This window comes from Nicotiana tomentosiformis, chromosome 12 (genome assembly GCF_000390325.3).
Source record: "Nicotiana tomentosiformis chromosome 12, ASM39032v3, whole genome shotgun sequence".
NCBI classification, from domain to species: Eukaryota; Viridiplantae; Streptophyta; class Magnoliopsida; order Solanales; family Solanaceae; genus Nicotiana; species Nicotiana tomentosiformis.
In genome coordinates this window covers 108,583,015-108,655,103 of record NC_090823.1, presented here as the reverse complement: position 1 = coordinate 108,655,103, position 72,089 = coordinate 108,583,015, and the positions used below count along the sequence as shown (strand labels likewise).

Genomic DNA, 72,089 nt, shown 5'->3' with positions numbered 1-72,089 from the left:
GAACTGGTGCAGCCTAAGGTGACACACTAGGCAGAATAAACCCCTTATCAAGGAGTTCCTGAAGCTGCTCTTTCAATTTCTTCAACTCTGCCGGTGCCATACGATATGGTGGAATAGAAATGGGCTGAGTGCCTAGCACCAAATCAATACCAAAGTCAATATCCCTGTCAGGAGGTATGCCAGACGGGTCTACAGGAAACACATCCGGAAAATCACATACCACCGGAACAGAATCAATGGCAGGTGTCTCTGCACTAACACCCCTCACAAACACCAAATAAGATAGGCAACCCTTCTCAACCATAAGCTGAGCCTTCAAATATGAAATTACCCTACTAGGTACATAATCTATAGAACTGCTCCACTCAACCCTCAAAAATCTCGGCACCGCCAACGTCACGGTCTTGGCGTGACAATCTAGAACAGCATGACATGGAGATAACCAATCTATACCCAATGTTACATCAAAGTCAACCATACTGAGCAGCAAAAGGTCCACTCGGGTCTCCAGACCCCCAATAGTCACCACACATGACCGGTATACGCGGTCCACAATAATAGTATCGCCCACAGGAGTAGATACATGAACAAATGAAACTAAAGACACACGGAACATATCCAGAAAATGAGCAAAATATGAGGAAACATAAGAATATGTGGAACCAGGGTCAAATAATACGGAGGCATCTCTGTGACAAACTGAGACGATACCTGTAATCACGGCATCTGAAGCAATAGAATCTGGTCTGGCCGGGAGTGCATAGAAACGGGCCTGACCACCACCTGATCGACCTTCCCCTCTAGAGCGACCCCTAGCTAGCTGACCTCCACCCCTAGCTAGCTGGGTGGGTGGTGAAGTAACTGGTGCTGAAGTCGATGGCTGACTCCTTTGCTGAGGCAGACCCTTATGACGATGAGGACACTGCCTCCACATATGCCCAAACTCCCCACACTCAAAATAATCCCCTGGTGCTGGAGACGGGGACTGAAGGGAACCCCTAGCACCGGGATAACTGGTAGAAGAACCTGGTATGGAGGAGCGCTGAACTGATGGAGCACGAGACAAACTCTAGGCTGGGAGGGTACTAAGTGATGAGTGGCCCTGACGAGAACTGTGAGAACCATGGCCCGATGATGCACCACGGTGAACTTGGCGAGCGGATTGAGCATGCATGAATGGACGACCTCTGTCGTGCTGGAACTGACCCCCATGAGGAGCACCACTGAATCCACCCTGACCACGAGGCCTCTTGGCCTCCCTATCAACCCTCTCCTGACCGCGAACTATCTCAATCTGTCGAGCAATGTTGACAACCTCATTAAAAGTAACACCAGACATTCTCTCTCTTGTCATAAGTAACCGAAGCTGAAAATGGAGGCCATCTACAAACCTCCTGATCCTCTCTCGGTCTATGGGAACCAACCAGATCGCATGACGGGCCAACTCGGAGAACCGCATCTCATACTGTTTCATAGACATATCACCCTGACGAAGCTGCTCAAACTATCTGTGCAGATCTTCTCTGCGGGACTGAGGTACAAACTTCTCCAGAAAGAGAACGGAGAACTATTGCCAAGTAAGGGGTGATGTGCCAACCGGCCTACGCCTCTCGTAAGCCTCCCATCAACTGAATGCAGCCCCATAGAACTAGAAAGTAGTAAATGAGACCCCATTGGTCTCTAGAATACCTACTGTCCGGAGCATCCTCTGACATTTATCTAAGAAACCCTGTGCATCCTCACCCTCTGCACCACTGAAAGATGGAGGCTGGAGTCTCCCAAACCTCTCCAATCTACGCTGCTCATCCTCAGGCATAACAGGAACTACATAGTCTTGAACAGCTGCACCTGGCTGGGCTGACGGTGCACCCGGTGTCTGAAGCCCCTGAACAACCTGCTCCGGTGTGCGAGCGGCGGGAGTCTAAGCGCCTCCCCCGACCTGCGAAGTGGTTACGGCCGTCGAGATAGAGACCGCCTGAGCAAGGCCGGTACACACTGCCAGAATCTGAGCTAGGACCTTCTAAATGCCTGGAATCACAATAGGCACAGGTGGTGCCTGAGCTGGTGCATCAACAACTGAAATTTGATCCTGATCTGGGGCAACTAGTGGGTCTGTAGGTACTGCCCCAGCTGTTGTGCGTGCTGCACCTCTGCCCCTACCACGACCTCGGCCTCTCGCGGCCCTGGCAAGTGGTATTGGTGGTTGTCCATCCTGACCGGTAGTACGAGTCCTCACCATCTGTCAGAGAATGAAATAACAGAAGTTTAGTTGCTAGAATAAATAGATTCGCACGACAAGAATTCAAGAATGTGAGATTTCCTAAAGGTTCTACAGCCTCTCGAAGATAAGTACAGACGTCTCCTTACCGATCCACAAGACTCTACTAAACCCGCTCATGACTCGTGAGACCTATGTAACTTAGGCTCTGATACCAACTTGTCACGACCCAACCTAACCCTGTCATGATGGCGCCTATCGTGAAACTAGGCAAGCCGACTCATTTCCAAAACAAACCGATATTTTCATTTCAAAGATAATTTCAAGGTTATTTAACATAAAACCCTTCGTAAAGGAGTTCAAATCAAAACAAAAGTGCGAAAAAGAAAAGCCCGACATCAGGGTGTCACTAGTCATGAGCATCTACTATAATTTGTCTAACGATATCGAGACTAACATAGTCTGAAAAATAGCTAAATACAACTAAAGGAAGATAAGAGGGAGAAGAGCACGGCTGCGATCGCCAAGCATCTACCTTGCTATCCCCGAGAAAATCTGTAACCGGAATAGTCAATAACCGCTACCGTGTCCAAATACGCCTGGAACTTCACACAAGGTGCAGGGAGTAACGTGAGTACACCAACTCAGTAAGTAACAACAGTAAATAAAGACTGAGAAGTAGTGACGAGCAATAATGCAAGTAAAGTTCATATCACAAAAATTCAGTAAAATACAACATGCTTTTAAAACCAGAGTTTGAATCAAATCAGCTCTATTAAATCCAGTTCCAGTAAAATCATTTAAAGACATCTTTCAACAGTTTTCAAACAAAGGCTCAATGCAAAGGTGAGCAAAAATAATGAAATCATAATCAGCCCCTCGGGAAACATCACTCATATACAACCACTCGGGCAAACCTCACAATCACTCGTATACAGCCCCTCGGGCAGACGTGACCATCACTCATGCCTCCCAGTCACTCGACACTCGACACTCGCACTCAGTAGGTACCTGCGCTCACTGGGAGTGTGTACGGACTCCGGAGGGGCTCCTTCAGCCCAAGCGCTATATCAAGCCAATCATGGCATAAATCAATGAGGCCCTCGGCCTATATCAAACATGTTGCGGCGTGCAGCCCGATCCCATAAATATCCTCACAAATTAGGCCCTCAGCCTCACTCAGTCAAAAACCTCTCCAGCCTCTCGGGCTCTCCAAAAACAAAGTATTCAACCCAAACAACATTTATATAATGCATCACAATAGAGTAATAGAGACTGAGTTATGCTGTAAATATGTATAAACATGACTGAGTATAGATTTTCAATCAAAAACAATGAGAGGATAGCAAGAAAAGGCTTCTAAAGGTCCAAACAACGCTGGCATAAGGCCTAAACATGGCATCCAGCCTAATTTACAGAAATTCTTTCTAAAACACATAGGAATCATATAGTTTCAACAAAATATTCAACTTTACAGTTGATACGGGACGGACCAAGTCACAATCCCCAACGATGCACACCCACACGCCTGTCACCTAGCATGTGAGCCACATCCAAATAGTAAAATGATACAAAATTCCGGGGTTTCATACACTCAGGACCAGATTTACAATCGTTACTTACCTCAAACCGATCAAATCCCTACTCCGCGATGCTCTTGCCCCTCGATTCGACCTCTACATGCTCTGAATCTATTCACAATCAGTACAATACCATCAATTTATGCTAAAGGAATGAATTCCACAAGAAAAACTACCAATTTAAACCAAAAACCCGAAATTGGGTCACACTCGGCCCCCAGGGCCATATCTCGAAATCCGACAAAAATTATAAACTTGAAAGCCCATTTACTCACAAGTCCATACATACAAAATTTATCAAAATCCGACACTGTTTGATCCCTCAAATCCTCCCATCAAATTCTCCAAAATCCCAAGCTCTATCCCCTCATTTTCACCCCTAATTTTTACTAATTAAATGATTAAACAACGAAAAATCACCATAGATAGGAGTATTAGAGCTCAAGCAACTTACCTCAATGAAACCGCCCTGAATCTCTCTTCAAAATCACTCCAAAAGCTCCAAAAACCGACTTGAAAAGAGTGGAAATGAACCAAAATTCGCGAAGTCTTCTTTTTATACTTTCTGCCCAGGGCTTTCGCACCTGCGGCCAAATATGCGCACTTGTGGTGCCGCATCTGAGCAAGAAACTCCGCACCTGTGGAAAATCATTAATTCCCCCAACTTCGCACCTACGCTCCATATCCGCATCTGCGACCACGCAGGTGCGGAAAAGACCTCGCACCTGTGGACGCTGTCTGACCTCCTCACTTCCGCTTCTGCGGGCGCCTATCTGCATCTGCGGAGCCGCAGATGCGACCTCCCCTATGCACCTGCGGACCCAGCCTACTTCAACTCCGTCCGCACCTGCGAACTTCCGCGCGCGTCTGCGACCTCGCACTTGCGGCTCCCCACCCGCAGGTGTGGAAAACACTAGTAGCCTCAATACCAGCAGAATCAGCAACTTTCAACACCAAAAATCAATCTGTTAGCCACCCGAAACTCACCCGAGGCACTCGGGATCTAAACCAATCACACTAACAAGTCATATGTCAACATATGAACTTAGTCGAACCTTCGGAACACTCAAAGCGACATCAAAACACTAAATTACACTCGGATTCAAGCTTAAGGACTCCTAAACTTCCGAAATCCACCAATGATGCCGAAACCCGCTAAACCACGTCCGAATAACCTCAAATTTTACACACAAGTCAAAAATAATATCACAAACCTATTCCAACTTCTGGAATTCTATTCTGACTCCGATATCAAATTTTCCATTGCCGACCAAAATCGCCAAATTTTCAACTTTCGTCAATTCAAGCCTAATTCTACCACGGACCTCCAAATCACATTCTGGACGCGCTCCTAAGTCCAAAATCACCTAATGGAGCTAACAGAACCATCACAATTCAAATCCGAGGTCGTTTACACATAAGTCAACGTCCGGTTAACTTTTTCAACTTAAGCTTCCACTTTAGAGACTAAGTGTCTCAATCCACTCTGAAACCACCCCGGACCCGAACCAACTAACCTGATATATCATAATATAGCTAAAAAGCACAAAAGGAAGCAGAAATAGAGAAAACGGGGCTATAACTCTCGAAACAACCGGGTCGTTATATATATATATATATATATATATATATACATGTATAACTTTTCTACCATCAGACACATGAATCATGTAAACTTTTCAAGTTTGTTTTTTTGTCTTATTCATTTGTTTTTGCTTCTTTCTCTTGGACTAGTTCTTTTTTTCTTCTTTTTTTTCCTAATTTCTACCATTATTTTAAAAATTAAAGAGAACAAATACGTGAATCATCTTGTAACTTTTCAAATTCTTTTTTGACTTTTCTTGTTTTTGATATTTTCTTTGACTAATCTTATTTTTTTATTTTTTTAAATTAATAGATCTCCTAGAATTCTCCCAGTAACTTTAATAGATTCATATCCTTGGATATTTATGCAAAATGAAAAGTCTTATCTATTACTATAAATAGACTTCTTCTCCCTTTTTTCTTGTGCAGATTCTTCTTCTTTGTCTCCTATTCCTCTTTAAAATAACAAACTAACAACCAATACAAGTTCTTTTTTCATAAGGTATATTTTTTTTGTAGTGTGTCAATTTAAGTCACACTGAATGACGTAATTTCATCCGACGACATTCTTCTAATGATAAGGAATTTAACTATTATGCTAATGAAGACATTACTGCAGAGATTGATGAAGGAGATGGGCCTTCTGGTATTCCTTTAGAAATGCAAGACAAGTCTTCTACTATTATGGAGGCGTTGTGTGATAGAATTAGAGATTAAATTATTGAGAAATATTATCATGTGTGAGTGACTTTGCTTATTATTTCATGGTTGATTATCAATATATAGTAATTTATGGAATAAACTTTAAGTCACACTGAATGACGTATTTTAATTATTCAAATCATCGTGTAAATAACAAGTAATTATACTAGATAATATTATTGCTTTGGTATAGCTATATATGTTACAATGATTTAAATATTTAGTATGTATGTTTACTTTATGTTTATATTTTAATTAAAGTAAATAAAATAATAATAACAGTCTCTTATAATAAATATTTAAATTTATGTTTCTCTTTAAAATAATTATAAAACCTTGGTACTATCCTTTTTGGTAATTAGACACTCAAAAATGCTTTTTATACAGATTGGTCAAACACAATTTGTTTATCAAATATTGCAAAAAGTACTTCTTAAATGAATTTGCCAAACACACATTGTTTTTTTTAAAAGTGCTTTTCAAAATGAGCAGTTTTTGACAGCTTGGCCAAACGGGCTCTAAATTACGGTTTGCCCAGAAGCTGAAAGGCTTAAATGAGGTCATAGTGTAGGAAACTTGAATAGAACCAAATTGACAGTGACGAGAAACCTAACACCAAAATATTGATTGGCACAACAGAATGGATACTTAATTCAAAATGGCTAAACTGCTGGCCATATTTACATTGATTCTTCCCAATTGCAGATGCCTGCCAAAACTGCAAAAGATAAAGGTTGTTGTGTCGATGCTGCTGATGTGTGGCTTGCTGACCACCAAGTGGAGGGGGTGCTGTAGCTTGATAAGGTTGAGGATGATACTGTTAATAAGGTTGGGGAGGTGGTGGCGTATACCCATAGGGTGGATAATAAGGTGGGTAAAATTAACCTTGAGGAGAAGCCCCTCCTGGGATTGGACTAGGGCTCCTATCCTTTGTGGATCCATTGATGGATAATGCGGTCTGTCTTGTTGAGGAATTGTGGGTATGTTGAAGCAAGGCATGGATGGGGGTTAGTCCAGAAGAGGCTAATTCTGCTGTTGTGTTATGACTGCCCTAGGCAACAATCCACTGAGAGCCACAACAGCCTACTGCCTTGCTTCATCAGAGATCTCGGACTCTGGCTTAGGAACTTGAGGTCTTCACTAGAGTAGCTTCAGTCTCATGCCCTTTATCACCAGCTTGTTTGCTAGTTCCTGAGCTGATTTCTCTGCACCTTCTCTGGTTGTATACGTTGTTGCGAAAGCACAAACACACTGGACCACCATTTTGCTAGATTCAATTTCACCATCTGCATAAAAGTGGTCCCTAAGTTCTTGTTCAATGATTCTTTCATCAACACCACCCACATAGAGGGTCCTAATGCTCTTGTCATCAGGGGCCTCCATTGAAGGCATTTCACCTGCTTTATTAAGTAGCGTTAAAGCCACTGGATCATTGACTCTTGATATATTTCAGATACAGTACAGTGAAAACTTTGTCAGTCAAAACCAATATGAGCCAATGAACATTCAGCAAGATAGTAATAAAATTCATCTCTTCAACTTTAAGTTAGAGAACAATGTAGGAATAAATAAATCTTTGTAAAAGAGGACAGAATATATCTAGCAGAAAATTTATGGTCACTACAAATCACAGTATTACAAATACATTGATTCTTCCATACAACCAACACAGTGAAGATAAGCAAAAGACATTTCACAAGAAAAACAGCCTAGTCATCATGTAAAAAGGTGTGTCCCAAAAGTGCATAGAATATTTCACTGATTGCTCATGTGACAATGGTATCTTTCTAGATTTACATATCTAGCTTAGTTATGTCGATAACTGTATACGGTCAAAACCGGGTTAGCCCTTCATGTAATCAGTCGAGATTGAAACATGATGGACCGAGGGTCATCACCATGATGTCGAGACGAGATCTGATGCCAGGTTATCGAGCTCAAGATTCAGGGACCGATCAATACCGAGCTCGAATTCAATATCGAGCTCGAGTCCAGATCGAACTATGATATGAAGTGGTATGATCGAGCTCGAGATATTGATCCCGAGTCAATATCGAGCTCGAGATCCAGAGATCGACCAATGCCAAGACCGACCAAGATCGAGCTAAAAGACAAAGAGCCATTGTAGCCGCACCAGGGGGAGAATCTCGGCAGAAATTAAAGAAAAGCTGATCAACTAATCTATCATGGGATCCCTACTATGTATTTTTTATTATATCCAAAGTAGGATTCTTCCACTATATGAAGAGTGGGTATTATTTTTGTAGAGGGAAGATTCAACATCCAGAGAAGAAAACATTGATACACTCACATTCTAAATATTATTACATTGATATATAGTTGAGATTATTCCTTTTTGAGCTTGGACATCGATTCATCTTGCTTGTTTATAAATCATTGTCTACTCAATTTGGTTTGTATTTCATTGCTTTATACCGTCAATATTCGATATATTTCTACTTACTTTTCCGATTTGTATCAAGTTATACCACGTATCCTTAGAAATACATATAAATTTAACTCTATCCGTTTTTCGGATAAATAACTTGGCGTCCACCATGGGGATAAGGATAATAGTGGTTATTTAGTGCGAATCTCTGTGAAACATACTATTTTACACTTGTTCTTGGAAGTATCTTTGGTTTTAGGCTGAAAACGATGAATTCACAATTAATGTCCCTACCTATCGACAACGAAGCTGGCCTTCAAGATGAGAACAACAACTTGACGCCCGGGGGTGAAAGGCCACTTGTCGATCCCGCTGAAGCTCAGGTCGAACTTCACATGTGGCCATCGAGGCAAACCGACGTTCCGACCCTGAAAATAGCATTCATGGCGGAACTCGATCTGCAGCTCGAAATACCCAAAATGCTGAGAAAAACAAAATCAGCTTTCATATGATTTTTGAAATGCTGCAAGCTCAACAAGTAGCAATAGCCCAGTTGCAAAGCCAAACCCGGGCACCGACCAGGCTGGAGCCCAGTCCACCCCAAGAAGTCACCCACAAAATGGGGCCAGCTATAGTGAGATCGAATGAATAAGAATTGGGGACTAATCCCGAAGTTATTAAGATGCTCGAGGAACTGACAAAACGAATAGAATCGGGAGAAAGGAAGATCGAAGCAAATGACCAAAAGGTGGAAACTTATAACTCTAGGGTTGATCAGATCCCGGGGGCACCGCCGATATTGAAAGGCGTGGATTCCAAAAAGTTCATGCAAAGGTCTTCCCCCCTCCCCGAGCGCGGCTCCAAAACCGATCCCCAAGAAGTTTCGCATGCCCGAAATTCATAAATACAATAGAACAACCAACCCCAACGAACACGTCACTTCTTACACATGTGCCATCAAAGGGAACAATCTAGAAGATGACGAGATCGAATCTGTATTATTGAAAGAATTCGGTGAAACCCTGTCAAAGGGAGAGATGATATAGTATCATAATTTACCGCCTAACTCTATCGATTCTTTTGCTATACTTGCATATTCTTTCGTAAAAGCACATGCCGGAGCCAGGAAAGTCGAGGCCAGGAAGTTGGACCTTTTCAATGTACTGCAAAAAGATAACGAGATGCTAAGAGAGTTCGTATCTCGTTTTCAAACGGAATGAATGGATCTACCACCAGTCACGGACGATTGGGCTGTACAAGCTTTCACTCAAGGACTGAACGAACGAAGCTCGATGGCTTCACAACAATTGAAGAAAAACTTAATAGAATACCCTGCCACTACATGGGCCGATGTGTACAATCGGTATCAATCAAAAATCAGAGTAGAAGATGGTCAATTCGGACTCCCTTCGGAGTCTATTTATCTAACCAGGAACCTCAAAAGAACCAAGAGAGACACCGATCGTAGGCCAGGGTAAAGCAGGGATCGATATCGGCCATATAATGAATATCTGAGGGGCGGCGGACCCGGTCGGAACCATGTGAGAAACGAAAGGAGAAATGATCAAGGTCGAAATAATCATGGGTCATGACCAAAAACGACTTCGACAGGCCCGTCAGGCATAAAGAAGCACCAAGACTTGGAATGTAACTCACCTAAAAAGCGATACTACTGTCGAGGTACGATCCCCGTTCGTTTCTCTTTTTGATACTTCAAAACTAATAATTGTATGTAACTTAGAATAGCGGTTCGGTGTTAAATGTTGCGTCATCAGTATCCGAGTCTTCTCTATCTGATCAACCTCGAATACTGGGGGGCGGCGCCCTCGGATATCACGCATGCAACAAAGAAAAAGATTTACGTTAAAAGATCCTCAAGAAGATAAGATTATTGTATGGGCCAAACGGTCAAATAAACTGTGCCCGTATAGATTGCTCAAGCCTTAAGCATAAAACATGTACGCATGTAAGATTAATTCACACAAGAATGAAAAGAGGTGCCTCCAAGAATTTATTGCATCTGATTTCTTTGGATATATTAAGCCTAAGGGCTACGTTACTTCGAGTTCGAGCAAACACTCACTCGACCATTACGCCTAATGGCTATATTACTTCGAGTTCGAGCAAACACTCATTCGACCATTAAGCCTAAGGGCTACATTACTTCGAGTTCAAGAAAACACTCACTCGACCATTAAGCCAAAGGGCTACATTACTTCGAGTTCGAGCAAACAATCACTCGACCATTAAGCCTAAGGTCTACATTACTTCGAGTTCGATCAAACGCTCACTCGATCATTAAGACTAAGGGCTACATTACTTCGGGTTCGAGCAAACACTCACTCGACCATTAAGCCTACGAGCTGCATTACTTCGAGTTCGAGCAAACACTCACTCGACCATTAAGCATAAGGGCTACATTACTTCGAGTTCAAGCAACGACTCACTCGAACATTAAGCCTAAGGGCTTTATTACTTCATGTTCGAGAAAACACTCACTCGACCATTAAGACTAAGGGCTACATTACTTCGAGTTCGAGAAAACACTCAACCGACCATTAAGCATAAGGGTTAGATTACTTCGAGTTCGAGCAACACACATTCGACCATTAAGTCTAAGGGCTACATTACTTCGAGTTCGAGCAAACACTCACTCGACCATTAAGCCTACGGGCTGCATTACTCAGAGTTCGATCAAACACTCACTCGACCATTAAGCATAAGGGCTACATTACTTCGAGTTCGAGCAAACACTCACTCGAACATTAAGCCTAAGGGCTATATTACTTCATGTTCGAGAAAACACTCACTCGACCATTAAGACTAAGGGCTACATTACTTTGAGTTCGAGAAAACACTCAACCGAGCGAGCAACACACATTCGACCATTAAGCCTAAGGGCTACATTACTTCGAGTTCGAGCAAACACTCACTCGACCATTAAGCCTAAGGGCTACATTACTTAGAGTTCGATCAAACACTCACTCGACCATTAAGCCTAAGGGCTATATTACTTCGAGTTCGAGCAAGTCCTCACTCGACCACTAAGCCTAGGGGTTGTTCTTATTTCGAGTTCGATCAAATCGTCACTCAACTATAAAGCCTAAGGGCTACCTTATTTTGAGTTCGAGCAACCATTCTCACTCGGGGACTATCTATCGAGCCCAAGGGATGCCATTAATTCGAGATCGAGAAATCATTCTCACTCGACTACAAAGCCTAAGGGCTACCTTATTTTGAGTTCGATCAAATCCTCACTCTGCCACTAAGCCTAAGGGCTATTCTTATTTCGAGTCCGAGCGAATCCTCACTCGACTAAAAATCCTAAGGGTTACCTTTTTTCGAGTTCGAGCAAGTCCTCATTCGACCACTAAGCCTAAGGGCTGTTCTTATTTTGAGTTCGAGTAAATCCTCACTCGACTAAAAAGCCTAAGGGCTACCTTATTTCGAGTTCGAGCAAGTCCTCACTCGACCACTAAGCCTAAGGGTTGTTCTTATTTTGAGTTCGCGCAAATCCTCACTCGACTGTAAAGCCTGAAGGCTACCCTAACTCGAGTTCGAGCAACCATTTTCACTCGGGGACTATCTATCGAGCCCAAAGGCTGCCATTAACTCGAGTTCGAGAAATCATTCTCACTCTACTAGGGCTACCTTATTTCGAGTTCGAGCAAGTCCTCACTCGACCACTAAGCCTAAGGGCTATTCTTATTTCGAGTCCGAGCAAATCCTCACTCCACTAAAAAGCCTAAGGTCTACCTTATTTCGAGTTCGAGCAAGTCCTCACTCGACCACTAAGCCTAAGGGTTGTTCTTATTTCGAGTTTGAGCAAATCCTCACTCGACTATAAAGCCTGAAGGCTACCCTAACTCGGGTTCGAGCAACCATTCTCACTCGGGGACTATCTATCGGGCCCAAGGGCTGCCATTAATTTGAGTTCGAGAAATCATTCTCACTCGACTAAAAAGCCTAAAGGCTACCTTAATTCGAGTTCGAGAAATCATTCTCACTTAAATACAAAGTCCAAGGGCTACCTTATTTAGAGTTCAAGCAAGTCTTTACTCGACCACTAATCCTAAGGACTATTCTTATTTCAAGTTCGAGCAAATCCTCACTCGACTATAAAGACAAAGGGCTGCCCTAACTCGAGCTCGAACATTCACTCGGGGACTACCTACAAGGAAAGGTCGAGTTCGAACACTCGCTCGAACCTTCAAATAATTATCCCGTCCTAAGACATTTTTTGGCCTTTGTATAAATTAACAAGAAAGGGAAAAGATTCAGAGGCCATAAAAGAAAGAAAGTTTTATATATACCAGAAATCATTTACAAAAGCACCATGGCCCGAACAAGTTTTTTCTACAAAAGACCAAAACGGTCTTAAAAGAAAGAAGAAAAATGCTAAAAGGACTTAGTCCTCTCCAGGAGTAGCATCTTCACCCTCGAGGCCCCCTTCGCTCTCAGAACCGCTCATACTCCCGATATCATCATCATCGGGAAAGGCCAACACTTTGGCTTTGGCTTCAAGCTCTTTTGCATTTTCGATCTCGACTGTAAGATCGAAGCCACGAGCGTGGATCTTCTCTAGAGTCTCCCTACTAGATTGGCATTTAGCATGATCAGCAACCCAATTTGCTCGAGCTTGAGCAACCTCGGCAACCTATTTTGCTCGAAACTGAACAGCTTCAGCGTCGGACCGATAAACAGCCACCATTGCATCGGCATTAGCCATGGCTATTTTGGCCTCCGATTTGGCCGCTGCCAGTTCTGAGGCCAGTCTCTCTCGATCAGAAGTCATTGAGTCCAACCGAGACTGGAACTCCTCGATATTCTTGGCTTGCACCAAGGTTTTCTCTTTTAAGCTTCGGAGTTGGACCTCAGCCGAAGCTAGATGTGTTCGAGCAGTCTCTTTCTCTGAGGCGAGGCGGTCCATGTTCTTCTTCCACTCCTCGGCCTCCGATTTCACTACTTCCACTTCAGCACGAAGCTGCCTGATTACTTCAAACTTTTACTCGACCTGCGGGACCGAGTTATTAGCCATCAATTTCAAGTCGATATCATTAAAACCAAAGATTCTTTGTACCTGCTTGACCAGCTCAGTTTGTTCTTTTCGAGATATTTCCAGCTCGGCCTGAAGTCATTTTACTTCTCCTTCTCTCTGCCCACCGAGAAGCTTTAAGGCATCTTTCTCCTCGGTCAGCCTTCAAACTTCGTCCTCGTACCGGCTTAGCTCCCCTCGGGATTGAAGCAATGCCTCGTGATAAAGTGCAGAAGTCTACGAAACTAAGAAGGGATTATGCAAGTAAAGGAAAACATATGTATGAAAGTCAACAAAGAAAATATGAACTTAGCTGGTTCAGGGCTTGTTGGGCCTCGTTAAAAAGGCAAGGCACGCCCACCTCACTCGAGCTCTTTTTTAGAGCCTCCGAGTCACCCGGATCGGTGATGTCTTCTACACCAATAAAACAACCATAGAAAGGATCCTCCCCTCCATGAGCTCTGTCCCCGTGACAAATTTCCACAGCTGGAGCGTCATGTATCATCGATTGGGAAAACGAAGGGAAAGAGGGGGAATCTCTGATCTCTGTAGCCCCGAGTAGGTCTTTTGGGGCACCGCCTCCGTCTTTGGGAGCCGCAAGCTCAGTTTGCGTACCGGCATTCGCCGCCTCTTCGATGATCTCTTTATCCCGAGGTAAATGATCCTCGGTCTCGAAAGGTTCAGGAACTTCGGTCGAAGTCCCCTCCCCGACCTCTTCAAGCCTGGTCGGAGCGGTATCAACTCCCACCGATACATAAGTATTCTGAGTATCGGTGCTAGCCCAGGCACGAGCCAACAGTCTGGAATCATCTTCTTCTTCTTCATCATCCCTTAGACTCAGGACCGATTCCATAGTCAAAGAGATTATGTTCACCTTGGGTTTTCGAGCCACTCTCTTTTTGGGTTTCTGACCCTCTAAGTCCGAGGCCCTTTTTCTCTTAAACGCCTTCTCCGATTTTGGGATAGGCGGTAGAATTGTTTCATCACCTGATGGGGGTCTCATAACCGCATCTTTTCCGAGACCTACAAAGAAATGTAAGTGTGAAAAACTTATGCGCGAAAAAATACTAGAACAGATCGATCAACCAAAATAAAAGCTTACCATGAGTACGAGCTTCCCATCGACCCTTCGACAAATCGCGCCATGAGCGCTCGGCAAATGATGACGTCGAGACCAGGTTTTTTACCCAGTTCTCAAAGGTGGGGAATCGCTCCTAGCATCCAAGCAACGGCTGCATCAAGAAAGATACTAATAAGAAAGGATGAAGAAGTAAAACAACAAACAGAAATTTAAAACGGGACCGTACACATGTTTCATGTTCCATTTCTCAGGAAATGGTATGCTCTCAGTCGGGATCAGGTCCAAGGTCTTCATTCGAACAAATCGACCCATCCAGCCCCGATCATTGATTTCATCTATACTCGAGGTGAACACCTTGGTGGCACGACATTGAAGCTTTATTAGCCCGCCTCGATAAAGTCGAGGACTGTATAATCTTATGAGGTGATCGAGGGTGAAGAGAAGCCCATCGATTTTGCTCACAAAAAACGGATCAAGATCATGATCCTCGAGAAAGAAGGATGAATTTGGCCGAGGGTCACCTGGTATTTCTTGCAAAAGTAGATGATGACTAGATCGAGGGACCCAGCGTGAAAGGATAAGTGTAAACACTCAGATATCCTTCCACGTAAGTAGTGATCGATTCCTCCAGTATTGATATCTCGACCTCTTTATTTACCCAATTACAGTCTTTCTTCACCGTATCGTGGAGACTTTTTGGTATTGAGCATATGTATCTCGATACCGGTTCGAATGGACCCGCAACCGAAGAGGGGTTGTCAACTTTAAAATCAGAATCAATAACGCACCCCCCGGGAATGAGTTCTTCAAGGCATGGCTCCACCACCGTTTTATCACCGGCCGAGATGAGGAAGCAGCCTCTTTCTGAGGAACGGTTTTAGATATCTTAGCCATCAAGGTTTTCAAAGAATAAAGAAGACGGGAAATTGAAATATTTCGGTGTTTAATGAAGAACAAACAAAGAACTTTTCAGAACCTGGAAATAGATAAGTTTTAGAGAAGACGAAGAACTGTGAAGAATAGAATGAGAAGAGTTGAAAGTAAAAGGTTTAAAATAATGAAGAAGGGGGGCTATATATAGGTTTGGCAATGACGGTTCAAAATCAGCCGAGACCGACCATCGTCTGACGTACATTTAATGCCTTGGTAACTGAACCGACGGGACATTTATCACGTACGTCATGGTCGAGCTTGATGCAAACGTCAGTGTATACCTAGTCATATCGTGGGAATATCATGTCGTTTCTCGCCACATTCTTCACGAGAAACGAGGGGACTATCTGTATATTGTCAAAACTGGGTTCGCCCTTCGTGTAATCACTCAGGATTGGAACATGATGGACCGAGGGTCGTCACCATAATGTCGAGACGAGATCTAATGTCAGGTTATCGAGCTCAAGATTCAGGGACCGATCAATACCGAGCTCGAAGTCAATATCGAGCTCGAGTCCAGATCGAACTATGATATGAAGTGGTATGATCAAGCTCGAGATATCGAGCCCGAGTCAATATCGAGCTCGAGTCAATATCGAGCTCGACATCCAGAGATCGATCAATACCGAGACCGACCAAGATCGAGCTAAAAGATAAAAAGCCGTTATAGCCGCACCACGGAGAGAATCTCGACGAAAATTAAGAAAAAGCTGATCAACTAATCTATCATGCGATCCCCACTATGTATTTTTTATTATATCCAAAGTAGGATTCTTCCACTATATGAGTAATGGGTATTATTTCTGTAGAGGGCAGATTCAACATCCAGAGAAGAAAATATTGATACACTCATATTCTAAAGATTATTACATTGATATATAGTTGAGATTATCTTTTTTTGAGCTTGGACATCGATTCATCTTGCTTGTTTATAAATCATTCTCTACTTAATTTGGTTTGTATTTCATTCCTTTATACAGTTAATATTCGATATATTTCTTACTTTTCTGATTTGTACCAAGTTATACCACGTATCCTTAGAACTACGTATAAATTCAACTCTATCTATTTTTCGGGTAAACATAGACATAATCTTTTTGAGAAAGAAATTAACCCCTACAACTGTATGAAGAGAGTCAATATCGTTAGAATGTGCCGAAAACTAGCAGTGAATCAGGAGAAGCTATCAAGAGATATAGGTCCAAACATAGAGCTCTTTCAGACTGCCACAACGATTCGAATGGAAGTGGGCCCGCCTAATTATGTGTAAATAAAATTCAAAATACAGTTTGCTGAAACTTGCACAAAACTAAGCAATTAAATAACCGGGACCGGAAATTAACAGTTCTTACAAAAAGGATAAAAGCCTCTCCTGTAAACAAAACCAATTCGCACTTCACCTAGGAATTTGGAAAAAAATTAAGTTGCTACTACCATCAAAGGATCCAACCACATCCCTACACATTTCACATCCTTAAGGAAGAAATACATGTTACATATAACTTAATCCCATATGGTTTAGAAATGGGACTGTGACCTTTCAAGATTGACGAAATGACAGACTTTGCCCTTTTAAACTTGAATAAAGATATCCTTCTTAACTTACCTTTCAATGGAACACAAATTTTCCACAGTTACTAATTATCCCTATAGTATTAATAAAATTGGGATATGCAAAATAAATAATTTCTTCAAAATTCTTGAAAACCTCACCCAAACTTTTCTGAAAATGAACTTTCAGATGTATTAAAAAGTAACATTGCTATATTCATCTAAATTTGTCAAACACAAATTATTTTTTTTAAAAGTACTTTTCATTATAAGCAGTTTTAGCTTGACCAAACGGACTCTAAATTACGGTTTGCCCAGAAGCTGAAAGGCTTAAATGAGGTCATAGTGTAGGAAACTTGAATAGAACCAAATTGGCAGTGACGAGAAACCTAACACCCAAAAATTGATTGGCACAACAGAATCAATACTTAATTCAAAATGGCTAAATTGCTGGCCATGTTTACATTGATTCTTCCCGATTGCAGATGCCTGCCAAAACTGCAAAAGATTAAGGTTGTTGTGCCGCTGCTGCTGATGTGTGGCTTGCTGACCACCAGGTGGAGTGGGGTTGTAGCTTGATAAGGTTGAGGATAATACTGTTGATATGGTAGAGGAGGTGGTGGCGTATACCCATAGGGTGGATAATAAGGTGGGTAAAATTGACCTTGAGGAGAAGCCCCTCCTGGGATTGGACTAGGGCTCCCATCCTTTGTGGATCCATTGATGGATAATATGGTCTGTCTTGTTGAGGCATTGGGGGTATGTTGAAGCAAGGCATGGATGGGGGTTGGTCCAGAAGAGGCTGATTCTGCTGCTGTGATATGACTACCCTAGGCAACAATCCACTGAGAGCCACAACAGCTTGCTGCCTTGCTTCATCAGAGATCTCGGACTCTGGCTTAGGAGCTTGAGGTCTTCACCAGAGTAGCTTCAGTCTCAGGCCCTTTATCACCAGCTTGTTTGCTAGTTCCTGAGCTGATTTGTCTGCACCTTCTCTGGTTGTATACGTTGTTGCGAAAGCACAAACATACTGGACCACCATTTTGCTAGACTCAATTTCACCATCTGCATAAAAGTGGTCCCTAAGGTCTTGTTCAATGATTCTTTCATCAACACCACCCACATAGACGGTCCTAATGCTCTCGTCATCAGGGGCCTCCATTGAAGACATTTCACCTGCTTTATTAAGTAGCTTTAAAGCCACTGGATCATTGACTCTTGAAGCATTTCAGATATAGTACAGTGAAAACTTTGTCAGTCAAACCCAATATGAGCCAATGAACATTCAGCAAGATAGTAATACAATTCATCTCTTCAACTTTAAGTTGGAGAACAATGTAGGAATAAATAAATCTTTGTAAAAGAGGACAGAATATATCTAGCAGAAAATTTATCGTCACTACAAATCACAGTATTACAAATACATTCATTCTTCCATACAACCAACACAGTGAAGATAAGCAAAAGACATTTCACAAGAAAAATAGCCTAGTCATCATGTAAAAAGGTGTGTCCCAAAAGTGCATAGAATATTTCACTAATTGCTCATGTGACAATGGTATGTTTCTAGATTTACATTTCTAACTTAGTTATGTCGATAACCATGAAGTTGACTGGGTTGTAACAAGGAGTCAAGGACCCTTGCTAGTTTTGGCAATCCTCCAGCTCTTATTCAAATCTTAACAAAACATTGAAATGCATGAAGAAGCATTCACCCAAACTTTCTTCTTAGACTTCTATGGGTTGTAGAGTGCAAGGATTTGAACAGGCATAGTAACTAAAGATACCCCAAGAAGGCAGAAACCATACACAAGCGGAGGGATTAAGAAACCAGAAAGGAATAAGACACTGATAGAGTATAGGAATAAAGATTGCCAGCAGTAGAAAAGCAATTACAACACATTGGCATTTTTTAGCTGCAAAAACTATGAAAAAGCTACACAATATATTGAGAGCATCACAAACATCAGCTTTTTCGTCGAGGTGCTTCTTTTAAGTTATATAAAACCTTGGTTCCACCAACTTTAATATCTTCTCCTAATCTCAAACAGTACATCATCCCTAAGTAATTCTCAGCAAGGCCTGAAGAAGGGGGGAGGAGGACAAGACCAATAATAACGACAGCTTCCAAAATTGTCAAAACTTAAGCTTAAAATATAGTTTTAGCACAAAGTTTGGACACTTGAGCAAGTGTTGTTGTAGGTTTGCAGTATCAATGTCCTCGCCTTTTTGGGAGGGGGTGGGGTGGGAAGACAGTTTAAAGTATTTACTGGAAAGTATATATCCTCTTTAAGAAAGTAAATTCAGTTTTGAAAAAAAAGAAAAGAAAAGAAAAGAGAGAGGGGCCTAACGTTTCAGCGAAATAATTCTCTGTCCTTATTATGTATAAATTAATTAAATTGCCCTGCAAGTAATGAGTTAAATAGCATGTCATAACAACACATTGTGCTTCCACTTAGTAATTCACATACCCTGCGGTCATGCTCCTCTGCAAAATATTCTCTATTTACGTAACTTTTCAAGATGGCATCATTAGAGTTGCTACTGAGAGCAGTGTCTCGGACATGAACTGGCAAACCATATTCAAGATCCAACAGGCAAACTTGACAAACATTCTTCAATTTGCTGCAGGTCTGACAAATCTCAGTCTTTTGTATCTCGCATCCTGACCAGGCCTCCACTAAACACTGTGAAGGGTCGTGTGGAGATCTTGCACTCCTTGTCATAATCTGCTTTTGTCTGCACGAATCCATGACAAGATCAAAAGACAAATAGTGAAGTTGGAGAAAGAAAGATTAAAGTAGAGAATGTGCAGCTGTAACAAAGTCAGACATCAGACTGGTTCTACTGCCAAACAAGATATAATCTTTTGAGAAAGAAATTAATCCCTACAACTGTATGAAGAGAGCCAATATCGTTAGAATGTGCCGAAAAGTAGCAGTGAATCAGGAGAAGCTATCAAGAGATAAAGGTCCAAACATAGAGTTCTTTCAAACTGCCACTACGATTCGAATGGAAGTGGGCCCGCCTAATTATGTGTAAATGAAATTCAAAATACAGTTTGCTGAAACTTGCACAAAACTAAGCAATTAAATAACCGGGACCAAAAATTAACAGTTCTTACAAAAAGGATAACAGCCTCTCCTGTAGAAACAAAACCAATTCGCACTTCACCTAGGAATTTGAAAAATAATTAAACTGCTACAACCATCAAAGGATCCAACCACATCCCCACACATTTCACATCCTTAAGGAAGAAATACATGTTACATATAACTTAATCCCATATGGTTTGGAAATGGGACTGTGACCTTTCAAGATTGACGAAATGATAGACTTTACCGTTTTAAACTTGAATAAATATATCCTTCTTAACTTACCTTTTCAATGGAACACAAATTTTCCACAGTTACTGTATTAATAAAATTGGGATATGCAAAATAATTAATTTCTTCAAAATTCTTGAAAAATTCACCCAAAATTTTCTGAAAATGAACTTTCAGATGTATTCAAAAGTAACATTGCTATATTCACCTAAAACCACATCAATCAACTAGTCATTCAACTACGCCTCAGTCCCAAACTTTACTGTTGGTTATATGAATCCTCAATATCCATCTGCTCTAGCCTCTTTACACTTATTCACCTAAAACTACGGCCGGAAATTTTGCAAGTTCTTTGCGAATACAGTTTTCTACACTACACCTCAGTAGCAGATAGGAGCAGTGCAAATATGAAAACTTTCCTCCAGTATTTTCTTAATGGATTTAAGCAATTTGCACTGTCAATGGAATTTTTTTTATGACGGTGGTGTCTGGGCCAATTTGGGTGCACCTTGACTATTCCACAAGGTACCTACTACCTCCCACTAGCAGGTACCGAGTAACTCTGCCCCGCTTAAGTAGATGAGAACAAATCATCTAATATTTTTTTGCCTCTGCTGGGATTTGAACTCGAGTACCTCATGGTTCTACTCTCATTTCATTGACCACTAGGCCACATCGTTGGGTGCTACTGTCAGTGAATTTCAACCTATTCTACAAGGTTAGTTATCGTTTTTACTAGGTTACTACTAAATATTTAATTAGGACTTAATTGTGTTAGTATTTTCTATATGATAAGTGCATAGAACTTAAACTCTCTTTTCATTAGCAGCCAAGCAACCAAAGGCCCTAAAAATCATAACTTTGCGATTCTGCTTCCAAATTACCATAATGACGAGAGAATAACAAACCCAAAGATCATTCAGGAGCTCTATAACAACAAAATTGAACCAAAACAAAATTACCATCCGCACGTAAGGACTGTCGCCAAGACACGACTCGGATATAATAGGGAAATCAGAATGTTCTCATCCATCAGCTTCTGCATCTCTCAGCAACCTATGCGCCATCAATTATTCTATATGTCAATTTGCAAAACGAATAAGTATGAAAAAGCTCATTCCAAACGCTATACTTACAGATTCTATTTGAAACTTAGCCTAAAGAAATAGGAATCTGAAAAGGTTTCGAAATTAATAATACCTGATAAAGGCAATTTAGGCTAGTGATAAACATACAGGCAAAAACTTTTCTTGTTACTGAAAAATCCATTATGACACGCCAATTAGCCAACGATTGAACCTCCAAGGCTAATGCACGCATCTCAGCTGAAACAAGAATTATACTGTCCGTGATCTTTCAACTCGAGGTATCCGTTACCCACAAAATATATTACAAGAAAAATGTCTAAATAAAACATCAAGTTACTTTATGATCTCAAAATGACAAAACGCATTGAAGTATAATAACTATATGATTCTTTCAAATTATATACTCTATATTATTTTAGTACACATGAAAGTAAATTTCACATAAGTGTGCATCTATTAACATATGTATTAATTACCAACTAATATGCATTTTGGCAAAAGAATAATAATTATAACCTTAAAAGATATGCTTTTCTTAATCATAACAGCATGCACAATATATATTTTGATATCGGCACTTCATATAAAATATCTACCCTATCATTCACAGAATTAAATTTCATCAAAGACTGCATAGGATAAAATAAATCTGTAAATCACTTTCTTCCCATGCCGTACATCGAAGCCATCTTCCTTCTCGCATCATATTCACATCGAAACACAACATTAATTAGCTTCTATAAGACTTGACAAATACAGAAGACATGTTAGTATAATTCAGGGTACACATTTTAAAAATAGTACATGAAAAGAAAGCATATAGGGTATCAAGCTACTTAGTCATACCATGAAAGTTTGGGAGAGGGTGGTGGAAGGGAGGGCAAGGAGTACAGTGTCTATATCATAGAACCAGTTTGGGTTCATGCCGGGTCGTTCTACTACGGAAGCAATTCACCTCATCAGGAGGTTGGTGGAACAGTACAGGGATAGGAAGAGGGATTTACACATGGTGTTTATTGACCTAGAGAAGGCGTACGACAAGGTCCCTAGGACGTTCTTTGGAGATGTCTAGAGGTGAAAGGTGTATCGGTAGCTTATATTCGGGCGATAAAAGATATGTATGATGGAGCTAAAACTCAGGTTAGGACTGTGGGAGAGGACTCAGAGCCTTTCCCAGTGGTTATGGGGTTACACCAAGGATCTGCGCTGTAACAAACTTGAAATAACCAATTCGCACACAAGTAAACGCACTTGTAGTATTGCCCTTACTAAACAGAATTACAAGGAATAGCAATTGAAATGACAAAGAAGAACTGATAAGAAGAAAGAGGTGAGAAACAGAGACCGATACCGAAGGGGATGAGGAAATCAGTGATACAGAGCAAAAATGAAAGAGAACATATTCAACATCACAATTCGCATAATTCTTCTTACTAACCTCTTGTCCCTTTTTAACCATTTGCTAATGGTCCTGGATTCCAAATAAAACTCTTCAATATTTTACTCAGCCCAATAATCCCAATTGACTCAGCCTTATTCACTTCTTCTAGCCCATGGGCTCTTACGGATTCAGCTTGGTTCACAACAATACTCCCGCCCTAAAAAAGAACCTTGTCCTCAAGGTTCGAGCCAATAATAGTATTAGCAACGCACTCTCCGCCAAATGTCTCTAGACAAAAGTGTTCTGGGAAATAGAAGAAGACTATGTGAACTATCACAACTTTGTCAACGGGGCATGAGATGGTGGCCACTGTAGTATTGACAACCTTTGGTTCCATGTCACCACAAATCCGAAGACAACAAGTTAGAATCTTGGCAGGGAGAGAGTCACACTTGACTTAAGCTTCTTGGCCAATTCTTTCCGAACCAGCAGCAAGAGTAGTGATGGCTTTAAGAAGAATGATAATCATGGGGTGCTGTAACATGGCTCCTTGTCCACATAGGATCATAGCAACTTTCAGCAACATCAAGGATAGATTGGAGGTAAAGAAATTATTTAGTAGTGCCTTCCAATAGAACTTTGGATCATAATTTTCCCCAAATAAAACATTGTTGCATATACAGCCTGATAGAAGGAGAGCAACCTGGTGTAAACTTGACATATAATCACCGCCAAGAATGGATGCACATATTTCGCTCATTTTCCAAAGATTCGAACTCAAGAGCGATGATTCAGTTGACTTATTCTTTCTCACTATTGCACGACATAGTTCTGTAGGAAATATAAAGTTGACAAAAGCCAAAGTCACTCCCAATTGCCTTTGACTACTGCCTTGGACATGGATGCCATCACCATTAATTAGATAATTGATAACTTTGGAAGTCATGCAATGAGCACCATTGGTGCATACCAGTTTTATCTCGTCGGCACAATTTATATTCTCAGCTGCAGTGAAAACTCTCGTTCCAACAAGTGCAAATACATTAAGATGGGCATCACAACATAACTGTAACATCAACTCATTATACATATATTCTGTTGGACCGAGTTCAAGCACATCCCCAAGTATAGCAGCTCGTGTACTCTTGCAATTGATGTTTCTTAACAACTCAATGTCATCCTTGGCCAAAATTAATTCTCCAGAAGAATTAGTTACAAGAGGTAAGAAGGCTATCTTTGGTGAACAGAGAAGAAAATTTTGGTTTGTGTCAGCATAAGAATAGCTACCAGGTAAAGCAATGGCCAGGGGTGATTGAGACCTCACACAAATCCAATCAGCAATATAGAAGTGAGCTAAACTTGGTAAAGTAGTAACTAACAATGCGAAAGGAGATTGCAAATTGTATGATTTCACAAATCATAGTTGTCCGGGATCCCACACTCTAGTCTTAGAGTTGGAATATGCGATGAAGCACAACCTGCTAATATATTCCAGCAATGGTAAGACCATCATGTACTCTATAGAATCGGTTAGAGCCAAGAACACGAAACTTATTCCAGGATCCCATACACTAAGAGTCGGCGCAGTTGCGTAAATGGTTACTATAAGGAATTTAGCAGCAGGATTAAATGGAAATTGACCCAAAATACATAGATCATTGAATTCCCCAGTAGAACTTCCATTATCATCTTCAATAAGTACTTTACATAATGCACTACACACGTCAGAATGGCGGCCTCCTTCTCTCGTTGGCATATCTCGTTCCAGATGTTCATGTGGCACTACAGAAATTTGTGTATCTCCCAAAACTTGGCATACAGATAATTCCACTCCATTGTTCATGCTTTTATGTGTGGCGACATTCCAAAAATCAGCAGGCACCAAGGATACAAATAGTTGATCTACTCAGCAACTGAAAAACTCTGCACTCTCGCCATATTCACCGCCTAACTCTGTTTGGGTGATAAATGGAGTGAATCCCTCAATTTGTTTTAAATCTGCAGATTCAACAGTTAAAAGCACATATGAAGCAGCCCTAAAATATTGCCCTATGTCGAACCAATTGTCCACACAACTACAAAATGGGATAGTCCCTGTTGTTGCTTCAGACGCATAGTAGAGAGAAGCACAAACCTTCGTATGACAGTAATAACAAGTATCAAGCATATGATCATAGTCCAAATTAACATTAACAGGTCATCAAGTGTTAGACCAATAGGAAAGTTATAACATGGGACCAAGCTAGCAAAAGGATCCAAAATCATAGCTGCAAAGTGACTGAGTTGTTCGGCAGTATCTCGTTGAGTACTTTTAGCCAACCATTGGGTATCGCTATCTGTAGCTTCTTCATCGTTGATTGGAGCATCTGATTGTGCCTCGACGATTACTTTGGAAAGCAGCTATGTAATATTTTGTCGAAAATCTTAGGTGAGTGATTATCGTCCAAATTAGCTGCAAAGTTAGAGGTATGTATATTTGCATTTGTGTCGTGGCACGCAACTGTAACAGAACAAATTTCCTCAATTGCTTTGGGAAAGCCTTTAGTAGGCATTTCATCGAACATATGCTTGACCTCTGAGTTACCATCTTCAAAAATTGATTCAAACTCACAAAAGTTGGAAACATTACTCTTAGCAGTTAGAGGACTTACATAGGTCTCTGGTAGTGCTAATGTTTCCGAACAATTAGAGTAAAATTGGAAATCAGTTGAACACCCTATTGAAGCAGGGGGAATCCATTTGCGATAATGCAGCTTCAGTTTCTCCATAAAATGCTTCCAGTGGACGAATTGTTTGTTCCGATATAGCCACTGAAACCATGCTAAAGCTTCGCCATCCAAGTAAGATGATGCTAAAGGGAGTTTAAATTTGTCGGCAATGGAGTAAAATTCAAAATACCTCTCCGCCTCTAAAACCCAAGCCTCCGAATTTCCACCACGGAACCGCCTTAATTCCACTGAAACTGGGTTGTCACGAAGAGTAGGTATTGCCGGACTGCGGATTGCTGGATCCCGGGGTGGAATGGAGGTTGTAGACTTTTTCCCCACTAGCTCCATTAACAACAAACGAATATCGGCGAAATCCTTAGAAAGCGAATCCTTCATTTCTTGAATTGAATCACGAATTGAGTCATCGACGAAAGCCTTAGAGTACTTTTTGGTCCACCATTAGAGACGTCTGGATGAAAGCATCAATATAACAAACTTAAAATAACCAAATCGCACGCAAATAAACTCACTTATAGTATTGCCCTTACTATATAGAATTAGAAGGAATAGCAGTTGAAATGACATAGAAGAAGTGATAAGAAGAAAGAGGTGAGAAGACCGATACAGATAGAGTAAAGATGGGAGAAAACATATTCAACATCATCACAATTGGCATAATCCTTCTTACTAACCTCTCTCTCCCTTTTTTACTATTTGCTATATCCCAAATAAAACTATTCAATATTTTATTCAGCCCAATAATTTCAATTAACTCTTCTTCTAGCCCATGGGCTCTTACGGAGTCAGCTTGGTTCACAACATAAGCTCAGCCCGTTCTTATTTGTCTGGCGATGGACACACTGACACACCATATTCAAGGGGAGGTGCCATGGTGTATGTTGTTCGCTGATGATATAGTTCTGATTGATGAGACGTGAGGCAGCGTTAACGAGAGATCGGAGGTATGGAGGCAGGCCCTGCAGTCCAAAGGTTTCAAGTTGAGTAGGACCAAGACGAAATATTTAGAGTGTTAGTTCAGCCACGTGTCGGGGGAAGCGGGCGTGGAAGCGCGATTGGATTCACAAGTCATCCCTAAGAAAGAGAGTTTCAAGTACCTAGGGCCTATTATCCAAGGAGATGGGGAGATCGGCGGGATGTAACGCACTGTATTGGGGTGGGGTGGATGAAATGAAGGTTAGCGTCTAGAGTCTTGTGTGACAAGAATATGCTACCGAAACTTAAAGGTAAGTTCTATAAAGCGGTGGTTAGACCAGCCATGTTGTGTGGGGCTAAGTGTTGTCCAGTCAAGATTTCACATATCCAGAGAATAAAAGTAGCAAAAATGAGGATGTTGAGGTGGATGTGCGGGCACACTAGGATGGATAAGATTAGGAATGAGGACATTCGGGAGAGGGTGGGTGTGGCTCCTTTGGATGACAAGATACGGGAAGCGAGACTTAGATGGTTCGGGCACGTGCGGAGGAGAAACCTTCATGCTCCGGTTAGGAGGTGTGAGTGGTTGGCTCTGGCAAGTACGAGAAGAGGTAGAGGACGGCGTAAGAAATATTGTGGCGAGGTGATCAGGCAAGACATAGCGCGACTTCATGTTTTCGAGGACATGGCCCTTGATATGAAGGTGTGGAGGTCGAGCATTAGTGTTATAGGTTAGGGGTAGCGAGCGTGTCTCCTCGTTGTGCAGGCTAGTCTGATAGTATTTTATCTAGGAGTGCTAGCGTATTTTGTTGTGTTTTACATTTTTGATGTCTTTCACATTTTGGCCTTTTTATTTATTTATTGTCTTTTACGATGCTGATTCTATTTTTCAGGTTTCTGTTGTTGTTAAGGATCTATTGTCTATGAACCGAGGGTCTCTCAGAAACAGTCTCTCTATACCTCCGGGGTAGTGGTAAGGTCTGCGTACACTCTCTACTGGGATAGTACTGGGTTGTTGTTGTTGTTGATAAAAGAAAGCATATAGTATCAAATAAAATGGAAGAAAAGAGAGACATATTGCAACTCTCCTGAGCCCGTGTACTATTGCAACCGCTTCTTAATATATATTTTTTCATCACCGCTTCTTAATATAGAGATAAATTATACTCTTATCAGATGCCAGTGAAGTGAATAGTTCACTGTTCAATTTAAAGTCCATCTTTCTATGACTCTAACAACACTGGCTGTGAAGAGAAGTGATGTACCAGTGATCACTCGATGAAGGCAAACTTGTTAGAGGGCATTGAAATTATGTTCCCAATTCGATCGAACCGTTCCAAGCATTTTCTTGCATTATTTTAATTTAATTTATTATGGTTCCTCCATTCTAACCCAATAAATTAAAGTTCTTCTTTTTCTTATTTGTAATTGTACATGCATTTTGTAGGCATGCAATATATCTGTTCAAATAAGTATTATGGGCTAATATACTTGAATTAATTATTTAAGTCTAATAACATTGACTGGGCTAGCCCATATAATTGGGCTACAAATGATGAGCTCACTTCATTAGGCATAATACGTCGTCTTCATAAAGGCCCAGTTTGGTGCCACGTATCAAATGATGTGGCATGACAAGTCAAACGGAAGAGCCAATAGGATCGTGCCACGTATCAAAATGACAAGGCATGTCAAGTCAAATCAAAAGGCTAATGAAACCGTGCCACATGTGCAAGTGACATGTTCCGGCCAATCAAATGTGGCCATGTCACGCTTCAATCTGATTGGTCGAAAAGAGTTTGTTCTTATCATAACTCTACCTTTTCACAACTATAAATAGGGGTCTTCATAACTCAGAGAAGACCACCAGAAGTTATGACAAGAAGCAAGAATGAGCTCGTGGATGAAACACTTCAAATTCCTCCACAAGTTTCAAGTTCAAGCAATCAAGTTCAAGCTCAAGAACGAAGAACAAGTCAAGATTTAAGGAGTACGAGTTCAAATCAAAGTTCGTGCTAGTTGAATTCAAGATCATCGTTCGTGGAAACAAATATAGATTCAAGATCAAGCTCAAAGACCCTTGAATTTATTTACTATTGAAAAGAAGAATCAGAGGGTTCATAGAGATTGTACACTCAAATATTTGAAATCAAATACTACGATTGTTGCAATATTTTCGGTTTTGATTTTATTTTCTCGACGCAATTTATTGTCTACAAATTCTGGCACGCCCAGTGGGACAATCTCTACCTCTCATCTCAACTTTTCAATCACCAAAGTTTAAGAACCTCAAAATGGTTTCAAAGAAAATCAATCCCGAATCATCTTCCATCAAGGTTGCTAACTCCAGGTTCTATGCTGATGTGGAAAGCATCCTCGATGTTACCTTTGGAAGTTTCGGACCAGTTACTAGGAGAAAAGCGAACTCTTTAGGATAACAAGCACTCCAAGTGTCGTCCGCATCAACCCCTATTTTCGGATCTTCATCCTCAAAAGGAGCAAGATCTTCCACAAATGTACCCAAAGGAGGGAAGACTACAGTTAATGCCTTAAAAGAAGTTAACCTTGGCACCGATAAAGAACCAAGACCCACCTACCTAAGTTCTTTACTAGAAGTTGATGAATAAAGAACTTATATTGAGTTACTCAAGGAGTTCAGGGATGTCTTTGCTTGGAGCTACAAAGAGATGCCTGGCTTGGACCCGAAAGTAGTAGTCCATCACCTTGCCGTCAAGAATGGTGCTCGCCCTGTTAAACAAGCCCAAAGGCGCTTTAGGCCGGACTTGGTTCCCCTGATTGAAACCGAAGTTAAAAAAACTCATTGAAGCTGGATTTATTCGGGAAGTTAAATACCCAACGTGGGTTTCAAGTATTGTCCCTGTAAGGGAGAAGAATGGCCAGATCCGAGTGTGCGTCGACTTCAGGGATCTCAACAATGCGTGTCCCAAAGATGAGTTCCCGCTTCCTATTCCAGAGTTGATGATTGATACTACTACTGGGTATGAGGCAGTGTCATTTATGGAAGGTTCGTCAAGCTATAACCAAATTCGCATGGCACCAAAAGATGAAGAGCTTACTGCATTTCGCACCCCCAAGGGTATTTATTTCTACAAGTTAATGCCTTTTAGCTTGAAGAACGCTGGTGCTACTTATCAAAGGGCTCTGCAGAATACTTTTTGACGATCTTCTCCACAATAATGTCGAATGTTATATGGACGACTTGGTGGTAAAATCAAGAAAGAGGGGCGACCACTTGAAAGACTTGTGAATGGTGTTTGAGTTGCTCCGGAGGTACTAACTTAGGATGAATCCATTAAAATGCGCCTTTGGAGTTACTTTCAAAAAGTTCCTTGGTTTAATTGTCCGACATCGAGGGATTGAAATTGATTAAGCCAAAGTAGATACAATCTTGAAAATGCCTGAGCCTCGGGATATTCATGAATTGAAAAGTCTGCAAGGAAAGCTAGCGTACCTTAGGAGATTCATCTCAAACCTAGCTGGGGGTGCCAACCATTCAGTCGCCTTATGAAGAAAGGTGTCCCTATCAAATGGGACCAAGCGTGTAGCAATGCCTTCGAGAGCATTAAATCCTACTTGATAAAGCCTCCAGTTTTAGCAGCCCCTATACTTGGAAAATCGTTGATACTATATATTTCGGCACAAGAAAGGTCTATTGGAGCGCTGTTGGCCCAAGAAAATAGTGAGGGGAAAGAAAACTCCCTCTACTACTTGAGCAGGATGATGACACCAAACGAGCTGAATTCTTTACCAATTGAAAAGTTGTGTTTGGCGCTAGTCTTCTCGATTCAAAAGTTGAAGCACTACTTTCAAGCTCATGTTGTTCGTCTTGTTTCTAAAGCAAATCACATCAAGTTTGTGATGTCAAAACCTGTTCTTAGTGATCGACTAGCGAGATGGTATCTCCAATTTCAACAATTCGAGATTTTGTACATCCCTCAAAAGGCTATAAAAGGACAAACATTGGCAGACTTCTTGGCAGATCACCCTATACCTGATGATTGGGAGCTAACTGACGAACTACCTGATGAGGACGCAATGGTCATTAAAGTTCAACCTCCTGGTCACTATGAGTATCTTGTTATGTCTTTTGGGCTGACCAACGCCCCAGCAGCATCCATGCATCTGATGAACAGTCTATTTCAGCCATATCTTGACTCGTTGGTCATAGTAGTCATGGATGATATCTTGGTTTACTCACATATCCAGGAGGAGAATACAAAGCATTTGAGGATTGTACTATAGAGGTTGAGGGAGGAGAAGCTTTATGCCAAGTTCTCCAAGTGTGAGTTTTGGCTTAGTTCGACGGCGTTCTTGGGGCACGTGGTGTTTAGTGAGGGGATTAAGATATGTCCAAAGAAGATAGAAGCAGTTCAGAGTTGGCCTAGACCGTCCTCAGCTATTGAGATTCAGAGCTTTCTCGGCCTGGCCGGTTATTAGCGTCGCTTGGTAGAGGGTTCCTCGTCTATTGCAGCGCCTTTGACCAAATTGACCCAGAAGGGTGCTTCATTCAGGTGGTCGGATGAGTGTGAGGAGAGATTTCATAAGCTCAAGACTGCCTTGACCACAACTCTAGTTCTAGTTTTGCCTTTAGCATCAGGCTCTTATACAGTATATTCTGATGCCTCTTGGATTGGTATTGGGTGTGTCTTGATGCAAGAGGGTAGAGTGATTATTTATGCTTCGTGACAGTTAAAGCCCCATGAGAAGAATTACCATGTTCATGACTTGGAGTTTGCAGACATCATTCATGCATTGAAGATTTGGAGGCATTATCTCTACTGTGTATCTTGTGAGGTATTTACGAATCATCGAAGTCTCCAGCACATGTTCAAATAGAGGGATTTAAATTTGAGGCAGCGGAGATGGTTGGAGCTGCTAAAGGACTATGATATTACCATTCTGTATTATCCCGGGAAGGCCAATGTGGTGGCCGATGCCTTGAGTAGAAAAGTGGTGAGTATGGGTAGCCTTACATTTATTCTTGTTGGTGAGAGACCGATTGTAGCTGATGTTCAGGACTTGGCCAACCAGTTCGTGAGATTATATGTTTCGGAGCCCAGTTGGGTTCTAGCTTGTATGGTTTCTCGGTCTTCCTTATATGATCGCATTAGAGATCGTCAGTATGATGATCCCTATTTTCTTGTCCTTAAGGACTCGGTTTAGCACGGTGATGCCAATGATGTCACTATCGGGGATGATGGGGTGTTGAGGATGTAGGGTCGGATCTGTGTACCGAATGTAGATGGGCTACGTGAGTTGATCCTTGAGGAGGCCCACAGTTTGCGGTATTCTATTCATCCGGGTGGCGTGAAGATGTACCAAGACTTGAGGCAACACTATTCGTGAAGGAGGATGAAGAAGGATATAGTGGGGTTTGTAGCTCGGTGCCTAAACTGTCAGCAGGTGAAGTACGAGCATTAGAGATCGGGCGGATTGCTTCAGAGGCTTGAGATTCCGGAGTGGAAATGGGAACGTATCACCATGGATTTTGTAGTTGGGCTCCTTCAGAATTCGAGGAAGTTAGATGCTATTTAGGTGATTGTGGATCAGTTGACCAAGTCCGCGCATTTCATTCCAATTGGGATTACTTATTCTTTGGAGCGGTTGGCTAGATCTACATCAGCGAGATTGTTCGCCTTTACGGTGTTCCGGTGTCCATCATTTCTGATCGAGGCACGCAGTTTATATCGCAGTTTTGGAGAGCAGTGCAGCGAGAATTAGGCACACAGGTTGAGTACAGCATTCTACCCTCAGATAGACGGACAGTCCGAGCGCATTATTCAGATATTGGAGGATATGCTACGCGCTTGTGTCATAGATTTCGGGGGTTCTTGGGATTAGTTTCTGCCGCTCGCAGAGTTTTCCTACAACAATAGGTACCAATCGAGCATTCAGATGGCTCTGTATAAGGCTTTGTATGGAGACGGTATCGGTCTCCGGTGGGATGGTTTAAGCCGGGTGAGGCTAGGTTATTGGGTAACAACTTGGTTCAGGATGCTTTGGATAATGTTAAGTTGATTCACAATCGGTTTCGCATGGCGCAGTCCAGAAAGAAGATCTACACCGAACGGAAGGTTCGTGATGTTGCTTACATGATTAGGGAGAAGGTACTACATAGAGTTTCACCCATGAAGGGTGTTATGAGGTTCGAGAAGAAGAGAAAGTTGAGCCCTCGGTACATTGGTCTGTTTGAGGTGCATCAGAGGATTGGAGCGGTGACTTACAAGCTTGCCTTGCCGCCTAGTCTGTCAAGTGTCCATCCAGTGTTTCATGTTTCTATGCTTCGGAAGTATGTCAGCGATCCGTCTCATGTTTTGGACTTCAGCCAGTGGAGCCAGTGGCCATTTTGGATTGGCATGTTCGAAAGTTGAGGTCAAAGAACATAGCTTCAGTGAAGGTGCAGTAGAGAGGCTAGCCAACCAAGGAGGCTACTTGGGAGAACGAGCGGGAGATACTGAGCGGATATCCATGCCTATTTGAGACTCTAGGTATGTTTCTAGACTCATTCAAGGACGAATGTTTGTTTAAGATATGGAGGATGTAACGACCCGGTCGGTCATTTTGAGTGTTGTAGACTCGTTCCCCCATTTACTACTTATTCTATGCCCAATTGTCGTTATGTTACTTGCCGGGGTAGTTGGTTCGATTCCGGGAATGTTTCGGATTGGGTTGAGACACTTAGTCTCAAGGTTGGAAGCTTAAGTTGAAAAGGTTCACCGGATATTGACTTATGTGTAAATGGCTCCGGAATAGAGTTTTGATAGTTTCGATAGCTCCGTTGGGTGATTTTGGACTTTCAAGTATGTCTGGATAGTGATTTGGAGGTCCGTAGTTGGTTTAGGCTTGAAATAGCGAAAGTTGGAAATTAAAAGTTTTGGAAATTGAGAAGTTTGACCAAGAGTTGACTTTTTGGTTATCGGGCTTGGATTTTAGTTTCAGGAGTTGGAATAGGTACATTGTATCATTTATGACTTGTGTGCAAAATTTAAGGTTAATCGGACTTGATTTGATAGGTTTCGACATCGAATGTAGAAGTTAGGAGTTCATAAGTTCGTTAGGCTTGAATTGGGGTGTGATTCGTGTTTTTGATGTTGTTTGATGTAATTTTAGGCCTCGACTAAGTTTGTATGGTGTTTTAGGACTTGTTGGTATGTTTGGTTGGGGTCTCGAGGGCCTCGGGTGGATTTCGGATGGTTAACGGAGTGAAATGGGACTTTGAAGATTGTTGACGTCTTCTGGTGTACAGGTCTGGTTTCTTATACGCGATTGCGTGGGAATGTCTGGGATCGCGTAGGCTTATTTTGGGAAGATGAGGTTTTGTTCTATGTGATCGCGAGTTTTGGTCTGCGATCGTATAAGCAGGAGGAAGAAGTGAATCGCAAACGCGTGGGATAAGACGCGTTTGCGAAGAGGAAGTGAGGCAGCTGGGTTCTGCATGGTTGTTATTCACGATCATGTAGGTCTGTGATGGTTAGTCATCGCGTTCACGTGGGGCTTTACGCGATCGCGTAGGGTTAATTTTTGGGCAGTTTAGTTTGTGTGTCGCGATCGCGAAGCATTTTCCGCGATTGCGATTGAGGGATATCTAGGCAGAATTTAAAGTCTAAAACGAGGGTTTGCGTTTGTTTCACAATTTGATTTTGAGAGCTCGGATTGAGGTGACTCTTGGAGAGATTTTCAAGGGAGTGATTGGGGTAAGTGATTCTTACTAGTTTTGATTAAATTACATGAATATAACTTTGATTTCATCATTTAATTAGCGATTTGGGTTGAAAAATTTGGGGGAAATGGAGAAAGCTTCTTAGGCCGAATTTTAGGGATTTGAGCGGGATTTTGGTGTCAGAATTAAGTAATTTTGGTATAGTTGGACTCGTAGTTGAATGGGTGTTCGGATTTTGTAACTTTCATCGAATTTCGAGAAGTGAACTTGGGGTTGACTTTTGAGTTGACTTTTTGACTTTTGATTAAGAACTTAGCATTTTCATATGAAATTGATTCCTATAGCTTGAGTTGATTGTATCGAATTATTTGTGGCTAGATTCGAGGTATTCAGAGGCCGATTCGCGAGACAAGAGCTTGTTGGAATAGTGATTTGCACGATTTGAGGTAAATAACACTTCTAAACTTGGTTGTGAAGGTATAAAATCCCTAAAACTACGTGCTATGTGATTGGTGTTGAGGTGACGCACATGCTAGGTGACGAGCGTGAGGGCGTGCACCGTAGTTATTATGATTCAGTCAATTCCGTGGAACTGTGTAGCTATCTTATCTGAATATTATTACTGTATCCTATGTGTTAGAGCACCTAAGCTGTGACTTACGTTAGAAATCATGTTTAGGCTATGTGTTGGTGCTATTAGGACCCACAGTGGTTGTTCCTTACTGTTGAGTTATTTGCTTAATTGCAGTTATGTACTTAGTCGCATTCATCATTGCATATCATATCTCAGTCTCTATTATCATACATTGTCACATCATGTACCTTTAATTTGGGCTGCTTAGCATGAGTGTTGTGAGCATGAGAGATTGGAGAGATTGATTACTGAGGCCGAGGGCCTGATTGTGAGTGCTATTTATGAGATCGGGTTGCACGCCGCAACAGGCTTTATTGATTCATGCCAGGATTGGCTTATTATAGTGATTGGGCTGGATCTACCCCTCCGAAGTCTGCACACCCACAGTGAGCGCAGTTGCTATTGATTCACCATAGGATCGGGATGCGCACTGTAACATGATTTATTAGCATTTGCGCTAGATCTGCCATGTACAGTGTTGAGTGATTGAATGTGATGAGTGGGAATTGAGACAATCAGGTTGAGTACCTTGAGAGTGTGAGTACGTGAGGCTTTCATTGTGTGCATCACATACGAAGATATATCATATTCCTCATATCATTCAGACTTAATATATTTTATCTGTTCTGAGTGTAACTGCTAAACCTGGAAGCATGTCCACATTCCTGTACTGGTACCTGCAAATTATGAGTTTCTCTGAGATATTACTGTCATATGTTCTGTAAATTTCCGTACTGTTTATTATGTATTTGGATCGTATTGTTCAGACTCGTCACTGCTTTCAATCCAAAGGTTAGATTTGTTACTTATTGAGTTGATTGTACTCATGCTACATCCTGCACTTCGTGTGCAGATTCAGGTATTTTCGGGCTCGATGGTTGCTAATCTCGGAGTTTCAGTCGTTCGAAGATTATCAAAGTAGCTGACTTGGCGTCCGCAGACCTTGATGCTCATGTATTAAGTGACACACTCGAGTTTTGGAAAATTCTGTATTGAGCTGTGACATTTTTTATTCAGTTTTAGGAGACTTTTACTTACTTAAGCTTATTTTTGTATAATTTAAATTTCAAGATGTTGGTATGTATGAGTTGTCGGCTTTCCTACTATCATAATAGGCGCCATCACGGCACTTTTGATTTTGGATCGTGACAAGTACTCTAATAGAATTAACGTGAAAGATATTAGTTACACTTATGTTAGTATTTCAAATAAGGAATGACTTAATAACCAAAATTTTAATTAATTTTTAATTTCTAAATATAGGAAAAAAATAAAATGACTATTTTATCTAGTGTAAAATTAAAGTTTAAAGGGTAAAAAAGGCGAACGATATTTCGGTAAGGGCTTTCGTGATTTTAATATAATATACATAGATATAAATAGATTATCAAACTACGCCAACTTCAAAATAAATATTTAACCTGTTTGCACCAAACAAAATAATACTATAACTTTAACAATTTAAAATTAAAATTTAATCATGATCAAGTGATAAATGTGTGCATAAAAAATACATATTTTATGTCTATTTATTTGGTTTAAACTCCAAAAGAAGGTAAATTTCACATAGTTGACATTCTCATATTGCTTCATATGTTTTGTTTTCAGTTTTAGAACGCACATAAATATTAGAATAAAATATTATTTTCACCAAACCACTTATTGTTATGATTTAGGTGATCGGAGATAGAAAAGAGAGGCATAGTATATAAATGAACTAGGGAAGATAAGGTTTTGATAAAGAGATTAGCATCACATATTAGTGTAGCTGAATAAGAGGACACATGGCAGTAGCAAATTAAAGGATAAAGGTTCGCGCGGATAGATCTCAAGTTTAATAGAGTGAACGGCTGAGATGTATTCTTCATTAAGGGTATGATCTGACGGTAGTGATTAAAAGAGAAAGCTAACAGAATTAATACCCAACTGAAGGGAGCAGAAGCAGTTATCGTACCGGTAATTCTCAATTGCTTCCTAACTGATTTTTCTCCCACTTCCATTCTTCTTCTCTCCTAATTCTCTTCTAACCTCACCCTTCATTCTTTTCTTTCAGGAAATTCATCAGAGACTCCATTGTTACTAGTAGTTTAAGCTTGTAGCTCGATTTTGTCATTTGAATATTGAATCTAATAAAATTCCCTTTGCCTCAATTACTTTTTTATTTTGAGTATATTACAAGTGGTATCTAGAGCCTCTTCCTGACATCATGACAATCACTGAAACTAGGGCTAAATCTACTGAAAATTTGGTCAAGAAACTTGACAGTCAATTACAATGTTATATTACATCTAATGATGCCAAAATGGAGGATATGAATAAAAAGTTGGATCTCCTGGTGGATAAACTCCTCTCGAACCATGATGGAATTTTGGAAAGTGATCTAGCTGAGAATCCATTAGCGGGAGGTTCTGGTAATAGAACCAGAATGGGGGAGCAACATCAAAACTCCTTGGGAAGAACTCAGTCGAGTAATCACTATCATAGGGTGGAATTCCCATACTTTGAATAAGGTGATTCGCACACTTGGATGAGGAAATGCGAGTATATTTCCATTTCAATCATGTGACTGACCCACAGCAAAAGTTGGAGATGGCTGTCATTCATCTTAATGGTAAGGCTGAATCTTGGTTCTACTACTATCATTTAAGTAAAGGTACAGTTAGATGGACTGACTTCACTAAAAAAACTATGTAAGATTTATAGAGTATGATAATAGTCATTTGAATTTATTGGGACAATTTAAGAGGATTGAGTAGAAGGGGACAGCTGCTGAATACTTGAAGAAATTTGAAGACCTTAAGGCTTGGATCTTGATAAGAAATCCTACTATTCCTGAGGATTTCTTCTTGGAATTTTTCATTGAAGGATTGAAAGAGGAGATTAGGCATACTATAAAGGTGTTTGATCCCTTTACTTTTAGCCAAGCTGTTGAAAAGACAAGATATCAAGAAAAACTGTTAGACTCTGCGAGTAAAACGAGTAAGGTCACATGGAGTAGAAACATTTCACAGAACAATCACACATATGCTTCTAGAAGTAAGGCTTTTGGGCAAGGGAATAAATAGGGTAATTCAAGCTCAGTTCCCACTGGTACCAAGTTATGGGAGACTAGGAAGGCACAAGGGTTATGTTACAAGTGTGGGGAGAAGTACTTTTCAGGGCATCAGTGTAAGAATAAGCATATCAATGTTATGTATGCTTCCATTGAGGATAATGCATATGAACATCATGAGAATGTTCCTGAGGAAGAGGGATATGATGTTGCTTATCAGGAATCAGGTGTCATGAATGAAGCTGTTAGCTTGCATGGATTACCGGGAACTGAATTTCCTAATGCTATAAGGCTGAAGGGGCAAGCTAGGAAGAAAGAATTAACTATTCTACTAGATTCTACAAGTACCCACATCTTTCTAGATATTGAGACAGCTAAACAGATAGGTTGTCATATCAGGGAGGTTGTAGCTTTGAGGATGACTATAGCTAATGGAAATCATCTTATGAGTCTACATTCTTGTCTCCAATTTAAATGGAAGATACAAGGAATAAAATTTGAGGATCTAGTCAGGTTGGTTACGTTGGGTGGTTGTGATATGATGCATGGTGGAGATTGGATGAAAAGCCATAATCCTGTACTTTTAAACTTTGTGGCTTATGAGGCTCATGTAACATACAAAGGCATGAAAGTGGAACTGAGGGGCATCTACCATCAAGGCTCATTACAATCTATGTCAGGAAGCGGTGTAAAGTAGTTAATCAAGAAAGGAAAAGTACTTTGGGCTTATTTGTTCACCATCTCAGAAGTTGAGATAGAGGAAGAAGATAATGTAGCTACAGCCATTACTGAAGTTTTCGATTAGTTTACAGATGCTTTCAGTGAACCAACTACAATCCCTTCAAGAAGACAACATGACCATCTAATTCCATTGAAACCTGAGGAAACACATGTAAGTATCAGACCTTATAGATATAATGTTTTTCAAAAAAAAAATTAACAAACAAGTCAAGGAAATGTTAAATAATGGTATAATTCAGCCCAGTTACTCCCCATTTTCTTTACATATTTTACTGGTTAAAAAGAATGATGGAACCTGGAGATTTTAAATTGATTATAGAGAACTTAACAAGATGACTACGAAGGATAATTTTTTTAAACCATTAGTAAATAATCTTTTAGATGAGATAAATGGTGCAACTGTGTTTTCTAAAATAAATCTAAGAGCTAGTTATCATCAAATAAGAATGCATATCTATAAAACTGCCTTTAGAACTCACTTGGGCCAATATGAGCTCAAAGTTATGCCCTTTGGCTTAACAAATGCCCCAGCCATTTTTCAGGTCTCATGATCATGTGTTCAAAAAATTTCTAAGAATGTTTATGTTAGTCTTCTTTGATGACATATTGGTTTATAGTGCCACAATGGATGATAATGTGCAACATCTTAGATTAGTTATGTAGATCCTTAGACAAGAACAATTGTATGCTAAGAGGTCAAAGTGCTCTTTCTGTCAAAACAAGGTGGAATATCTAGGGCACATTATTACAAGGGAAGGAGTATATACAGATCCCACAGAGATTGAGGCTATGGTTAACTGGCCTACACCAAAATCGGTTAAGGCATTAAGAGGGTTCCTTGGTTTGAGAGGTTACTATAGGAGATTTGTTAAATCCTATGGGGTGATCATTAGACCTTTAACCAACTTTTTACAAAAAAATTCTTTCCAATGAATTTAGAGGCAAAAACAGCTTTTTAGCAGTTGAAGAGAGCAATGACCACTGCCCCTATCTTAGCCTTGACTGATTTCAGAAAAACATTTCTTATAGAAACTGATGCATGTTCAAAAGGAATGGGGGCAGTCCTTATGCAAGAAGGAAGACCCCTAGTATATTTCAGTAAAGCACTAGCTCCCAAACACCTAGGATTGTCTACTTATGAGAAGAAATATATGGCATTCCTAGCTACAGTTGATAGGTGGAGACACTACCTTCAGGGAGGACATTTGTCATCAGGACAGATCATCAGATTTTGAAATACCTATTAGAGCAGAGAATCACCGCTACCCTACAGCAGAAATAGTTGGAAAAATTGTGGGGGTTGGATTATGATGTTTAGTATAAGAAGGGTGCTGAAACAGGATGGTTGATGCCCTATCCAGGAGTTTGGAAGATGTTGAACCTTCCGTGAATGCTATTTTTATAGTAAAACCCACTTGGATGCATCAAATCATCCAAAGCTATGAGCATGACCCTGTGACCTCTCAATTGATCACTGAGTTGATTACTGATCCTAATTGTAAGCCAAAATTTTCCCTTCATCAAGGTGTTATTAGATATGAACAAAAGATTTATGTGGGAAGAGCTTCTGCACTCAGAAATCAAATTTTTGAGGAGCTGCACCGGTCCCTGTTACGTGGACATTCGGGCCTACTAGCTACATATAAAAGGGTAAAAATACTTTTGTATTGGCCCAACATGAAAATTGACATATGTAAGTGGGTGTCAGAATGTGATATTTTCCAAAGAGTAGAAATAGAATCTCCAAGACTATTATAATCCTTACTAGTTCCTGAAGTACCTTGGCATGATATAGCCATGGATTTTGTGGAGGGTCTTCCATCTTCTGGTCAGAAGAATACTATTTTAGTGGTGGTGGACCGACTGACTAAGTATGGTCATTTCCTACCTCTGAAACATCCTTATACAGCTCAAGACATAATTAACATCTTGCTTAGAGAGATCTACAAATTACATGGCTTACTTAAGACTATTGTGACAACTAGGGATCCTGTATTTACTAGCCAGTTTTGGAAACAGTTGTTCAAGGCTATGGGGACTAAGCTCAACATAACGATTGCGTATCATCCCCAGTCAGATGGGCAAATGGAGACACTAAATAGATGCCTGGAATCATACCCACATGTTATGGTGGTATTTTCTAATCCTAAGCAGTGGGTCCAGTGACTTACTTTGGCTGAATAGTGGTAACAAAAATTACCACAACTCACTAAAGACCACACCTTTTGAAGTCTTGTATGGTTTCCTACCACCGCAGATACCTCTTGGCTCTTTACCCTTCAATTCCATCCTACAACTTGTATAGCTCGAAGGCAGAATATGTTACAGAAGCTCAAGGAGAATCATCAACAGGCATATCGCATGAAATTTTATACATATAAAAATATATCAGAACGGGTCCTAGAAGAAGGAGATTTGGTCTATCTCAAGTTACAGTCTTATAGACAATCCTTAGTGGAGGTCAGAAAAAATTTCAAGCTTAGTGTCAAATATTAAGGGCCTTATAAAGTTTTAATGAAGATTGGAACTATGGCTTACCAGTTAGATTTACCATATGGATTCATGATTCATCCGGTATTTCATGTTCCAGTTGAAGAAGAGAATCGGTCCAACCATAGATGTCTAACAGCAACCTCTAGCATGTAATGGTCAAGTACTGGTCCAGCCACTGGCAATTTTGCAGTCCGAATAGAGAAGGTGAACAATGCAGTGGGGGTTAAGATTTTGGTGCAATGGATCTAACTTGGGAACCGACGAAGCCACCTAGGAGAATTGGGGCTATATTAAGGGGCAATTTTCGGATTTTATGGCCAAGCTCCGACCTTGAGGACAAGGTCAATTTCAATAGGGGAGTATTGTTATGATTTAGATGGCCGGAGATAGAGAAGAGAGGTGTAGCATAGAAATGAAATGGGGAAGATAAGGTTCAGATAAAGAGATTAGCATCACATATTAGTGTAGAGAGGACACGTGGAAATAGCAAATTAAAGGGATAAAGGTTCACGTGGATAGAGCTCAAGTTTAATAGAGTGAATGGTTGAGATGTACTCTTCATTAAAGGATATAATCTGACGGCAACGATTAAATGGAAAGGTAACAGAATTAATACCCAACTGAAGGGAGCAGAGGCAGTTATCATACCAGTAATTCTCAATCGCTTTCTAACTGATTTTTCTATTTCTTCCATTCTTCTCTCCTAATTCTCTTCTAACCTCACGCTTCATTCTTTTTATTCAGAAAATTAATCAGAGACTCCATTGTTACTAGTAGTTGAAGCTTGTAGCTCGATTCATCATTGTGCTGAATATTGAATATAATAAAATTCTTTTTGCCTCAATTACTTTTGTATTTTGAGTGTATTAAAAGTAGCAACTAGTGCCTCTTCCTGGAACCATGACAATTACTTAAACTAGGGTTAAATCTACTGAAGATTTGTTCAAGAAGCTTGACAGTCAATTACAAGGTTATATTATATCTAATGATGCTAAATGGAGGATATGAATAAAAAGTTGGATCTCCCGGTGGATAAACGCATCCCGAACCAGGATAGAATTTTGGGACGTGCTTCAGCTAGGAATTTGGTGGAAGGTTCTGGCAATAGAAGCAGGAGGGGGGAGCAATGTGACAACTCCTTAGGAAGAACTCAGTCGAACAATCACAATCAGAGGGTGAAATTCACATACTTTGAAGAAGGTTATTCGCGCACTTGGTTGAGGAAATGTGAGCGATATTTCCATTTCAATCATGTGACTGACCCACAGCAGAAGTTGGAGATGATTTTCCTTCATCTCAATAGTAAGGCTGAATCTTGGTTCTTCTCATATCACTTAAGTAAGGGGACAGTTAGATGGACTGACTTCACTGAAGAACTATGTAAAAGATTTACAGAGTCTGATAATAGCCATTTCAATCTAATGGACAATTTACGAGGATTGAGCAGAAGGGGACAGTTACTGAAACCTGGAGAAATTTGAAGACCTTATGGCTCGGATCTTCATAAGAAATCCTACTATTCCTGAGGATTTCTTCTTGGGATTTTCCATTGAAGGATTGAAAGAGGAAATTAGGCATACTGTCAGGGTGCTTGAACTCTTTACTTTTAAGCCAAGCTGTTGAAAACGCAAGACATCAAGAAAAACTGTTAGACTCTACGAGTAAAAAGAGTAAGGTTATATGGAGTCGAAACATTTCATAGAACAATCACACATATACTTCTGGAAGTAAGGCTTTTGAACAAGGGCAGAAAGAGGGTAATTCAAGCTCAGTTTTCACTGATACTAAGCTATGGGAGACTAGGAGAAACAAGGGTTATGTTACAGGTGTAGAGAGAAGTACGTTCCAGGGCATCCGTGTAAGAATAAGCAAATCAATGATATGCCTGCTTCCATTTAGGATACTGCAGATGAACATCAGGAGAATGTTCCTAAGAAGGGAAATGATGTTGCTTATCAGGAATCAGGTGCCGTGGATGAAGCTATTAGCTTGCATGCATTATCGGGAACTGAAGTTCCAAACAATATAAGACTGAAAGGGCAAGTTGGGAAGAAAGAATCAACCATTCTGCTAGATTCTGGAAGTATTCATAGTTTTCTAGATATTGAGACAGCTAAACAGATAGGTTGTCATATCAAGGAAGTTGTGCCTTTTGAAGCGCCAGTCGCGTAGGGCGACCGAGCCTGGCCGAGTCAGCAAGGCTTTGATGACTCAAGGTTCATATTAGGGAAAGGAGTAAGGGGAAGAAGGGGCAGCCCTCGGCCCGATCCTATGAGGGTGACTGTAGCTAATGAAAGCTATCTTATGAGTCTACACTCTAGCCCCAATTTAAATGGAAGATATAAGGAATATAATTTAAGGATCCAGTAAGGTTGGTTACTCTGGGTGGCTGTGATATGATATAGGGTGGAGATTGGACCAACTCTGGGTGGCTGTGATATGATATAGGGTGGAGATTGGATGAAAAGTTGTAATCTTGTACTATAGAACTTTGTGGCTTATGAGGCTCATGAAACATACAAAGGCATGAGAGTGGAACTGAGAGGCATCTACCATCAAGGCTCATTACAATCTATGTCAGAAAGTATTGTGAAGCAATTAATCAAGAATGATATGATTATAATACGAGGATGAAATAAACCTAGTATAATCCCACAAGTGAAGTCTGGGGAGAATAATGTGTACGCAACCATTACCCCTACCTTTGTGATGGTAGAGAGGATTTTTCTTATAGACCCTCGGCTCAAGGAATAATTAAAAGGAAGAGCCTTTTATTTTAATTTTAACATTGGATTGTTTAAAAGACTTGGAGGAAGAGCCTTGGAGAAGGACATCTTTGTCATTTTAATGTTTATCCCAGGATTATTGTCCCACTCTCGGGATAGAATAATACCCAATTGTGATTAATCCCAGGATTGCTAATCCCTCGTTCAAAAATTCAACCAAACGAGGGATAAAAGAATCCCGCATCTAATCCCGGGATTATTATCCCTTATCGCACACACCAAACGACTCCTTAAGGTTACGGAAAAAGAAAATTGGTCAATATGCAAAATCTGACTTATTAAACTGACCAAAATGGAAATATCTGTCCATCATGAATACACATTCAATCAGTTATCTGAATACTTTAAAGGCCAAAAAAGTACATGAAGTTTGAGGCACTTGAGATGCTAAAGAAAAGGAGGAAGGTGCCTACAAATGAAGCTGAAGATCTCGACCTAAGCTGCTATGACCAGGGATGTATGAGAGAGAACATTTGAAAAAGAAATCCGACAAGAGGCACACCATTTCATCCCAAACTGATTTTTATGGAAGTAAAAAGCTTTCTAGTGAAACCAAACTACCACAGTAACTGTGCTCAAGCAGCAGCAGCACCTGGTCCATTGCTCTTAGCTCTGCCTTTGCGGTCCCATATAGGAGTAGTCTCAATGAGCTTATGAGGAACTAGACGCCTTTCACGTTTGGTGAGCTTCTTGAAGTTGTGTACTCTCAACTTAGCTATCTCGGCCTCCTCCTCAGGAGTTATCTCCCTAACTACAACGGTCAGTCTACATTCTGGCCTCACTTTTATTCCACACTTTCCTTTAGCATGGTAGGACACCCTTTTTTTGAAAAGTCCTTTCCCAACAAAAGCCTCAGCTGCACCAAATATGAAAAGAATGAATCAGTCCAAGATTAGAAGTAAGAGGAGAGCACAGATTGTTAGTTTGCCTTTTTTACCAACAAGAAGACGATCTGGATCAAATCCATAATTGTGGGTTGCATTTGCCCGAGCTGAATGTATAACCTACAAAAATAAAAGGTTCCTATTACATCACACCTGAACTGTAAATAATCTTTGACTTCAGGAGCCATGCTCGGCAATAGTCCTGCAACTTTAAGGTTGGTCTCATGTGGTGTTTGGAAGTGAATGACTGTGTGTGTTTTCTTTGATAAGTAGAAGTGAATGACTGTCAACACGACAATGGAGGTTACTCTGCAACATAGAATCATTTAATGCAGTATAGGTGTGGCAGACACATTAGAGATGCTCTTTGTAAAGAAGACAACAGAAAGGCCGAGTCAAATACATAAAATACAGCCTACTTATACACTACAGTTGAATGATTTATGAAGAAAATAATTTCCTTTCCCTTGATCTTCTGCAAGCTGCTTGTCAGAAGCCTCACCTGATAGACAGTTTTGGAAGCTCGTTTTACAGTCACTTGCAACTGCAACAATGCATCTTCAACACGCATCCCACGAACTAATGCTGCGACCAAATTGATCTTCTTTGGGCTCTGAAAATGACAAGTGCCATAGAAATGAAAGGATAGCATGGTAAGATTCCTCACTCTTTTTTTTGACTGGAAAGAGATTTCTGATAGAAGGAAGGAGTAAAAGAAAGAGAACAAAACTTGTCAATAAAATAAAACAAGAAAAAGAGTTTAAAAAAAATATTTAGAAAACAGACGGGTCCCAACAATATCTGTTCTTTGTTGGAGCAATTATTCTTTCACTAAGTTATAATTGCATCATAACAATATCTAGGACAAGCCCCAATTTTCACATGCATTCTAATGGGAGAAAAGTCTGCTTACAGTCTACACAAACAGTATGTAATGAAAGAGATATGCATTCATATAGTCCCTTTTCTTCAATATTTCTCCCTGATTCCTGTACATTATCTCAAATTTGCATTTTTCATCACACTGTCCTCCCCAATACCAAAAATATATTTTTCTTTGTGCTCATAAATTGCAGGATATGCAGTAGAACTCACCGTCATGTTGCTAAATCAGCAGGCTTTGCCTCCTAATTCACATAAAAGCTTGGCAATATTCTAAAAGACTTTATCAATTACCAGTATAAAACATAGAGGCGGGGAGTAACTTCCACTTATATGTAAATAATCATTTAATAAACCATTAAGCTGGGAAATCAATTCTAGGAAGAAAAAAAAAAGGAGATTTGCCAGGAGATTAGTTAATACGAATGACAAGGCTGTATGTAACCACATCTACTCACCAAATTGTTATTCATCATGCAAATTCTGCTCCGGTGTGCAGTAAATTAGAAAGGCTGTGGCATTTCATACCTGTTTTATCCCCTTCAAAATTGCTTGAACTGTTGAAGGTTTAAAAGTTGCTTTCTCAGCTTCTTTATTTCCAGTATTTGATGTTAGAAGCGGTGTTAACGGGGAAGAAATTGGTGTAGCATCAGATGCGTCTACAAGTAAGGTCCTTGTACTAGAGAGCCCCTGTCAAAAAAGTAAAAAAAGAAGGGGAAAAAAAGCAAAAATTTAAACTATGAAATTGTTTAACTAATTTGAATTTTCTTTCATAGGATAAATGTTCTACAATAAAGCATACAAAGAAGCGTGCATTTATTGTTATTCAAGATAACAAATAGTCAAAAACTTTAGCCATCGACACTTGCATAGCTGAAGTGTAAAGACAGATGTCAAACTGGCTAACCCACTCTTGGCGATGGCTTTTGTAAAAATGACAAAATGGTGACTCAAATTTCTAGTAGAGTTATAAAACTATTGCTGTGTATATTACAGGAAATTTATGTACAGATGGTTTTATCAATATTTCGATTGGGAAATAAGTTGATTGCGCAGCCATAAAGGATTATAGAACGAGTTTATATAGATTTAAAACATGATATATAAATAGAAAAAATCTGCCAAGGTGCTATATTTTTTGAGAATGGTAACATTTGTATTAATAAAAGTGCACTAAGGCAGTGCATAACCATATGTACAGGGAATAGTAGATCAATCTTGATCTACCTAATTACAAAAAGCCTAACATGTCTACCAAGGTGCTATATTTAAATAGACAGGATCATTCAATGCCTATGTGCTTAGGCAAGCACCTGCAACACTACGAATAGAATGTCTCATAAAATAGATAGAATGCAATATGATAAGTTGTTTCAAGTACGAGAAGTCAAAACAACAAAACTTAATTAAATAAAAACCAAAAAGGGTGGGATAAAGATTCACGACCGAATTGCCACCTGAATTCACTATACGTAGCCACATACATATATGAACTAAATTATATTGTAACATTACCAAATGCTGTAGATACTGGTATAATGGCCTTGAGATACCAGATGAAACCGTATTCTGCAATCTTGGCAAGTAAGGTGCCTCACCTAGAAAATACATGTTGCTCAACCATCATAAGCTGATATATGACTTGAGAAATCAAAAACGAAAAGTAACTGAAGGAAGAAAGTGAACACAGCCCTGAACCCTAACTAGAGGTGCTTCTATTTACGGGTTGCATTAACAATCCACAGCCGTCACAAGACATCAGAAGAATCAATTTATCAAGCTTCAACAGAGAAAGAGCCATTACCAAGTACTAGAGACGACTTTGAGTGATAATATGAATTGAAAGGAATAGTTCGACTTTGGTGATATCTCTTCCCAGCTTGATGGAGCATGCACTGAAGATGTCGTTGCCAGCCTACCATTTCTTTAGCTTATGAGAGGTCTCTCAATCAACAATTCCGCTAGACTATATCAGTTCCATCTATGAAGAGAAAAGTACAATAAATTTCACACTAGTATGGTGAGATAAATAGATAATGAACCACACTATTCAAATTAAATGCACAATCTAGTATCAATGCCCTTGTTAATAGGAGCTACTATTTCTTTGGCCTTCGCTGGTCTCCATAGAAAGATACGAACCAACTGAAGTAACAAAAAAATAGCACTTCATAAATGAGTTTTGAGTAATCACATATGTTTATTTGGAAGGACTCTTCACCAAGCACATGTTCTGCAATCTAAACATGTTTACTAAAAGTTAGAGTTAGCCTACACTTAAGAATTATTTAAATTCAGAGTCGAACGTAACAATTGGTGAAAGATTTCTATATAGGCAAAAGTTACACTCAAAAGTTACAATTTCACTTTCTTTTTATAAGCATTTCGCTAACTAATCTATCTTAGTGTGAAGGGGAAACAAGAGAAACATTACAAATGGCAGCACTATAGAACTACTTTTACGCGCAACCCTCGTTTATCTGAAATTGGGACCAGCTATGCTTAGTGGAATTCAGTTCTCAAAAGTAAATATGAAATTTTCTATTCAGCTGCTATTTTATGGGAAATAAAGTAAATTAAAGTTCCTTCTTATCCCCTCTTAACAGTTGTTCTCTTCGAAAGCCTTGTAAACCTAACACCCTCAAAAATTGTAAGAGCGACGCCTTTTGAACGCAACTAATTTCTGTATATGCAAATGTGAACAACAATATATATATATATATATCTAAGTGCAAAATTGGCACAAATAAAATCACATGACTAACTAATAGTAGTACACACATTTTCAAGCTAAAATTGTAAGTAAAACATTGAATCAACCCCACAAGATCTGATAGGCATTTTATCAAACGGGTTTCATACAACACAGACTCAACTATAAATCCACCTCAGTTACCACTCAAATCAACTCTTTGAAAAATCAAGTCCCCAAATGAAGGGGAAAAAAGGAAAATAATAATGCATAATAACTTGTAAAAGTTCAAAGAAATAGACAAAAGTCGGAGTTGATAGTTTTAGAAACTTACAGGAATTCGCCATAGGAAAAAGATGGAGGCTGACGAGAACTCAAGCAAGTTCACGGCGGAGGGACTGTCAACTAGGCCGAAGCAGCTTTTGGGCCGAATAGACCCAAATTGGGTCATTGACGTCAATTTATTTGGAGGAAACTAGGCAGAAATTCAAAAATAGCAACGATTTACAAGTGGTCATTCAAACATAGCCACAGTTTCAAAAGTAATCGAAATTTAGTCACTTTTCATGTAGATAAATCTGAAAGAAAACACTATTCAAAATTCGAAAAATATTTCAGTATAAGTATACTGGAACTCCAGTATATTGGAGTGCCAGTATAATATACTCGACTTCTAACATAATATACTGGAGTTCCAGCATAATATACCGGTCCAGCATAATATGCTGGAAGTTCATGCACAGGTGCTCCAATCTCCAGTATATTATGCTGGAACTTTTTCCGTGTTGGAGTTCCAGCATAATATGCTGGAAGTTCATACACAGGTGTACCGATCTCCAGTATATTATGCTGGAACATTTCGTGTTGCAGCAAAATAGTAGCTATTTTTTAATAACTTTATAAACGCGGGCTATTTTTGAATGACCAGTCCGAAAACTGGCTAGCCCATGCTATTTAAGCCCAAACTAATTACTCGTAGTGGAAATGGCATGGGGTAGCTACTTTTTAACGTGGTATTTAGTTTTTATCCAATATTTTAATGTTTAGCAAAAATAGCAACTACTTTATTAAAATTAATACGAAAAGATATTTTTACCCTTTCTTCATGAGTGTTGTATAAATATTTAGGACATGGTGTCCTTAATATTTACACAACACTCGTGAAGTTAAAGACATCATGTCCTAAAGTTTAAAAATAGAAGGTGCAAATACAGGATACCTTGTCCTTAATATTTACACAGCACTCATAAAGTTAAGGACACCATGTCCTTAATATTTACATAGCACTCATGAAGTTAAGGACACTATGTCCTTAACATTTACACTGCACACATGAAGTTTAGGACACCATGTCCTTAATGTTTACACTGCATATATGAAGTAAGGACATAATGTCCTATAGTTTAATAACAGAAGATGCAAATACATGACACATTGTCCTTAATACTTACACATCACTCATGAAATTAAGGACACCATGTCCTTAAAATTTAGACACCACGCATGAAGTTAAGGTCACCATGTCCTTAACATTTACGCTGCACATTTGAAGTTAAGGACGTGATGTCCTAAAGTAGAACAGAAGGTGCTAATTTGGGACATTTTGTCCTTAATATGTATACAGCACTCATGAAATTAAAGACACCATGTCTAGCATGGTGGTATTTTTGTCCGGGTGGGGTAAAATTTTATTAAAGCGCTGGCTAAAGAGTATATATATTTTAATCAATGACTTAAGAGTAAATTACAACTCTAATTAGTGGCTAACTGTGTACTTCCCCTTTACCCGTATCTATCCAAGCCAATACCTGTTATAGTTTGAGAAAATGACACTTAAAGTCCTTTTTAAAGACTTAATACCCAAAGAACTCTCATTTTTAAAAAAAGACAAAACATGTCCCTTCTGAAGATTTTAAGGTCAGACTGCTCCTCCTTTCTATGCCTAGGCTTCACCAAAGGCCATTCTTTCTTTCTTTTTTAAATATTTTTTTTCATGTTTTTTTTTTTTTGTATTTTTTAGTTTTTTTCCACCAACAATGTATAGATTGTTATAAAATAAAGACTGTAAAGTAAAGACAAGTATAGAGAGAAATTGATATTTTATTCAAACTTCAAACTTCTGTACATAATGAACTGAAAATTCCTCTATTTATAGAAGAAAGGAAGTTGATGCGTAAGCTGCTACTGCAAGCTGCTGTGTAAGCTGCTATTGCAAGATGCTGCGTAAGCTGTAAGCTGCTACTGCAAGCTGCTGTGTAAGCTGCTTGTAAGCTGCTACTGCAGGCTGCTGTGTAAGCTGCTATTGCAAGCTGCTTGTAAGCTACTATTGTACCAGATATAGATAATCTTCTATCGGGGGGGGGAGGGGGTTATGTTTATCCATAACGGAGTACCAAAATGATAAGCTTCTTCAGGAGGCTTATTTTCAATAAAGTACTAAATAGATAAACATATTTACGGCGGAGTCTCATATGGATAAACTTCTTCAGGAAGCTTATTTACAATAGAGTAAATGAACATCCATAATATAATATATTTATAATACTCCCCCTTGGATGTTCATTAAAAGATAATGTGCCTCATTAAAACCTTACTAGGAAAAGCCCCGTGGGAAAAAAAATCTCAGTGAAGGAAAAAGAGTACACATATTTAGTAATATGCATTGCTAGCTGTCTCATTAAAAACCTTATAAGGAAAACCCTGTAGGAAAAACCCTAGTAAAGAAAAAAATATATTGCGTATTTTACTCCCCCTCATGAAAATATTATTTCAAATATTTGAGTCTCCGCATTCCAATCTTGTATACCATCTTCTCAAAAGTTGAAGTTCGCAAAGATTTAGTGAATAAATCTGTCGGACTGTCACTTGAACGGATTTGTTGTACATCAATGTTATCATTTTTCTGAAGATCGTGTGTGTAGAATAATTTTGGTAAAATGTGCTTCGTTCTATCTCCTTTTATAAATCATTCCTTCAATTGGGTTATGCATGCAACATTATCTTCATATAAAATTGTGGATCTTTTATCACATTCCAAACTATATTTTTCTTGAATAAAATGAATCACTGATCTCAACCATACGCATTCCCTACTTGCTTCATGAATAGCTATTATCTCAGCATGATTTGAAGAAGTAGCAACAATAGGTTGCTTTGTGGAGCGCCATGATATGACAATACCTCCACATGTAAACACGTATCCAGTTTGAGATCGAGCTTTATGGAGATCAGATAAATAACCTGCATCTGCATAACCAATAAGATCTGTACTACCTTTGTTAGCATAAAACAAACCCATATCAAGAGTTCCCTTTAAATATCGCAAAATATACTTAATCTCATTCCAATGTCTCTTTGTAGGAGAAGAGCTATATCTTGCTAGTAAATTAACAAAAAATGCTATGTCAAGTCTTGTAGCATTAGCAAGATACATAAGTGCACCAATTGCACTGAGATATGGTGTTTCAGGACCAAGGAGTTCCTCTTCCTCTTCTGGAGGTCGGAACGGGTCCTTATTCACTTCAAGTGATCGAACAACTATTGGTGTACTCAATGGGTGCGCTTCATTCATGTAAAAGCATTTTAAGACCCTTTCTGTATAGGCAGATTGATGGATAAAGATCCCGTCTGCTAAATGTTCAATTTGCAGACCAAGACAAAGTTTTGTCTTTTCAAGATCTTTCATCTCAAATTCTTTCTTAAGATATTCAATTGCCTTTTGGAGCTCTTCTGGAGTTCCAACAAGATTTATGTCATCAACATAAACAGCAAGTATAACAAATTCGGATGCCATTTTCTTTATAAAAATACATGGACAAATAACATCATTTATATAACCTTCTTTCAGCAAATATTCACTGAGGCGATTATACCACATGCGCCCAAATTGCTTTAAACCATACAAAGATCTTTGTAATCTGATTGAGTACATTTTTCGAGATTTTGAATATGCTTCAGGCATTTTAAACCCTTTAGTGATTTTCATGTAAAACTCATTATCAAGTGACCCATACAGATAGGCTGTAACCACATCCATCATATGTATTTCAAGCCTTTCACGTAAGGCTAAACTTATGAGATATCAAAATGTTATGGCATCCATAACGGGTGAATATGTTTCTTCATAATCGACTCCAGGTCGTTGTGAGAATCCTTGTGCGACAAGGCGAGCCTGGTACCTTTCAACTTCATTTTTGTCATTCCTTTTTTGCATAAAAACCCATTTATGACCAACTGGTTTTATACCAGCAGGTGTTTGGACTACTGGTCCAAAGACCTCTCTTTTAGCAAGTGCGTTCAATTCTGATTGAATTGCCCCTTGCCATTTTGGCCAATCAGATCTTTGTCGACATTCTTCGACAGATCGGGGTTCAAAATTCTCACTATCTTGCATAATGTTAAGTGCAACATTATAAGCAAAAATATTATCCACCACTATTTCAGATCGATTTAAATTAATCCCATCACTAGTAGAACTTATTAAAAGTTCCTTGCTCGCTTGAGTCTCGGGTTTAGTGATTTCTTCAGGAATCTCAGAACTAATCAGATCTTGGGTCTCTTCAGGAGATCCCTTCATAGTATCGTTATCATTTGTCGATTTTCTTTTTCGAGGATTTCGATCCTTAGAACCCAAAGGCCTACCACACTTCAGGCGTGCTTTAGGTTCACTAGCTCTCAAGCTAGTAGATGGTCCTGCTGGGATATCAATTCGGATAGGTACATTCTCTGCAAGGATATATAACTTAGTTATCATATTCAAATCAGTAAATGCGTATGGCATTTGATTTGCTATATTTTGTAAATGGATGATCTTCTGGACCTCCTGATTACATATAGGGGTACGTGGATCAAAATGAGATAACGATAAAACTTTCCACATAATTTCTCTTTTGATTTCCTTTATCTCTCCCCCTAATTGTGGGAAATTTATTTCATCAAACCGAATATCTGCAAATCGAGCAGTAAATAAATCTCCCGTCAATGGTTCAAGATAGTGAATAATAGAGGGTGATTTAAACCCAACATATATTCCTAACCTTCTCTGTGGGCCCATCTTACTGCGCTGTGATGGTGCTACTGGCACATATACAACACATCCAAAAATTCGTATATGGGCAATATCTGGTTCATGACCAAAAACTAATTATGACGGAGAATAATTATTATAATGTGTCGGTCTGAGACGGATAAGTGATGCTGCATGCAAGATAGTATGGCCCCAAATAGTAGTGGGCAATTTTATTTTCATAAGTAGTGGTCTTGCTATCAATTGCAGGCGTTTAATAAATGACTCTGCAAGGCCATTTTGAGTATGAACATAAGCTACAGGATGTTCAACTTTTATCCCAACTGATAGACAGTAATCATCAAAAGCTTGAGATGAGAATTTTTCAGCATTATCAAGGCGAATAGCCTTTATAGGATAATTTGGGAATTGTGCCCTTAATCGAATTATTTGGGCTAATAGCTTTGCAAATGCCAGGTTGCGAGATGATAGTAGGCACACATGAGACCATCTTGAAGATGCATCTAATAGGACCATAAAATATCTAAACAACCCACTTGGTGGTGAATAGGTCCACATATATCCCTATGTATACGTTCTAAAAAGGCAGGGGATTCAATGCCAACTTTCATTGGTGATGGTCTAGTGATCATTTTGTCTTGATAACAAGCATCACAAGTAAATTCATTATTTGTAAGAATCTTCAGGTTCTTTAATGGATGCCCACTCGAATTTTCAGTAATTCGTCTCATCATTATTGATCCAGGATGGCCCAAACGGCCATGCCAAAGCACAAAAGTATTTGAATCAGTTAACTTCTGATTTACGATAGAGTGTACTTTAACTGTACTAATCTTTGAATAGTATAAGCCAGAAGATAAAGTTGGTAACTTTTCTACAATGCACTTCTGGCCAGAAACATTCTTTCTAATACAAAGATATTCCATATTCATTTCATCAATCGTCTCAACATGATACCCATTTTGGCGGATATCTATAAAACTCAACAAGTTTCTTCGGGACTTGGAGGAGAATAATGCATTATCTATTATAAGTTTTGTTCCCTTAGACAGAAATATAATGACTCTTCCAGAGCTTTCAATCAAATTTATATTACCAGAAATTTTTGAAATATTTGCTTTTTCCTTATGCAAATAAGAAAAGTATTTCTGATCCTTGAATATGACATGAGTTGTTCCACTATTAATTACACAAATATCTTCATGATTGTTCTTTGATCCAAACATAATTTGAGGATTATCCATATTCTTCAAAATGACATAAATAAAATATGTTATAGTAAACATCATTATCAAAGCATAACTTTTCAACAATTAAATAACCATACTATCTATTACAAACAACCAAGATTAAAATATTTATATTTTTACAGATTCACCACCGATCATATGACTTGTTTCTCCTTCTGGGAGTACAAAGTAATCAGCTACATCCAAATGCATGAAGTATAAAAAAGTAATCAGCTACATCCAAATGCATGAAGTCTAAATTATCTTCAGAAATAAAATTTGCTTCAGCATTTTTCTCTGCCTTCTTCAGGGAGGCTTGATAAAGCTCAACCAAGTGCTTTGGCGTACGACAGGTACGTGACCAGTGCCCTTTTCCTCCACATCTATAGCATGCATTTTCTGGCTTTGCTGCTTGCACCGCTTCATGCTTTTGTTCCTTCCTTTTCCATTGCTAGTGGTAATGAGGGTTCTTTGGTGTATTATTATTACCATGATTGGAGTTTCTTCCCCGACCACGGCCATGACCACGACTTGGGCCACGTCCTCTTCCACGCTTAGCTTGCTGGAAGTTCATCTCATTCACTTCAGGGAAGGACAAGAACCAGTAGGTCGGCTTTCATATTTTTTCATTAATAGCCCATTATGTTGCTAGGCTACAAGAAGATGTGAGATAAGTTCAGAATATTTTTTGAATCCCATCTCTCGATATTGCTGCTGCATGAGCATATTCAAGGCATAAAAAGTGGTAAAAGTTTTCTCCAACATATCATGATCAGTAATATTATCACCACATAGTTTCAATTGAAAAATAATTCTGAACATAAAAGAATTATACTCACTGATAGATTTAAAATCTTGTAGCCTTAGATGAGTCCAATCATAACGTGCCTGTGGAAGAACGACCATCTTCAGGTAGTCATATCTATCTTTCAAATTATTCCACAATATGACTGGATCTTTAACAGTAAGATATTCCATTTTCAGGCCCTCATCAAGGTGATGGCATAGGAATATTATTGCTTTAGCACGGTCTTGGTTTGATGCTTGATTTTTGTCCTTGATGGCATCTGCCAGACCCATCGCATCAAGATGAATTTCAGCATCAAGCACCCAAGACATGTAGCTTTTGCCCGATATATCTAGGGCTACAAATTCAAGTTTAGAAAGATTTGACATTATTTAGAAAAAGAAAGTTCGTACCTCTGATACTTTCAAAGTATTTGCTAGAGATGGCAGAGTCTCGTGCTAATAACGTGTTATAAAATAAAGACTGTAAAGTAAAGACAGGTATAGAGAGAAACTGATATTTTATTCAAACTTCAAACTTCTGTACATAATGAACTGAAAACTCCTCTATTTATAGAAGAAAGGAAGCTGCTGCGTAAGCTGGTACTGCAAGTTGCTTGTAAGCTGCTACTGTACCAGATATAGATAATCTTCTATCGGGAGTTATGTTTATCCATAACGGAGTACCAAAATGATAAGCTTCTTCAGGAAGTTTATTTTCAATAGAGTACTAAATAGATAAACATATTTACGACGGAATCTCATATGAATAAACTTTTTCAGGAAGCTTATTTACAACGGAATAAATGAATATCCATAATATAATATATTTATAACATATATTATATATTCTCTTATTATAGAAGCGGCAGTTGAGCTCCTTCAGGAGTCAGTGTCATCAACATGCTTGCCTAGCATAATGACGCGAGTGTCCCCTTGATGTTCTAATAGGTGCATATATAGCTTTTCTAATAGGTGGGGCCCGTTTGATTTTTCTTCTCATTGTCACTCTATTTCCCAAATGTGAACTTGCATGGTTTTCTATTATAATAGTCACGTGCACTAGACTACACATCATAGTAATGAGGATGACCCTAGAAATTCAAGTTTGTGACAGCTTCCGAAAAGTTTATTTAGAAGTACAAAAACAATATGCAATGTTTGCTACAAGTTTTAATTGTTAATAGAATAATACGGCAGAAAAAGTAAATAAAAATGGTAATAAACTTTAGCTAATCAACTTTACATAATAATGTAAATAAACAAAAATGTAGAAATTATTTACCGAATCTAATGTAGAACAAAATATAAAAGTACTTTGCTTGATATTATATAAGCGAAATACATAAATCGTCTCTTTAAATTGTGCTTAACGATCAGACAAGCACCTCAACTGATCCTTTTATCATTTTGGCACTTATAGTCCCGTAAAAAATAAGCCTCATGAATATCCGAATCCAACAGACCATATGCGTGAGTTACACCTGAGAATGACTTATCAAATTAACCAATAAGAAAATGACACCTAAATTGTCATGTAATACAATTTAAACAACATAATACAATTGTCATGTTTATACAATTTAAAATATAAACAACATAATACAATTTAACTATAATTTTACTACAACTTTACTACAATTTCGTAAGTATAATATTGTCATGTCTTCTTCTTCTTTTTCTTCTTCTTCTTCTTCGAGTTTCAATCTGAAATTCAACAAAATCAAGTCTAATCTTCACCAAAACACCCTCAAAATTGAGATATAAACTCCAAACAATATTCCCAATTGTTTGCAACAACACCCAATCCAAACAAATAATGGTTTTTAAAAACCCAAATTTGAATTCAAAGCTTCAAAGCTTTTTAATGGCTGTCAATGGTGGAGAGTCAAATACCTTCAAAATTTATTGATTGACAATTTCAATTTGAACACCAATTGTGCAACATTACTGGAATTTGAACACCAATTGTGCAACACCTTCAGCTCTACATTACTGGAATTTCAATAAGCATGGAATTGATGCTCTCTTTCCCTTTGCTCTACATTACTGGAATTAGGGATTGAGAGATAGAGAGAGCACATGAGAGAGAGAATAAGGATGAGAAATAATTGATTCCTAATATAAAGAGATACTCATTTAATTCCTAAAATGTATATAATTGATAAATTTGTATATAGTATGCAATTAAATTGAAACTTGAGTAGGGAGGGTAATAAAGTTTCAAATAATGTATAGGAATGTAAAAATTCCAATAAGTTACGCATGTCCAACAATTTAAATTATGACATCCTTGGTGTAAATAATGCATTGTCATAATTAGTGAGATATGAGGACACACATCAGTTTCATTATATAACCAACTCCTTGCATTAGAAGAGTCCTGGACTGCGGATACAGAAAACAATTCTCATTTCTCAGCCTCTTGATCACAATGAGCTCTTGGCTTTAGCAGTACTTTCCATGACCAGCTAAACTAAATTAGAAAACTCGCAGTAACTTTTCTAGCAAGAGGATCGAAGGCGTGGTTACAAAGTCACCTGCATGGCTTATAATCTATTTTATCACTGGAGAAGGAGATTAATAACTTAATATGCTAGATGTTACAAATTTGTCATAGTCATGCGGAAGTGGATAAGATCCTTTCTTATTTTCTTCTTCTTACAATTTTCTTTATTTATAGTCTACCAACAATTTAAATCTTGAATATAGATATATAATATGTTGATGGAATATTTGATTATCCGTGTAATTTTCTCTGTGTAGTTTGGGGGTAGTTACGATGGAGTAAGTATGACAGAAAATAGTTGTTGTGCTGATCCGTTCAACTTTTCAATTGTTGTATAAGTGTTTATCCGAAAAATCGGATAACGTTAAATTTATGTATGGCTCTAAGGATACGTGATACCCTTTGATACAAATCGTATAGAGAGATAGCAATACAGATATTCTTGAATATGAGAATGGGAATAATGAACAGAAAGAATGAATAAAATGAAGTAAAACAAGCACAAGGAAATATCTTTTGTTCCAGTGTATTCAGTATATCCATAGCTTACAAGGATCCCCATTTTATAGTAGATGGTCATTACTTTATTTATATCAAAAAATAATAAAATAAAGCATATAGTGGAGGACCCATGATGATTTGTCTCTTCCTCGATTCCCGCTAAGATTCTCTCTCTTGGTGCGGTTGCAACGGCTCTTGTCTATGAGCTCGATACTGGCTCGAACTCGTTATTGGGTCGAGCCCTTCGGTCTTGGCTCGAGTTCGACCTTCGGGATGGGCGTCGCGTATTTTCGACCTCGAAGCAATGCCTTGCGGATCAATTTGGTCACGGGTTCGATAAGATTATCGAGCCGACTCCTCGAGCAGCCTTCGGATTCGAGGCTCGTTAGTACTGTCTTCGGAGCTCACTCCCAAAATCCCACTTCGATTTCTTACCACTTGAACTCGATCGAACGTATGAAGGCCGAAATCTATTTCGACCATATACAATAATCTGAAGTAAGAGATACTCTAAGTATGACAGAAGAATAGATGTTGTGCTAATTCATTCAACTTTTCAATTTTGCTGTATAAGCTGAAGTAAAAGATACTAAGAGAGCTTGTGGGGATTCTAACTGATTTTATAAATTTTGTTAACATAAACATTATCCTTATATTATTATTATGCATTGTCGTCTCTATGTTTAGTCACATGGAACTTGGCAAAAAAGAATTGCGACGCTGGAAATAGTATTGAGGTTGTTGCTGGAGCGTTTCCCCTCAATTTTAATTATACAAGGACATGAGCTCGAATATGTTGAGCTAGATAATTCCTCCCAGTCATAAGCATTATAGCTTTATATCTTACACAAATTACATTATTCTTCAAACAAAGGAAATTAAATTTGTGATATCTCTAGCTAGTTGTAAGTCAATTTTTGAACTAAATTACGCCAAGTTTATATTACAAGTTTATCCAACTTTGAAGAAATAATTCATCTTTTTGAAGGAAAGAAGCAGATAATATTTTGAGAATAATTTAACGTTCGAGATCTTACATTTGACATTTGTTACAGTTGAAAATAGAATATACTTCTTATTAAATAAAATTGCAGTTACAATTAATATTTAAATTTTGTAATGGGCTAATATTAAGAATCTGAATCAATGAAAAATTAATTATTTTCTATATATTAAAAACAAATACTTAAATTTCTGAACTAACTAAATAACAAAAGAATCCAATCCAAGTTGACAAAACATTTACATACGTATATTTGTTTCCATAAGAAGAAAATTATATTATTAGTGGTGAAAGAAATCATAAAATAGAGCAATATCGATTACTGCATAGTATTGAGACTTGAGAGTCATAAAGATTTAATCGATATTCGTACAGAAGTACTCAATTTCACAATAAGCCATCTGAGACTTCTGTTAGACAAAATTTCGTCCTCAAATTATTGACAACCTAAAAGAGATCAACATTTATTATTTTTAAGAACTTACGGTTTTTCTGTAATTAATATTTATTTTATAATTCAAACACAATATTTAATAATACTTATATGATTCTTTAAAATTATGTACTCATTGATATGAGTTACACGCGCAAAGCGCATATCTAAAGACTATCATAGTTCACATTCGACAAAATAATTATTTAATTATTTTTTAATATTTAGAACTTTAAAATTAACTAAAATTTTACTAATTTAAATCTTACCTATTTAAATGGTTAAAGAATAAGAAAATATCTTCAAGGAAACGCGAATATATGAGTAAGATTTTGCTCAATTTCTCAAAAAGATAGTGTCCTATTAAATAAAAGCATAACACTGAAAATTCCAACCAATATGAATTTGCATGGAAAATGGAAAATCTAGCTAATATGAATTCTTCATTGAAATAAATACCAAACAGTTTACAACTTTTAAACTGATAATTGAAACAGTTTTATTTGGCATTTTTTCGTTATTATATTTAGGACCAATATTTATCATTTCAGAAACTTACACTTTTATTATATAACTCAAACTTAAATTTTAATATTATTTAAGTGATTCTATAAAACATAAAATACACAATGAGACATGGTACACGCACAATGGCGTACACTAAGACTAGTATTAAAAAAAAGGTGAACGAATATTTATAATATTAGTTATATTTTGTGTTGAATAAAAAGATAAGAATAATAAAAAAGAGCAAAAAAGTAATTGAAATTAGATTATGGAGGAAAAAAAGTAAAAAAAAAATATGAAGAAAAAAAAAGTTAAATAAAATTAGAAAAGTAACGAGAAATAAAGAAAATAAACAAAGGAAAGAAAAAAGAAAAATACAAAAATAAAAAGAAAGGAGCGAAAATTGAGTGTGAAATTAAATTATGGTAAAAAAAAATACAAAATACTATGATTTGGGAAAAAAATAAATAAGCAAAAAAGGAGGAAAAAGAAAAATAAAGAAATAAACGAGAAGAAAAGAAAGAAAGAAGGAAAAAATAAAAGAAGCAGGCAAATAAATAAGAAAAGGAGAAAAAAGAAGCAATTACCCACGAAACCTACAATGTGTAGAAAAACTAATTAGTTTGATGGCTACAAAAATAAATACATAGGCAAGGATAATTAATTTTATTTTTTGTGGGTAATTGTGTTATTTTTCCATATTTGTTCGCAAATGCAACCCAATTAAACTAAGTTAGGACTTTTAAATTTGAAATCCGACCTTCAACCTAATAGGCCTAATATTTTGATTAGGAAAGCCTTTTAGAAGAATTAACTAAAATAGTCACTCACCAATCGTTTAAATTAAAAATATCGACATATGTAAAACATATGTATAATTCATAGAGTATATTATGTTATAACTATGCATAACCAATGTTTAATCAATATATCGGTTACAAAACATAAACATTGAATCCGATTGGCTATTTGTATAAAGATCTCAAATTTTTAGTCAAAAACACGCGGATACATAGAGTTTTATATTATTTTTTAATGTATTTTATGAATATAATAGTATAAAAACTTAATATTATTATATTAGTTTTTTCACGCTATTCTTCAGGTTTGCTAGAAAGAGTCATCTATCATAATAAGTCAACTAAATTTGATGGCCGTAAAAGATATCTTTATGCACTTAACTTTAACTCATTCTTTATTTATTAACTTTAACTCATTCTTTATTTATGATATGTACTCTATCGATAACAATAAAGGGTCATTTGGTAGGATGCATTAAGAAAAATAATTGTATACGGTTAAAACCGGGCTCACCCGATTTTATTATTTGAGCGAGATCAGGAGGTTGCATCGAAGGTCGACTTCGACTAAATCACGAGGATAAGATACCGAGTTCAGAATCGAAGTATTGCCGAGATTAAGATTGGTAACAACCGAAGCCAAGTGAGACAGGCACCGAGAAAGATCGGAGACGGCAAAATAACGAAAAAGCGAGATATCCGTGACTGGTCGAGGATCACGGCGTAAATCTCGGAACAGATCAAATCAGAAACGGTTAATCAGTTAATCATGGGATTTCCTTATGTAATTAGAGTTATACCATAAGTAGAATTCCTCTACTATATAAATGGGAGTTCTAATCATTTGTAAGACACATTGTTCACTGATACAAAAGCAATATAATTCTCTCTCGCTTACATTCTTGTTCATCAGCTTGTTATATTTCTAAACTGTTATCGCACTAATCAGTTCGAGGGTACTCTAACTCGAGGACTGAGTTCTGTTCAAACACTAGTTTGCTTTTCTTTACTTTCGATTATTATTGTTACTCTCATTATTTATCAGTTGGTGTTAGGTGAAATCACATATCCTTAAAACTACAATATAAGTTTAATTGTTATCCAAATTTTAGGGTAAATAGTTTGGCGCCCACCGTGGGGCTAAGGATAATAGTGATTGCTTAATACTGACTCCGATAACACACACTACTTTACGCTTGTTCTTGTAAGTGTTTTTGTTTTCAGGATAAAACATGTCAAACTCACAAACAGCACCCACACATGGTGACAACAACCTCGGATTTCACGGGGAAAATGACAATATCGCCACCCTAGGGGTCGAGGTGCCTCAAGCTGATCTCGAGGGAGTACCAATTGCCAATCCCATCGACATCAGTTCACATATCGCCCTAAATGCAAATTTAGGCGCTGATCCCGAAGGCAGCGTATGCAGGGAAGGCCGATCTAGTGGTCGAGATACGTAGGGCAGAGAAGATGGTGGAGTCAGCCTCCAAGTAATATTCGAAATGTTACAGGCTCAACAAGCCGCTATTGCACAACTACAAAATCAGCATCGAACGCCGAGTGGGGTCGAACCAGAAGTCGCCCACTGGACCGAACCAGTGCCGGAAAGGTCGAACGCCAAGGAAAGTCGCCCATTCATTATGAAAATGCTCGAGGAGCTCACTAAATGAATTGAATTGGGAGAAAAGAAAATTGAGGCAAATGATAAGAAAGTAAAGACATACAACTCCCGGGTTGACCAAATACCGGGGGCTCCACCGATTTTAAAGGGTATGGACTCGCAGAAGCCGTCCCCCCAAGTGCGGCTCTGAAGCCTATTCCGAAGAAATTCTGCATGCCAGAAATACCCAAGTACAATGGAACCACCGATCCCAATGAGCATGTCACCTCCTATACATGCGCTATAAAAGGAAATGATTTAGAAGATGATGAGATAGAATCTGTTCTGCTGAAGAAATTTGGAGAAACTCTATCGAAGGGGGCAATGATTTGGTATTACAATCTACCACCTAATTCCATCGATTCCTTCGCCATGCTTGCAGACTCTTTCGTAAAGGCACATGCTGGGGCAATAAAGGTTACGACTAGTAAGTCGGACCTCTTCAAGGTGAAACAAAAAGACAACGAAATGTTGAGGGAGTTCGTATCTTGGTTCCAGATGGAACGCATAAAATTACAACCGGTCACAGACGATTGGGCTGTTCAAGCCTTTACTCAGGGATTGAATGAACGAAGTTCGGTGTCATCACGTCAACTGAAGCAGAATTTAATTGAATATCCGGCGGTAACCTGGGCCGATATGCATAATCGGTACCAGTCAAAGATCAAGGTCGAGGATGATCAACTGGGGACACCTTCTGGTTCCCTTTATTCGAATAGGCCAGTCGGCAGAACTCAGAGGGATATCGACAGAGAACCTCGGTCGAACAGAGATCGATATCAACTATACAACGTAGATCATAGAAACAGCAGCCCAGGATGCAATCCAATCCGAAATGATCGAAGGAACGATCAAGGACAGAGCTCTTGAGGGCTCATGAGCAAAAGTGACTCCTATAAACATGCCAATCCCACAGAGGCACCGCGATTATCAGAATATAATTTCAGCATCGATGTATCAGGTATTGTGTCGGCCATTGGGAGAATAAAAGATACTAGATGGCCCAGACCCCTACAAACCGATCCTTCCCAAAGAAACCCCAATTAAATATGCAAATACTATGGTACACATGGCCACAGAACCGAAGACTGCAGATAACTGAGGGAGGAGGTAGCCCGTCTATTCAACGAGGGGCACCTTCTAGAGTTCTTGAGCGATCGAGCTAAGAACCATTTCAGAGACAGTGATGCCAATAGAAAAAACGAGTAAGAAGAACCACAACACGTGATTCATATGATCGTTGGTGGGGTCGATATTCCACAAGGGTCCGTGTTCAAACACACTAAAGTATCAATTACCAGGGAAAAACGGACCCGAGATTATGTGCCAGAAGGCACCGTATCATTCAACGATGAAGAAGCAGGAGGGATCTCTCAACCCTACAATGATGCTTTGATAATCTCTATCCTTATGAATAAAGTTCAGGTTAAACGTGTTTTAATTGATCCAGGGAGCTAGGCCAATATTATTCGATCAAGGGTCGTGTAGCAGCTCGGCCTACAAGACCAGATCGTACCCGCAACTCGGGTTCTCAATGGTTTCAACATGTCCAGCGAAACAACTAAAGGTGAAATCATTTTACCGGTAAACGTAACTGGGACTATTCAAGAAACCAAGTTCCATGTAATCGAGGGCGATATGAAATACAACGCCCTGCTCGGAAGAACTGGATTCACAATATGAGTGCAGTCCCTTCAACCCTTCACCAAATGCTGAAATTCCCAATGCCGGATGGAGTGAAAACGGTGTATGGGGAACAACATGCTGCAAAAGAAGTGTTCGCGGTCGATGAGGTAATACCGATATCGGCGCTTTCATCAACAAAGGGATCGGAGACCAAAGGAAAACAAGAATCTAAATAGCAACCACAACCACTAGCCTCGACTCAGTCGGAGAAGCAGGGAACGGATGAGGACGATGACTACTGGATCCCTCAATCCTTTATAATCCCCGAGGATTCCGATGCCACCAAATCAATAGTCGAAGAGCTGGAACAGGTCATACTAATCGAATACCTACCCGATCGAAAAGTATACATGGGTACGGGGTTAACCCCCGAACTCAGGAAAAAACTCATTAAATTTCTTATTGATAATATGGATTATTTTGCTTGGCCCCACCTAGATATGACAGGGATCCCGCCGGAGATCACCACATATCGACTGAGCTTGGACCCGAAGTTCCGCCCAGTGAAATAAAAGAGGAGGCCACAGTCCGAGATAAAACATATATTCATCAAGGACGCGGTAACTAAACTCCTCAAAATAGGATCCATTCGGGAAGTAAAATATCCCGAGTGGTTAGCAAACGTAGTTATAGTCCCTAAAAAGGGAAATAAACTTAGAATGTGCGTACTCCAGGTATGAGATCCTTAGTTTTCTCGATGCCTACTCCGGGTACAATAAAAAATAATTGAACCCGGAGGATCAGGAAAAGACTTCGTTCATCACTATGTACGGCACCTATTGTTATAATGTAATGCCGTTTGGGCTAAAAATACTGGTGCTACTTACCAACGCCTAGTAAACCGAATGTTCGAAGAACAAATAAGTAAATCAATGGAGGTCTATATTAAAGATATGCTAGTTAAGTCCCTACGCGCAAAGGACCATTTAACACATTTGCAGGAAACCTTCAATATATTGAGAAAATACAACATGAAACTTAATCCAGAGAAGTGTGCATTCGGGGTTAGTTCGGGCAAGTTCCTCGGCTTTATGGTGTCAAATTGGGGGATCGAGATCAACCCCGATAAAATCAAGGCAATCAAAGACATCACAGTCGTGGACAATATTAAGGCCGTATAAAGATTAATAGGGCAGATAGCCGCCGCCTTAAGCCGATTTATTTCGACGTCTTCATATCAAAGTCACAGGTTCTTCTCACTGCTCAAAAAGAAGAACAATTTTGTAGGACCCCGGAATGCCAACAGGCATTGGAAGAATTAAAGCGGTACCTCTCGAGCCTACCACTGCTTTATAATCCGAAAGTGGACGAGCAACTCTACTTATACTTAGCAGTCTCGGAAGTCGCGGTAAGTGGGGTCCTAGTTCGAGAGGAGCAAGGTACGCAATTTTCCGTTTACTATGTTAGTCGAACTTTAGGTGAGGCCGAGACCCGGTACCCATACTTAGAAAAATTAGCGCTTGTTCTAATAAGCGTCTCTAGTAAATTAAAACCATATTTTCAGTGTCACCCAATTTGTGTGGTGACCACTTATCCTCTTCGTAATGTTTTGCATAAGCCCGAACTATCGGGCCGATTGGCCAAATGGGTCGTCGAAATCAGTGGGTATGATATCGAGTATCAAACCCGACTGGCCATCAAGTCTCAAATCTTAGCAGACTTCCTGGCCAACTTCAAGCCAGCCCTCGTACCCGAGGTCAAAAAAGAACTATTATTAAAAGAGGGTACATCTTTAGGGGTGTCGTCCTTTTTCACAGACGACACTTCGAACGTGAAGGGGTCCAGGCTAGGCATCATTTTGAAGCCGCCCACGGGCAATACAATTAGACAATCTATCAAAACTTCTAAGTTGACTAACAATGAGGCCGAGTATGAGGCCATGATTGCAGGTCTCGAGCTAGCTAAAAGCTTGGGAGCAGATGTCATCGAGGCCAAATGTGACTCCCTACTTGTGGTAAACCAAGTCAACAGAACCTTCGAAGTTCGAGAAGATCGAATGTAGAGGTACTTGGACAAACTGCAGGTAATGCTACATCAGTTTAAAGAATGGACCCTATAGCATGTACCTCGAGAACAAAACAATGAGGCCGATGCCCTTGCAAATTTGAGGTCATCAGTCGAAGACAACAAAATTAGCTCGGGGACTGTCGTTCAACTTTCAATGTTAGTGATCGAAGAAGGCCACGCCGAAATAAATTCTACAAGCTTAACCTGAGATTGGAGGAATAAATATATCGAATATCTAAAAAAAGGGACGCTTCCATCGAAACCTAAGGAATCGAGGACTCTGCGTACGAAGGCCGCACATTTCACATTTCTTGAAGATGGAACACTATACAGAAGAGCGTTCGATGGACCGTTGGCAATGCTTGGGTCCCGGAGACACCGACTACGTCCTACGGGAAATTCACGAAGGCACTTGCGAAAATCATTCCGGTGCCGAATCATTGGTTCACAAGGTCATCATAGCAGGATACTATTGGGCCAATATGGAAAATGATACTAAGGAATTCGCTCAAAAGTGCGACAAGTGCCAAAGATATGCGCCGATGATCCACCAGCCCGGAGTGCAACTCCATTCAGTCCTATCCACATGGCCGTTCATGAAATGGGGAATGGATATCATTGGCCCTCTACCATCGGCCCCAGTTAAAGCTAAATTCATTTTATTTATGACTGACTATTTCTCTAAGTGGGTTGAAGCACAGGTTTTTGAGAAAGTCAGGGAAAAAGAAGTTATAGACTTTATCTGGGACCACATCATATGCCGATTCAGGATGCCTGCCGAAATCATATGCGACAATAGAAAACAATTCATTGGTAGCAAAATAACAAAGTTTTTCGAAGATCACAAAATAAAAAGGATCTTGTCAACGCCATATCATCCCAGTGGGAACGGACAGGACGAATCAACGAACAAGACTATCATTCAGAATCTAAAGAAAAGATTGAACGACGCTAAGGGAAAATGGAGAGAAGTATTGCCCAAAGTCCTTTGGGCATATCGAACAACGTCAAAATCCAGTACGGGGGCAACACCGTTCTCCTTAGTATATGGCGCCGAAGCTCTGATCCCGATCGAGGTCGGAGAACCTAGCGTTGGGTTTCGATACACAACGGAAGAGTCAAATCATGAGGCTATGAATACAAGCCTCGAATTACTAGATGAAAAACGGGAAGCCTCCCTCGTCCGATTGGCCGCACAGAAACAGCGCATCGATAGGTACTACAACCGAAGAGCCAATCTTCGACACTTTAGAATTGGGGACTTAGTTCTGGGAAAAGTCACCCTCAATACTCAAAACCCAAACGAAGGAAAACGCAGCCCAAATTGGGAAGGACCATATCAGGTCCTCGATATCATCGGAAAGGGATCCTACAAACTTGGCACGATGAATGGCGAACAATTGCCAAATAAATGGAACATATCATTCCTCAAACGATATTATTGCTAAGGTATGACCTTCTTCGTTTTCATTTATATTTTATACTAACTTGTTGCAGGTGTTCGATCGAAGACATCTAAGTTTTCTCCAAACACGAAGTCCTTAGGTCTGAAAGCATGCGTTGCACTCTTTTTCCCTTCGACCGATTTTTGTCCCAAATGGGTTTTTCCGGCAAGGATTTTAACGAGGCAACCATTGTTCGTGCTAACTTAGAGCAATTCAACAGTATCCGAGGCTTCTTTACAATCAACCTCGAATACTGGGGGGGCATCACCCTCAGATATTTTCAAGGAAAATACTTCGTGTCAACAGGGTCTCGATAGGTAAATTTTGTAAAGGGCCAAATGGTCAAATGAACTGTGTCTATGTAGATTACTCGAGCCCTAATCTATTGAAAGAAGTATTTTTTCCTTACCAGATGTTCCATGCCTTAGAGAAATTTCTAATTTACAATTTCATACTTATGATCTATTGCGGAAACTGGCTCAAGGGCCGATCACAACTAAAGCTCGAACAATTAACCCCGTACTCGGGGACTGCCGTCCAAAAATCGACATGTTCGAATTATTAAACTTTGAGACCGTAAGACCTTAAAAAGGCAATCCTCGATTTTATAGGCCAAGGCCACCCCACTCGGGGACTGACACTTCGAACAAGTTTGAAGTATAATTGGGAAATAAGCCCAAGAGGCAGATCCCAAGGCTACGACCAAACTAACGTTGTTCAGAGACGTCCGAATTCCATAATGAAAACAGGCCTTCGAATACTTTTATAAACCGGTTAAAAAAGGCTACCTTCGGCAAAATAGCAAAAGGGTTTCGACAACGTCAGTCCTCAAAAAACCCTAAGGGGTATCGAACTGTTCGAACCCTAGAACAATTTTGTACTGAATAAAATTGTGCAAAGGCTAAAAAAAGCAAAGGGTTTCGATAACACTAAACCTCAAAAAAACCTAACGGGTACAGACTTACTTCATGCTAAGTCATGAAAATTTTCATATGATTAACTTTTTAAGCCGAAAAGGGGGAAAAGCCACTATTTTGAAGGTTTTGGTTATGTTATAATATTTTGAGTTCTAGAGCGCGGATTTGGGCGATGTTTTAGGGAACTTTCAAGATTTGGATTGGGGTAAGTATATTTGACTCGAATTTAATTATATTACATGATTCTATCTTCGATTTTGGCATTTGATAATAGTCGAATTTGAGTGAAATAAGTATTGTTGGACTCGTATTCGAATGGGTTATCTGAATTTGTGAGTTTTTTTCGTATAACAGGGTGTGGGCCTAGGTTGACATTTTTGTTGACTTTGAGTATTTGATTAAATATTTGACCTTTTACATTTGGGTTTGATTCCTATGACATTATTTGATGATTCTGAGTTGCTTTTGGCTAGGCTAGAGCCGTTAGGAGGTCTATTAGCGCAGGATGGCATTTCTAGAGCATCGATTTAGCTTATTTGAGGTAAGTGTCTTGCCTAACCTTATGTGGGGGAAAATCCCCTTAGGATTTAGCCTTGATTTCTTATCCGTGTTATGTGAATAGCAACACATACATGAGGTGACGAGCATGTACACGGTTGCTATGTGTGATTTTGTGACGGGATTGGACCGTAAACTATTAATATGCCTTAATTTGTTAAAATAACTTATATAATACATACTTACACCATTTTGTAATTCCTTAATCAAGATCTCTACATTTGACTTAGTCATATTCATGCTTTATTGTTGAACACCCTTCCACACTTCTATGATATTGACATGTCCTTGTGCACTTTGTTGATAAGTTGTGAGCTTATATAGTGATAAATCTATGATACAAGTGTCTTGTGATATTGTGTCACATGATGTGTGGATTGATTGTTGTTGTGTGGAGCATAAGGGTAGCATTTCACTGTTGTTGATCATGCGGAACAATATAGGTGGCTCTTGATACACTGTGTGGGTGGAGTGATACAAGTAGCTATTGTCTTATTGTCTTGGCGGAGTGATATGGGTGGCTATTGTGTTATTGTCAGGGCGGAGCAATACGGGTGGCTATTGATACATTGTCTGGGTGGAAAGATAGGAGTGGTTATTATGATATTGTCAATGCGGTGAGGTAACTGTGGCTATGTGGGGCTGATATGTGATGGTCTGGGGGCGTGTGTTGATGGAAAGGGTATTCTTGCTTGTGCTTATGACTTCCTTTTGTATGTGTCATGCATCATAAAGATCGTGATGACACCTCGTCCCTAGAACTAGGCAAGCCTAACACATGCTGAGTTATTAATAGATTTAGACCATTTAACTATCAAATATAACTGGTAAATGACATAACATAATTGGAATGAGTATTTAAACATACAATCCCAAAACCGGTAGTACGGAGTCATAAGCCCTACGGAGTAAACTATAATCTCTTAATAGAACACTGTTCCGTAATGAAAATAAATAGTAGTAATGTAGTACGATAGAAAGTGATTCGGAGGCTTGCGAACGAAATGGCAGGTATACCCTGAAGTTTCTGCAATGAATCACAAACAGCTAACTATCATCCGACATGCTCCGAAGTACCTGGATCTGCACAAAAATGTGCAGAAACATATCATGAGTATACCATAGCGGTACCCAGTAAGTATCAAGACTAACCTCGGTGGAGTAGTGACGAGGTATAAGTCAAGATACCTACTAGGCATAAAAACCTCTGCAAAGTATTAATTTAAAGCTAACAGGGGAACGGATATCAATATAGAGCTAAATGGAAAGTAAAAGCAACAAATGGAAACAAGGAGTAAATAAGTGATAATGCAGCAAAGTAATTAGAGCACAATTAAAGTACCAGTAAACCCAATTAAGGATAACAAATGACAACCAAATAATCAAGCCATTCTAACTCAAGGTTACAATGAGAAATCACCCCAAGGTACCACACCTTAAAATCACGAGTCACGAATCCCAAATCACGAATCAAATACACATGGAACCTCGTGCCCACATTATCAATCACAACCGCAACGACAACTCATGTGCCAATATCACAACCCACCTGGCATGGTCACATGCTCAATATCACAATTCGCCTGCGTGGTCATAGGCTCAATATCACAATCTACCCGGCATGACCACAAGCTACCATTCCAACCATATCACAGAGAAGGCAGATATACAAGAATGCATGTACCTAACCAAAGAACATCAAGTTCCATACTCTTGGACCGGTATAAATTACATGTTATGGTGTAAGCATGTGCAAGTGTACTATCACAGCTCAAGTTAACAAGTAATATCAGAGACACCGAGTAGCACAATAGAAACAACACAACAAATCATGTAATATATATGGCACACACAAGAAAGTCCACCTTGTCTCACCGCATGTGCAAATATCAACAATAACAATAGCACGGCCAAACCTTGTGCAAACACCCAGGAAATCCTCTCAACAATTTCACATGTGCCAAAGTCACAATCAACACAACATATCAACTCCCACCACACATGCCCATATGCCACAACATTGCCAAAATAACAATACCAATATCACAACAACACATAGCTCACGACTTAACAACAATGTATACAAGAGTATCAACAACAATACAATGAAACGAAAATAATGCAACAACAAAAGATATTCCATAAAGCAACAACTTCAATTTAAACATGTTAATAGCTCTCAATAACTACAACTCCAATTAAATGCATAAGAATAAACTCTAAAATAAAGATATGACATGTAATAACATCCTCAATTAAATGCATATGAAAATACTCTCAACAATGAAAGATAGAACATGTAATAACAACTTCAATTAAAGTGTATAAGAATAAACTTGACAATGAAAGATAGAACATGATGTAACAACTTTAATTAAATGTATATAAGGAGCCTAAGAGTCTAAACCTGTCAATTTTCACATATAAGGTCGTGTACATACTCATCACCTTGTGTACACGTCTTCCATATAATTCAAATAGTGCAATTAAACCAAATTCTATGGGGTAGTTTTTCCCACACAAAGTTAGGCAAGATACTTACCTCAAAAGCCCTCAATCAATACTCTAGAAATGTCTTTCCTCTAAAATTCACTTTTCGACTTAATAACATCAAATAATGCAAGAGAAACCAATTTCAGTAAATAAAGTTAAGATCTTTACACAA

At 39.1% G+C, this 72,089-nt stretch overlaps 2 protein-coding genes and 2 pseudogenes across 2 annotated transcripts; 1 reads left to right on the top strand and 3 right to left on the bottom strand.

Annotated features, from left to right (window-relative positions):
- Positions 1-6,611: 6,611 nt before the first annotated feature.
- Positions 6,612-7,530, bottom strand: LOC138903206 (zinc finger CCCH domain-containing protein 49-like; annotated as a pseudogene).
- A 9,878-nt stretch (positions 7,531-17,408) lies between these two features.
- LOC104090705 (zinc finger CCCH domain-containing protein 49-like) lies at positions 17,409-26,269 on the bottom strand (annotated as a pseudogene).
- A 17,889-nt stretch (positions 26,270-44,158) lies between these two features.
- On the bottom strand, positions 44,159-48,821 carry LOC108944176 (uncharacterized). Its single transcript, XM_018768958.3, has 7 exons — positions 48,689-48,821; positions 47,467-47,643; positions 47,178-47,260; positions 46,191-46,352; positions 45,283-45,393; positions 44,834-44,900; positions 44,159-44,752 (listed from the first exon to the last, which is right to left on the bottom strand). The coding sequence occupies exons 2-7, from the start codon at positions 47,582-47,584 to the stop codon at positions 44,472-44,474; spliced, it is 822 nt and encodes a 273-aa protein (XP_018624474.1). The 5' UTR covers positions 47,585-47,643; positions 48,689-48,821; the 3' UTR covers positions 44,159-44,471.
- A 14,164-nt stretch (positions 48,822-62,985) lies between these two features.
- On the top strand, positions 62,986-63,681 carry LOC138903205 (uncharacterized). Its single transcript, XM_070191136.1, has one exon. It carries the CDS (start codon positions 62,986-62,988, stop codon positions 63,679-63,681), a length of 696 nt encoding a protein of 231 aa, XP_070047237.1.
- Positions 63,682-72,089: the final 8,408 nt, after the last annotated feature.

Coding starts and splice junctions, on each gene's coding strand:
- LOC108944176 (XM_018768958.3), bottom strand. CDS start 47,584: ATGGTAGGCTGGCAACGACATCTTCAGTGCATGCTCCATCAAGCTGGG. Junction 46,353..47,177: donor ACCAGTATCTACAGCATTTG/GTAATGTTACAA, acceptor CTTTTTTGACAG/GGGCTCTCTAGTACAAGGAC. Junction 45,394..46,190: donor TTTTGAAGGGGATAAAACAG/GTATGAAATGCC, acceptor TGTCATTTTCAG/AGCCCAAAGAAGATCAATTT.
- LOC138903205 (XM_070191136.1), top strand. CDS start 62,986: ATGCCAGAAATACCCAAGTACAATGGAACCACCGATCCCAATGAGCAT.